General features: G+C 46.8%; 4 protein-coding genes across 13 annotated transcripts; 3 read left to right on the top strand and 1 right to left on the bottom strand.

Moving 5' to 3' along the window:
• Positions 1–678: 678 nt before the first annotated feature.
• zgc:112980 (uncharacterized protein LOC503706 homolog) lies at positions 679–18,620 on the top strand. Of its 4 annotated transcripts, none has more exons than XM_007906106.2 (20): positions 679–747; positions 2,390–2,507; positions 3,106–3,238; positions 3,911–4,004; positions 4,263–4,413; positions 4,763–4,931; positions 5,421–5,546; positions 6,121–6,189; positions 7,110–7,232; positions 7,374–7,529; positions 9,430–9,483; positions 9,817–10,034; positions 11,824–11,903; positions 12,739–12,849; positions 13,408–13,488; positions 14,193–14,300; positions 14,806–14,927; positions 15,432–15,554; positions 16,049–16,106; positions 17,170–18,620. In XM_007906106.2, exons 2-20 carry the CDS (start codon positions 2,408–2,410, stop codon positions 17,254–17,256), a joined length of 2,163 nt encoding a protein of 720 aa, XP_007904297.1. In that variant the 5' UTR covers positions 679–747; positions 2,390–2,407; the 3' UTR covers positions 17,257–18,620. The 4 variants fall into 4 exon arrangements, with proteins under 4 accessions (XP_007904297.1, XP_007904295.1, XP_042197173.1 ...); XM_007906104.2 differs by having other exon boundaries at positions 2,214–2,507; XM_007906107.2 differs by lacking the exons at positions 679–747; positions 2,390–2,507; positions 3,106–3,238 and adding an exon at positions 3,245–3,383.
• Positions 18,621–26,538: 7,918 nt separating this feature from the next.
• On the top strand, positions 26,539–34,070 carry LOC103186852 (guanine nucleotide-binding protein G(I)/G(S)/G(O) subunit gamma-13). 5 transcript variants are annotated; one of them, XM_007906097.2, is made up of 3 exons: positions 26,539–26,886; positions 31,952–32,095; positions 33,693–34,070. In XM_007906097.2, the coding sequence occupies exons 2-3, from the start codon at positions 31,998–32,000 to the stop codon at positions 33,796–33,798; spliced, it is 204 nt and encodes a 67-aa protein (XP_007904288.1). In that variant the 5' UTR covers positions 26,539–26,886; positions 31,952–31,997; the 3' UTR covers positions 33,799–34,070. The 5 variants fall into 5 exon arrangements, with proteins under 5 accessions (XP_007904288.1, XP_007904289.1, XP_007904291.1 ...); XM_007906098.2 differs by lacking the exon at positions 26,539–26,886 and adding an exon at positions 27,970–28,338; XM_007906100.2 differs by lacking the exon at positions 26,539–26,886 and adding an exon at positions 28,372–28,390.
• On the bottom strand, positions 33,997–56,171 carry chtf18 (CTF18, chromosome transmission fidelity factor 18 homolog (S. cerevisiae)). 2 transcript variants are annotated; one of them, XM_007906102.2, is made up of 22 exons: positions 55,988–56,171; positions 55,431–55,637; positions 54,748–54,898; positions 53,794–53,989; positions 53,531–53,620; positions 53,319–53,371; positions 52,593–52,737; positions 51,736–51,957; positions 50,978–51,075; positions 50,237–50,360; positions 49,229–49,365; positions 48,739–48,832; positions 48,271–48,369; positions 47,568–47,698; positions 46,940–47,084; positions 46,352–46,576; positions 46,078–46,227; positions 44,081–44,211; positions 37,675–37,822; positions 37,325–37,444; positions 36,231–36,297; positions 33,997–34,868 (listed from the first exon to the last, which is right to left on the bottom strand). In XM_007906102.2, the coding sequence occupies exons 1-22, from the start codon at positions 56,088–56,090 to the stop codon at positions 34,726–34,728; spliced, it is 2,979 nt and encodes a 992-aa protein (XP_007904293.2). In that variant the 5' UTR covers positions 56,091–56,171; the 3' UTR covers positions 33,997–34,725. The 2 variants fall into 2 exon arrangements, with proteins under 2 accessions (XP_007904293.2, XP_007904294.2); XM_007906103.2 differs by having other exon boundaries at positions 54,748–54,895.
• An 887-nt stretch (positions 56,172–57,058) lies between these two features.
• On the top strand, positions 57,059–63,023 carry rpusd1 (RNA pseudouridine synthase domain containing 1). Of its 2 annotated transcripts, none has more exons than XM_042341094.1 (6): positions 57,059–57,095; positions 58,960–59,168; positions 59,719–59,842; positions 60,766–60,868; positions 61,729–61,830; positions 62,189–63,023. In XM_042341094.1, exons 2-6 carry the CDS (start codon positions 58,987–58,989, stop codon positions 62,566–62,568), a joined length of 891 nt encoding a protein of 296 aa, XP_042197028.1. In that variant the 5' UTR covers positions 57,059–57,095; positions 58,960–58,986; the 3' UTR covers positions 62,569–63,023. The 2 variants fall into 2 exon arrangements, with proteins under 2 accessions (XP_042197028.1, XP_007904338.2); XM_007906147.2 differs by lacking the exon at positions 57,059–57,095 and adding an exon at positions 57,728–57,851.
• Positions 63,024–69,421: the final 6,398 nt, after the last annotated feature.

Here is a 69,421-nt window from a genome sequence, read left to right as displayed (position 1 = left end):
CTGGTCCGCACCATATTAGCTGATGAACTAATGTGGACTCATTGCCGTCTTTCACCCGTTCAGTACCATTTCCCAGCTTTGCCGCTCTGACCTCATCTGTACGTAATATCTCGAGGCAATCGGAAACGTTCCGTGTGTTCACGTTGACTCGAAAGAGAGAACAGTTTAAAAACTCGACTTGTGAGAAAAAAACCCTGAGGTCCACCTGAACCCCATGGAAACCTGTGCACTCGTGTGGGATCTTCGTGCTCATCTCTCACCAGCGGTTCCCAATAAAGGATCAGTCACTCGAGTCAATGAAGTCTCGACATTTGTTGTAAGTGCCGCGGACACCACCCCACGTGAGGGGCGCCATGTTTGGGGCGACTTTGGGGCCAATATTTGAGGGCGACTTTGGGGCCAATATTTGGGGGTGACTTTGGGGCCAATATTTGGGGTAACTTTGGGGCCAATATTTGGGGGTGACTTTGGGGCCAATATTTGGGGTGACTTTGGGGCCAATATTTGGGGGCGACTTTGGGGCCAATATTTGGGGGTGACTTTGGGGCCAATATTTGGGGTAACTTTGGGGCCAATATTTGGGGGTGACTTTGGGGCCAATATTTGGGGTGACTTTGGGGCCAATATTTGGGGGTGATTTTGGGGAGAGATCGTTGACCCGGAAGTGGTTGTCGGGGGCGGGGCTGAGGGTGTGACCCGGAAGTGCTGACGGCTGAGCGGCAAATGTGAAGTTGGCGACCGGAGAAAGTAAAGGAGAATCTCTCTCTTTCCCTCTCCTTCTCTCCTCTCTCCCTCTCTGCCCCTCTCTCCCCCTCTCTCTCCCTCTCCCCCTCTCCTCTCTCTCTCTCCCCCTCCCTCTCCTCTCTCTCTCCCTCTCTCTCTCCCCTCTCTCTCCCTCTCCCCTCTCTCTCTCTCTCCCTCTCTCCCTCTCCTCTCCTCCCCTCTCTCTCTCCTCTATCTCTCCTCTCCCCCTCTCTCTCCCTCCCTCTCCCTCTCCCTCTCTCCCTCCCTCCCTCCCTCTCCCTCTCTCCCCTCCTCTCCCTCTCTCTCTCCCTCCCTCTCCTCTCCCTCCCTCTCCCTCTCCTCTCTCCCTCCCTCTCTCTCCCTCTCTCCCCTCTCTCTCCTCCCTCTCTCTCTCCCCTCTCTCTCTCCCCTCTCTCTCCCTCTCTCCCCCTCTCTCTCTCCCTCTCCTCTCCCTCTCTCTCCCCTCTCTCTCTCCTCTCTCTCTCCCCCTCTCTCTCCTCTCCCTCTCTCCTCTCCTCTCCCTCTCTCTCTCCCCCTCTCTCTCCCCCCTCTCCCTCCCTCTCTCCCTCCCTCTCCCTCCTTCTCTCTCTCCCTCTCCCTCTCCTCTGCGTCTCCCCTCTCTCTCTCTCCCTCCTCACTCCCTCTCCCTCTCTCCTCCCTCTCCCTCTCCTCTCTCCCCCCACTCTCTCTCCCCCTCTCCCTCTCTCTCCCCTCTCCCCTCTCCTCCCCTCTCCTCCTCCCTCCTCTCCCCTCTCTCTCTCCCTCCCTCCTCTCTCCCCTCTCCCCCCTCTCTCCTCTCTCCCTCTCCTCTCTCCCCTCTCTCTCCTCTCCCTCTCCCCTCTCTCCCTCTCTCCCCCTCTCTCTCTCCCTCTCCCTCTCTCTCCCTCCTCCTCTCCCTCCCTCTCCTCTCCCTCTCCCCCCTCTCTCTCCCTCTCCCTCCCTCTCTCCCTCTCCCTCCCTCTCTCTCCCTCTCTCCCTCCCTCTCCTCTCCCTCTCTCCCCTCTCTCTCTCTCCCTCCCTCTCTCTCCCTCTCCCTCCCTCTCTCTCTCCCTCTCCTCCCTCTCTCTCTCCCTCTCTCTCCTTCTCTCCCTCTCTCCCTCTCTTCTCCCTCCCTCTCTCTCCCTCTCTCCCTCCCTCTCTCTCTCCCTCCCTCCCTCTCTCTCCCTCCCTCTCTCTCCCTTCTCTCCCCCTCCTCTCCCTCTCCCTCCCTCCCTCTCCTCTCTCCCTCTCTCCCTCCCCTCCCTTCCTCCTTCTCTCCCTCCCTCTCCCTCCCTCCCTCTCTCCCCTTCCCTCCATCCCTCCCCCCCTCTCTCCTCCCCCCCCCCCCCTCTCTATATATGGCGCTATATCAAATGTACGGATTATTATATATATTGTAGAATATATGACCAGTTTTATTTGGGGGATTGTTGGCTGCGTTTGCTTTCCTCTTGACTTATCCGTCCTCATTTCTTTATACTTTTCTGCAGTCGACGCTCGCTTGAAGTTGGGACAGAGTAAAGTGTCCTGTGGAAGGCGCGATACAGATGTAAAATTATTGTCCTCGTTGCCGCCTGCATTTGAATTGAGAAAGACCGGCTTTGGTTTGGGGCGGCAGTTGTTTAAAAAAAAAGCTGTTCTCACAATGTCTGCTCCTCGCTAACAGTTCTGAGCGGAGGCTCAAATGGAGCCAAACGAGGGAGATGAGAGTGTCATTGTAATCAGCGACACTGAATTAGAAAACGACAGCGAATTCTCGGTGCTCATAGTGGAAAATCCTCCAGGTACGGCTGGGTTATCTGTTTGTCGGATGTGCTTGACTGACGTTTCTCAGACTGCAAACGAACCTTGCGGGTTTGAGTGGACAAAATACGAAGCTCGGTATCGTGCACTTAAACTTCCGATACTCTTCTCCCTAATTTTGATTGTACTTTTCAAGGATTATTATTAATACTTGATGTCTGTCTCTTTGTTGTGTTTTTTGCGATATATGCTGAGGGGGAGGGATGAGGCAGCTTTGCTCCCAGGCTGCCTGTTATTGCACACTTCAGGCTGTCGCTTGTAGGTGTGTGAGTAACTGCCTGCTCTGGGGTGTGATCATTTAGTGATGATCTCTGACGTGTACATCATTTCAAGTGTTCATTTACTTACTGCTGAGCAATTTACTGCCCTAATGACTTAGTACTTCAGGATTAATCTGTGTATATATATATAAAAACATAGAAATCTTTTATACAGAATATGCAAGCTGCTCAGACCCACCATAACCCCATCCTTATTTATGATTTTAATGCTCTTGACAAGCGATGTTAAAATCCAGGAGGAGTGGGGGTGAACATGGAAAGACGTTGTTTCACTGGCAATGTTTTAATTTCCTTGCAGAGGTAGTAGCTGGTACATCTAAGGAGAAGAGCGCTGAGGTGGTGGATGAGGAATGTGGGCTCGCAATTACGTACAGTAAGAAAGGGAATGTGATGCCCCACGCTCGCTATGACTGTATGGAACAGAGTTTCACGTAGGTACCATTAGGGGCCGATTGGGATCCTCCATGCAGGCGTGGAGCCTTCCCAGTGTAAATCAAACACAATGTTTCCCGGAAGAAAAACAAGTGAGAGCTGGGAACACTCAGCAGGTCAGGCAGCATCTATGGAGAAAGGAAAGTGAGTCAACGTTTCGGGTCCACGACCTTTCCATGTTTCCTGGAAGTTGGACTATTATTTGCCCACAAAATACAGTTAATTCACTTTACAGTATATTCTGCGAAGCGCTTTGAGACGTCTCGATGACATGATAAGTTACTATATCAAATGCAAGGATTATTATATTATAATTATAATAATAATTATATTACATATTCTCTTGGAAGTTGGGTCTACTGTTATACTAATGGTCCAATCTGTGGGTGTAAGAAATTGAGGACGAGGGTCAGTAATGTGGCACCTTAATCCATTAGCTGTTTAACACTTACTCCTTACATTTGTATAGCGCCTTTCACGTCGGGAGGACATCCCAAATGCATTCAATCCTTGTCACATCGTAGTGGTTTGGGTCCATAAAGTCAGACCGAGCACTACAAAATGGCTACCACAGACATCACTTCCTGTATGCTATGCAACAGTAAGTCTATTGAAGTCACTTCTGGGACATACGTTGCCTGAAAAGTTTCCAATTGTCTTGCACGTTTTAGGCGCAGAGAAAATGATACCTCGGAGCCAGTGGACAATAATTTAAATTTCTGTGAACAGTGCTATTGTTATATCTGCGACAAGCCTGTTTCCAAGGTGGGTGCAATTCTGTCAGCTGTATCCCTTACGAGAGAAAAAGAAATGAATGATTTCTATTGCATTCAATTGAAATTCAGACAGATCTCAAGGCAAAAAGCTGTTCTCAGCATAAAAATCACTTTAACAACTACTATTGGCTCCTCCAATGCTGCTTTTTTTTGTGTAAAAGCTCCATGCACACATTTTTCGCAATGGTATCAGAATTCGCTCTCTTTTACCTGATAAAGAAATGCATCTCTTGCCCTATTGACACAGTGCGAATTTTGGAAGGTCCCGTCGCTCTGCCATTGCAATGCTCACAACAAGAGCAAGTACTGGAAAGCACATCGTGATGCAGCACTGAAGGGCACGCTCTCGATGTTCAACTTCAACCTGGTGGACATTGACGCTGAGCTGCGACGTGGAGGTAAGAACTGCCCAATCCTGTGGTTATATTGAGGCTCAATGGCTGTTGGAATATTGAAAACCTATTCACTTGATGCAACCTCTGAAAACTGTGCTTAGTATGGTTTTATTACCTCAGCTTTGAGGGAAATGCAACCATAATGACTTAGGATTCGAGGGTAACCAGATGTGAGAACCAAGCACTTTCAGCGTCGTGCAGGGGGAGAGAAAATTGCAATCTGAATTGTAATCTCAGATGATGAAATAAACAACCACTCACAGGCTGGCAATAGGTTGTGAAGGGCTCTATTTGTCTTTTGAAGGTTCTGGAGAAAACTTTTTGAATGTATTGTGTTCTGATTGCTCTCCAGGAGAATTGCTGCAGAAGTTTTCCTTGGTTCTTGCCGTGGAATACAATAAATATTTGATGGGAATGAGTGTTCCCAACCATACAATTCCCTGCACATGCTCCTGCCACAACGTATTCAACGTGTTCTGTGAAAAGTGTTTGATAAATCATTTTGATATCCGGTTATACAGGTATGTGACTTGACCAGTTTGAGTCTGAAATTAGAGAGGGAAAGGAATCAACTCCGGGTTGGGTTTTCTGTCACTGTCTTAAAAAATCAATAATAATAATCATAATAATAATTTGGTCACTCAATCCACGACAGTTTGTGGGGACACTGATGTGCGCAATTGGCTGCCGCATTTCGCCCACAAAATAGACAGTCAATTCACTTAGCAGTATTTCCTGTGAAGTGCTTGGAGACGTCTTGAAGTCGTGGTAAGACGCTGTGTCAAATGCAAGGATTATTATTTTAACGGTTGTTACTGTATAAAACTGGTGTTTTTAGCAAGCAGGAAGTGTAAATACTTTGTCATTTGAGTCTTGCCCTTTGCAACCTATTTACTACTCATTGGAAATCTGCAGAATGTTCTGTTAACTGGGATGAATTGCGTGGTGAAGAATGTAATGTGGGAAAATTTGGCTGCATTTTGCTGACATTCCCTCCTTTTCGCCTGCAGTTACACGGCTGTGTTTGAATTGGTGGACAATTTTCTGTGTCAGGCAGACCAGGAGAAGCCCAAAGCAGCTGTTGTTATGATGATGGGTGCGGCAAAAGAAATCCTCTTTCACAAACAGCTCTCACAGTTAGTTCCTTTTTGTTTTTTACTGCAAACATTTGTTCCTGTGACGGAGAACGCTGGCAGCCAATCTGCAGATGTTTCTCCCAGTGTCCTGCCCCCCCCCCCCCCACCCCATCCCAATAAAAATCGGATTTATCACTCATCACTCCATGGCTGTTTGTGGGACATTGTTGTGCGCAAATTGGATGTTGCCTTTGCTTATATAATACACAGTCACTGGATATTACAGTGAAATTCTATAAAGCAATTAACACATCGTCCTGACGTGAAAGGCACTGTGTTAAATGCCAGGATTATTATTCTAAAAATATTTCCGGTATTATTCTGGTTTCCATCTCCTTGGAGATGAGGAAATTGTGTATTTAAAGGACTATGAAATGGTTCCTGTTTGCATACCCTTTACTCTGACTCCTTGTCCAATTCCATTTTTGACTTTTTGTCATTTATGCCATTAATATATATATCATTTTCTATTATCTTACTCAAATCTTTCTCGTGTTTTTAAAGATTTCTTAAAAAAAATTACATTAACCATTGTCATTGCTTGAACCACATTCATTCTTTTTTCTTTTAACAGAGTTACCAATACAGATCTAAATCTAATGTCTTCAACTCCCAAACTGGCTGTACCATTTTTTATGCACAGGTAAGTTTTTGTATTCCAAAGCTCTACATAAACGTCCTTGTGAAAGTCATGATTTTGCTCTGATCAAGCTGCAACTTCAGACTCTTCAAATGCTCCACTTTTCTGTTCCGTTGTGTTAACACCGGGGTCAGCTTGCTTCGCGAGGATTACATTGAACTTTAGAATGCACTATCTCTAATAATATAACACCAGCTTTTTATAGTAACTGTTACGGGCCTACCGGGTCCATCAAGCCTCCCAATCACTTTCCTGCAAGATGTGTCTTAATGTACTCTTAAGGTAACAGCCCCGAATCCTTTTAGTTGACAGCAACTTGTTTAGCTCCTACCTGAACCCCTTTGTAGTTTTTTTTTTNGCTCCACTGTCTGTGCCTGTCAGCCTTTTACTTACAGAAACATTCTGTTGGTTTGTTTCCCCGGCTGATTCACCGCACCATCAGTGAGTAAAGTTTCAGCCATTCTACCCCCACTCTCTGGAACTGCATCCTGGATTCCATCCTCCTTCCCCTTCCCTCTCCTCAAGGCTTAAGGTTATGCCATCACCCCCCAACCACCCCCCCATTTACATTTGCTGTTGCAGCGTCAAGGTGAAAATTTCAAAAGTTTATTAATATGATACAGTTGATGTGAATGCCTTGCCTGTTACTGGCATTCAAATCTGAAAGCGTGTGCATTGGAGCACAGACCATAAAACATTAATCACAGGGGCACAAAGCAGAAGTACTTTATATGGACCCACAGGACGGGAGAAAAAGGTGACATATGTCTCAAGTCTTTCATATCCAGCATTGATCTGAGATGCAACGTCGTAAAGATTGGAAATATCGGAATGGGACTGGGTGTCGAGTTGTAACCTGTCATATTTGCAGTTTGTCACAGCTGATAAAGTTCGCAATCACTGCGTCCTTGTTTTTATTACAGAATTGCCAACTCTTTACAGAAAATGCTGGTACTGAGCGACTTTCCTCCCTGTCTGTTTGATAAGTTGAAAAGGTTCTATCAAACTCTGCCATTTCCTTCTTTTTGCTTTGCCTTCACAAACAGGTGAGAGCTTGTCTTATTTATGGAGCATTTCAAAACATCCAGAATTTGATGTATTCGGTCTTAGCTTTGAAGTACAGCTTTGTCAACGACCCTCCATGAAAATGATCGAGTTAGTTAGTGTGTTTGTTTGTTTGCTCGCAGTCTCAACGTGCTGTCCTGGGATGACCCTTTCCTCACCTCCATCCTGAGAGGACAGAACATCACTGGGCAGCGGCAGAAGAAAGGCAGGAAGGAAGTGCTATGGGAAGAGATTGTCGTGATCCAGGCGCGGGTGGAAAGAATGGAGGCCAGAGAAGAGTAAGCTGATTATACACAACGTTAATAAATAATAATAATCCTCACATTTGACATAGCGCCTTATCAGGTCGACAAAACGTCTCAAAGTGCTTCACAGGATATACTGTGAAGTGTATTTACGGTATATTTTGTGGGCGAAACGCAGCAGCCAATTGCGCACAGCAGTGTCCCACACACAATGGTGGTATAACAGCAAAATGTTTTATGACGACGTTTGAATCCTCTTCAAAACTATAGCTTTCTCGGTCGGTGTACATTGGCTACGATACACACTGCACCTTACAGTAAAATCCTGCGAAGTGCTTTGAGGCGTCCGTCCTCCCGACGTGAAAGGCGCTACTGTGTATAAATGTAAATTTGTTACTGTGGATTGAGTTTACCAGCCACATGTTGAAATAAATAATTAAATAATATTCCCCTCTTTACACCCCCCCCTACCCCAGTCCCTTCTCTCATTTACGCAGCAAGTTTTCTCTTGAACACATTGAATGGTATTTGTTTCAACCACAGCTTCTGATTTATTGTCTTTTCAATACTTTTGTATAAAGGAAAATGTCAAATTACGTTTTTGCAGCATCCTCTCTAAGTGGATGATATCATTTCCACAACACTGCAGTTACAGTTGCTGTGTTATGCCATTCCTTCACGGTAACTGATTCAGAAGGCTTCATTTTAAATGTTTTGCTGTTTGAGCACTAGCCTTTCTAAGTGAGAAGTGCCTCTTGCCACAGTAAAACCATTCCACGTTTTTTTCTGGCCTGGCAAATTGCCAAGCTTGTCATCTACATTTGCTGTATCCCATCGCAGTGAAGTGAGCTGCCTTCATTAATGTTTCCTAGCTCTTCAGAACACTGCTGAGTGCTGCAAGTAAAAAAATGCCCTGTCTGCAGTTGTTTGAGATGTAATGGATGAAATTGGCCACGATGTTGACTCGAGCAAATCAAGAATTGTATTTTTTTCTAGTAATGGTTAAAGTGAAATGTTTAAATGTTTTATGAGCTTCCAAGAGCCAGCCTCTGTTATAAATAGTCAGAGTTTAACTGCTGGAGTAAATGTCAACCCAAATGTAAATGCCTCATTAAACTGCCATGTTGCATGAAGCTTTCCCACTCCATTGCCATTCAGGGAGATGTTGTAGAACGGATCTTGCCCTGAATACCGTGCAGCCTCCCGAGAACGCACTCCGGTTGAACACGGCTTTGTTCAGAGTGTGAGTTTACTCTGGGCCCACGTTATACTGGAAGTCATAAATAAATAATCCTTGTCTTTGATACAGTCCCTTTTATGTTGGAGGATGTCTCAGTGCGCTTCATAGGATTTGCTCTCAAATGAAGTGACTTGTAGATGAACCCGGAGGCAGCAGCCAGTTTGCACACAACAACATCCGCAAACAGCCATGAAGTAAAAGGCCGATTTAATCTGGGGGATTGTTGGCAAGGGCAAGGGGAGAGAGAAACTCCAGTCTCTTTTCGAACAGTGCCACAGGGAATCTTAAACGTCCACCTGAACAGACAGGACCTCAGTTTAACATTTCATCGGCAACTCTTAACGATGTAGAGCTCGAACATGACTCCAGTGTGTTTGTGTCTTGTGGAGATGGAGATAACTTTCAAGCACAGCAGCAATCTCCACATGATAATAGGCAATTTTTTGTAACATCTCAAGTGTAATTGCCCAGTTGATGTACCGGCCATCTCCGCAATGCTCATCTCCTGTTTAAGCACTTCATTACTATCGTGGAAATACTGACTGCGCCATTCAAATGTCACTGAGGTTTGTGGTAATTAATAATAATCCTTGTATTTGATATAGTGACTTATCACGTCTTTGAGACGTTTCAAAGCGCTTCATTCGGTTGACATTAACTGATGTGCTAACAGTTTAACTGTTTCTGTTCCAGGTACAGGGAGTTGGTGCGATACCTTCGAGTGGTAAAATGCAGCGATACACTAAAGTGAGTGCGGTGTGTTGCAGGGCGCATGTTTTCTGATTCGATCTTTAATAGCAATGATAATAATCCTTGCATTCGATTATATATGCCTTTCAGAAAATCAATTTTGTGAACTTGTGAAAAACATTCATTTTATTGCCCACAAAATACACAGGCAATGCACTTTACAGTGTATCCTGTGAAGCGGTTTTAGATGTCTCAACGATGTGATAAGGCGCTCTTATCAAATGCAAGGATTATTATTATTATAAATTGTGTTGTGATTGCTACTGCCTTAGTTTTCATTTTACTCCCTGCACCTTGGCCTGTGGTGTAATTCTGTTTCCTTTCGAGCAGGTTGCAGGCACTGCAAGACAAAGTTCCGTTCTACATTTGCAAATATGGAGATTTTCACCACGCTCTGCAGGCTTTCCATGTTAATTCCAGCCTCTCGTGCTGCACTGCCTGCCGTCTGTCTCCCATCCAGTACTCGATCTACTTAAAGATTCTGAAAACGGAAACCGTACCTCCTGGCAGTGACCTTTCAGAGGAAGGAAATTGGGTTTGTGTCAAAGGTCAGCCGGCAATTTTTTTTATCAACGAATGAATTTGAGAAACAAAAGTAAAATACTCTTAAGATTCGTTTCAGCCTTTAACCCCTTTTCTCGTTGTTAGGTCTCTTTTTACACCTTTCTGTTTTTGTTTCAACTGGATCCACTGCCCCGGTAACCCATTTCAGCTTGACATAACCTTCTGTCTAAAGAAATATTTCCTTGTGTCTATTGTAAGCACTTTTGCCTACCTGAAACTACCTTGGTCCATGTTCTCTATCCCATTTAGTAACTTGCAGTCCTCTGTAAGTTCCCCGCTTTTTTGAGATGGAGCCTTACATAACCAGTCTTTTCTCAGAGTCTGGCCTAACACTGGGAATTTGCCTTGTTTCGCTCCTACACAGCCTCTGGGGCCTGTTTGGCCCTTTATGTTACAGCAACCAGAACTACGCAGAACCTTTAGAACATCGTATGCCTTCTGCGTGGTTTCTGGGGATTTGAACTCTATTGATATGGCAATCAATCCTGATATACTGTTTGCTTTGTTTGTTGCTGCCTGCCTCACATTGTTTGGACATAATGAGTCCACAATCCACCCCCAAGTCTTCTTCTCATGCTTCACCCTTTGACACATTCTGCATTATCTATCAATTAATTCTGTGCTCTATTTTTACTTACAATATGCTGTGCTGTTCATTGGCCATGTTAATCAGATTCAGTAATCGGTTTCAATAGGGTATTGGATATGTACTTTAAAAAGGAAAAATGTGCAGAGCTACGGGGTAAGAGCGGGGGAGTGGGGAATAGTCGGTAGCTCTTTTTTAAAGAGCAGGCACGGCATGATGGGCCGAATGGCCTCCTCCTGTGCTGTGAGATTCTATGATTCTACAAAGAAAAATTCCATTTCAATTTGTGGAAGATTTCCAATCGAGTGGTTGGCCGAGTGGAAAGAAATGTAAGAAAATAGACTGTGACTCTGGTACAGTTTGTTCTGCTGCACTGTGAGTGACGGTTGATCTCAGGTTTTGCTCCACTTACCAGCTGACATGGGAATTTCGATCATAGCTGCACTGACCCAGAAGAGGAAGATGTGTTTAATTAAAAGCTTTTAATTAACTGTTACCAGATGTGACAAGTCCCAAATTCTTGGGAAATTGCCTCTTTCCACAGGAGCATTACTTTGTGTAGATCAAGGAAATGTAATTGGCCTTTATTGTTGCTATAAGCCTTAAAGCTTTGCATTTTTAAATTGAATCATGTCATGTGTGCATCCTGGTTGTATTATGGTTGTCCCATGGGTACAAATAATGGCACTCACTATCGAGAACCTATCTAGTTTTAAAAATCACATGTTTTGACTTCAGTGAATCGCTTCAACAACAACAACTTTGTTTATATGGTGCCCTTCACACATGGTAGCGTTCCAGAGTGTTTGACAGTGGCGGAACATGTTGTCGAGCCGGGGACAGGGGAGCTGATTAGGCATGGGCGGTGAGGAAGGTCTTCAGGCGTGACCTGAAGTTGGGGAAGGAAGCAAGGCTTTGAGAGTTTTTGTAGAAAGCCTCGATGCTAATGGTCCTTTTAGCTTGCATCTCTGGTGGTAAATAGGGCATATCAATCCTGCTCATGTGTGTATTGGTTAGAGCACTCGATTCCTATGCGGGGCGAAACCTTGGGCAAGTTTCCTTAATCCACATGCCCCCGTTTACCCAGCAGTAAGTAGGAACCCAGTTATTAGTCGATTTACCAAGGAAAGTCATTTTGCCTGATTATAGAGGGTTTAAATCTTGCGTCGATCATTGTCTATTTCCAGGTGATTCTTCAGTAAAAATCCACGTAATGATGAGAAGTTTGCTCCGGATTCTGTTTGTAAATAAAGCACTTTATAAAGATGTAAGTATTTTAATTTTCACCTAATTTCCCTTTCTGATTGATGTTCAGTGTGAAGGTTATTGTTTATTTATATTGAGAAATGCTTCCATTGGCACCAAATGCTTCTTTAGGACCTCAGTCAAGTACGATAAGTAGTCAGGATAAGGTTTCAAGTTGAATTCTGGAGATTTGAACCCGACTGTTTCAACAACGCGTCATGTGTCTACATTTACATGAGTGGTGTACAGTCCCGTAACGTAGTGATTAGTGTGCTCACCTCGCAAACGAGAGGACCCGGGTTCCATTCCCAGGAAGGGCGAAAACTTGGACAACTTTCCTTACTTCACACAATACACACTGCGTTTACCAATCAGTAAGTAGGAACCCGGTTGTTCAAAAATAATAATAATAATAAATAAATGGTCACTCAATACAAAAACACTTTTGGGACAAAATACAGTCAATCCCTGTTATAATATATTCTGTGAAGCGTTTTTAGACGTCTCAACAGCTTGATAAGGCGCTATATGAAATGCAAGCATTATTATTATTATCCTCTTGGCTTCTTTAATGCTGCTTTTGTAGACCAAACAGTTGTTTATAGGCAAACATTTGCAGAACACATCTATCCTCTCGGATTAGGTAATGGTGGGAGGAGTGGCAGGAAAACTAAATTTGAGGAAAATAGTTATCATTTCAACTGCTCCTCGTGTCTCAGTCTGATGGCACAGAACTATTTGTAGGTTTCTCAGAGGGTTAATCCCCAGCCCTGGAGCCTGGGGCCCCAGTGGTTCAAACCGAGGTTTAACGGTACCTGATTATTATTGTGCTGTGTGTTTTATTTTGTCCTGTTCAGGTTCAGTGCTGGAGCAAACTGATTGAGATTCAATGCAACTCTTTCACATTGGGGAAAAATGGCAAGTTACTTAGTGAGGTGATCCAAGCTCCATCCGCCGAGTTTGTGGAAGTGAGTTTGATACCTAAACCTTTGGATTGTACTGTGCGATTTTAAGCGAGAGCTCAGTTTAACTCCCTTTCTTTCATTCAGTGTGGCTAAAGGTAATCCATTAAACAGTTCCCAAAAGCACCACTGCAGATTGATTTTGTTCCAGACTACAGTTCAACTGTTTGATCCGGACACTTCTGATCCCGTTTCTCCGAGAGAAAGCAGCCAGGATAGAGATAGAAAGCCAGAAAGTTTTAAGTGTATAAATTTGTAAACAAAAAAGTCTTAATTTTTGCTGAAAACAGTTCTGTTGATTGTAAGTCATAAGAATATTAAAGACAAACTCCTTGATGCTCAGTGTAGCGTGGACTGTACACGTGCAGCTTCAGCAGGTCTGGCTGGCTTCCTGCACGCATTACTCAGTCACAACGGCCTCCTGACACTCCTAGCAGTGTCCCAGCAGGCGATGTCCTTCAAAAGTTATAGAGTCTGTCAGGAGAGCTGTGGTTTTAGAGCATGAGCTAGAAATCCTTGCCCGCTTCCTGGATTAGTATAAAACCATTGTACTTTTGTCATCAGAGCACAGCGGGCCTGGCTGCCATCATCCTGGAGGATCTGAAGAAAGGAATAGTCGGTTTGCCCAAAGTCTTCCTGTCCGTGGTACGTGGCTAATAAGGACACTGCGTCTCCAAAACAACAATGCATTTATACAGCCCACTTCACCCCAGAGCGCATGACAATGGCGGAGTCTGACACAGAGGGAGGGGGAAGAATTCACAATGTTCCGTTGATGTGTGGGTCTTAGAGTAATGGGTTAAAAGGGAACAAGGACTACAAGCAGTTTGCACTGAGCACAGAGGCACAGTTGGCCCAGTGACCATAGCATTGATGTCAAATTTATTTAAAAAAAAGATAAACTACCTGCTAATTAATCCAAATGTAAATTCTTGGCTTTATTAAACTTAATAATAATCCTTGCATTTGATATAGCGCTTTTCACGTCTTCTAGACGTCCCAAAGCGCTTCACAGAATGTACTGTAAACTTGGTGAATGAATGCCCTAAGGCAGAAGATAATTTTGCATATCGCCCACAATTTCTGTGAAGAGCTTTCAGGCATGATAAGGCGCTAGATCAAATCAAGGATTATTATATTATAATTACGGATGCTTTCATTTTGTGGGTAAAATGAGGGTCCTTTGCACAGGTGTCTCTGCTGTTTGGTTCAGTTCAGTTCCTGTGTTTTTCAAAAGTGAATGATTGTACAAATGAATGTTGCTGGATGTTAACTGTGTAATTCGCCAGAGTGTAAGTTGTGTCAGAGGCTGAGTGAACAATAACATGGAGTTGTACTGCTGTTCACAGGATTGCAAGGCAGCTATGTTAATCCTTGTGACTATTGCCTTCGTCCAGATGTGGCACACCAAACTGCCCACGATGTACATGGTTCTGCAGCTACTACTAGCTTATGGGGTAAGATCAGCGAGGTTACTGTAACTGCTTTATTTTTGCTTTGAAACATTTTTATTTCCTCCTTACAAATCCCAGTTATAGAACAGGCAGTTGCGCTCTACCCCATGGGAGAACGCTAGATGGCTATGATGGCACAATTAAAATCTGACCTTTTGTACAATCTCATGTACCTCTATAAATTCCCTGTCTCCTTTCAAAACTTTATTTTTCTGACGAAGAGCAGGAGGTAATTTGTTAACGAAGAGAAAGTAACTCCTTCCTCATAGAAGTACGCTTACTAAAGCAAATGCTTTCAAATTTGCGAGATCAAAAACTGTTTGCGACATTTTCTAAGTTCCAACCTTCCCCGAGGACCAGCCTGCACTTTTCCTGGTGTTTGGCCCGCGCAATCCAAATCTCAAGCCTGTCAGCTCCATGTAGATGTGGCCGGTCAGCGGTGAAGTGGTTCGGATGGAGACGGGCCTGGATTTCCTTGCGCTTGACCAATGCTATTTGTGCATTTTAGAGGAATGTGTGGGCACTGAAACTCCTGCTTGACAAGCTGAGGGTGGAGGAGGAGAACTTGCGCCATTTCTGCATACTATTGGGAAAAAACCTTTACATGTATAAGGGCATGTTGCTTGAGGGGTAAGTAAACTTTATCTAATACTGGTGTTGGCACTGGGAACATTTATATGGGTTTTTCTTGACAGAGAGAAAGAGAGGAAGGTTTGTGCAGTCAGTGCTATGACACTTTTGCGTCCAAACATTGCATTTCATCCCCAAAATACACAGTCAATTCACTTTGCAGTATATTCTGTGAAGCGCTTTGAGACATCTCGACGACATGATAACGCGTTACATCAAATGCAAGGATTATTATATTTAGAAGAGTAAGCTTGTTGCTGTGAGGATCAGTGATTATCTTTTCTCATATAATGAGTCTTCAGTCGAAGTCTCCTTAATCTCAGCGCTTTGACCTTGGTATTACTGATTTTTTCTTCCGTGAGTTCTATTGTGTCTTTCTTATGTATAGTCAGTCATACACTCTGCACCGCAAATCGATTGTGCTTTAAGATGATTTCCCAGTCTGAAAGGTGCCATTAGAAGTGTACGTGTTGCTCCTCACTAGTTGTTTGTTTCAATATTCAGGTTTAAATGTCACGACGCTGGCTATGTTTGTGACTTTGTGAATATCTTCCTGTCTGACACGCACCCTTGCGTGCAGGCCAACAGCATGCAAATGGTCCAGATTCTCGTGGAAGCCTGGCAAGAGTGAGTGTTTCTACACCCGAGTTGGGTTGTTGACTTTTTCCCTCGCTCAATAACAACCTGTGTACAAATTCAGCTCAGTTGAAATTAGGTTTAGGGACAAGAATTATTTTGAAGCTTTTCCGTTTTTTAATGATATTGATGAGATATTTGGAAAGGAAATAAGTATCCCCCAAAATACTTACATCATTGACGCAATTTATAATTCCCTTCATGGCTGTCGATCACGTCCTTGATATTTAATGATGTTCAATAGATACCCAACTCATCTACTCCAACCCCTTTGTGTTCTTTATGAGTTTTGCGGTTGGGTCTCGTGATTTGCTTTGCACTCTTCTCCATTCTCCCCTTTAGAATAGTGTCCGCGATGATAGTCGTTTAACAGACCATTTTAACTCATCTCAGTAATTGAATAAAATATTACAGTCGATTTAGTTTGAGAAGTTTGATAGTTTCCCAATCGATAGCTTAGCTAACATGTACCATTGTCCCTTCAGACTGAAGGGGAACGAATGTGTGTGGGAACAGACACTTCACAGTTTTCTACAAAATAAGGTCAGTGTGACTAGATGTCTAAGGTTAATCTGATTTAATGTTTTTGGAGCAGATTTGTTTTTTTGTGTGTTGTTGGGGGAGGGTTGTAGAAGACACAGAGGCAATTTAGACACTGCATGTAGCTTTGATGTTTTGTTGTATCCTAATCCACTTTATTTTGTGATCTGCTCTTTATCCATGTCCCACGTCAGCCCAGCCATCAGGGAGGACTGTAAGCTCCCGAGTACTTGTCTGTGTGGGTTTGTAACTAAACCCGAGAGGCTGCATTACAGTTGCCTGCAGTGATTTTGTTGGTTTCCTTGTTAGCACCTGATTTCCTCTCGGTGGAGTGTCCCAGGTGTTAACTTGCATCTTGCCACTGCATGTTTGAACAGCACTAATGTGCTGAGCTTTTGCTGTGAGCTTGTGGGGGGGGAATTCACACTATCTTGACTCTCGAGCATCACTGATGGAAATCTTTCAGGATATCATTGATTTAAAGTTGAACCGTTTCCAGCCATGGCAATGTCAGAAATCAAGTCAACCCTGCACGGTAGTCTGATTCCTGAGCCAGGTGAATTCCACTACACCCCAGGGCACTGTTGATGACACTCCAGCCAGCCTGGCTCGTCAACAAGACTTGGAAGGGACAGACTGGCCACTTGGTAGCAAGAATTTTTACCATTTGGCTTCAATTAATTCCCAGCTGGACCAGCAGCAGGAAGCTTGCCAGACAGCGCTCTCATACTCTCAGTGGTAAACTATGTGACTTTATCTTGTTAAGCTGCAATATTACCCCAGCGCAAACTGTGGTGTCTTCAAGCCTTAGCTATTGCCAACCTGATATGATACTCTCTGGAATTAATTAAACAAGAGAGAGTGTAATCTCCATTCTAGACACAAGAAATGTAGGTGGCAGACATATATATGTGGAACTCTGCCTGAATTGGATACTCTTAAGCATGGTGATGGGTTTCCGCACCGGGCTGAACCCTCCAAAAAAACTGAAGTGGAGTTTCAAGTTCACTGCAGAAATCATCTGAATTGTTCACTTGTGTTTCACGTTCTTGTTTGCTGTGATCAGGTCATTCCGGCCATTGATAGGCAGAACGCTAAGCATTTGCCAGAGCTGAGGAACAAAATAAATATGATTGCGTTAAAGAAAGTCTGATGCTCCCTACAATGTGGCAGTCCTGATGATGGCTGGAAAAGGTGGATTAACTGTGGCCAATCTCGACCGAACATTCCTGCAAATTGTGCTCCTGAGAGCCTGGCACCAACCGCAATCGTCTGATTTTAATGGAAATTTCACTTTGTTTTAATAAAACTTCTCTCTGGTAATAAGTCATCCACTTGTAGTTAGTCTCTGAGAAGATTGAGAAGATTGTTCTTGAGAGGGTACATCTGCGAGGGAAAAAAAAGCTTTACTCCTTAATGTAAATCCAGGAAATGTGCATTAGATTAGTCAGCGTTTCAAAGGTTGAATGTGACTGTTCTTCCTGTCCTATATTTACGTTACGTTACGAAGCTGGACTGCAATCCTGATACTTGGGTGGCGTTTGGCCCTTTAACTCACTCACACAACGCGGTCAATCTGAAACTGGAGCACAGGGAGGTTGGAGGGTCGGGGATTCTCTGAAACTCTTATTATTGGCTTGCTTTAGGGGAGAGAGGCTAAAAAGTTTTTTTTGTGTGTTTTTTGGCTAATCTGATGACCACACATGACAGGAGGAGAAGGAATAATCCCTTAAAAAATATAAATAAAATAATAATAATAATTTGGTCGCTCAACCCATGACTTTTTGTGGGACACTCCTGTGCACCATTGGCTGCCGCGTTTCGCCCACAAAATATAGTCAATTCAGTTTACAGTATATTCTGTAAAGTACTTGAGACGTCTCAACAAGACATTCTCTGCAGTAGATTCCTTTTTAAAAAAATCGCCTTAGTTAAAAAAAACCAAATATGTTTGTAATATCTTCTGGGTTCTTGATGATTAAATTATTCATTAACTTACATTAATTTCTGTGAACCATGAGCACCTTATCTGGCAGTGGTACCTCACCAATTGCTTTTCTACTTGAGATTCAGAAGAGGAACTTTAGATGCTGAAGACCATATCGGTGGCAATGTTGAAGAGCCAGTAAATGTTTGAGCTTTGCCAATTTTTTTTCTATTTACATAAACAGAAAAGGCTGTGTTTCTTTAACTGTTCTGGTTTGGATGGTGCCTTGTACTCTGAGCTGAACTTGCTCTGTAAGGTTTTGAGACCAGTTCCTGTATATATTTACAGTTTTGTTGCAATTTTCAGTTGATTTGTTCTGGTCATTGTTGAGCAAAACAAAAGTGACATTTTGCATATCCAATTTTCAATATTTTACAAGGGTTTTAAAAAAGAGGGAGCGAGCGAAATCCTTTTTAATTTTCAATCCATTTTTAATTCTTGCTACTGAATGTATATTTTTCTCTGGGTCTATTGTATTCAGATCTTTCAACCCCACATTGCAAAGTACTATTTAATAAACAATTAAATTTTTTAATACAAAAGAAGATGTTGTCTACTCGTCTCGCGAGGTCTCTGCATTGCCTTTCTTGCATTAGTAGGTTGTTTGTCAGTACTGCCCTGGAGTGTCAATCAATGGAGTCCTGTAGCTTAGTGGTTATAGCACTCGCCTCGCAATCAAGAAGTCCCGGGATCAATTCCTGGCCAGGGTGATAGTTTCGGCAAATTTCTTTACTCTCTTTGCCTAGCATAAGTAGGAACCTGGTTGTTAGTCGATTGGCTGATCGCTTTTCCAAGGTAAAAATCCTTTCAAAAAATATATATTTAAAAAAAAATAATTTGGTCACCCAATCCACGACTGTTTGTGAGGGACGCTGCTGTGTGCAATTGGCTGCCACGTTTCGTCCACAAAATATTACAGTCAATTCGCGTTTCAGTATATTTCTGTGAAGCGCTTTGAGACGACTTGAATATGTGATAAGGCGCTATAATCAAATGCAAGGATTATTATTGTGTCTCAGGACTGCACTGGACTGTCAGTCTGGCCTCAGTCCTGACATGGGGTGTGGACCCACAACTTGTGACCCCAGACGCAGGAGTGCTACCAACTGAGCTAAGAAGAATCAATCTGTAGTTGGGATTGGCGGTCAAATAAAAGCCAGTTGTGAATAATCCACAGGAGGATTAGAATGAGTAAGAGGACAATAAGACAAAAAAAAGAGGAAAAAGTCTGAATGTGTGAGTAATGCGCAATTTTCTCGTGACCGTGAACCTATAAAAATAACACGCTTCTCAATACGTAGAAGCTGCTTTGAATGTAATTGATGTTTGCGAGCGGGTTTATAAATATCTGCATTTCGAATGATTTGCTTCTTGCAGGAAATCAAATTTGTCACTGGAACTTAAACAATCTCGGGTTGCAATATGTCTTGCCTCGCTCCCTCCACTCCCAACTCTGCTTTGCATAAAAGCTATGTGTGTGTGTGTGGTTTTGATGATTGTGCTGATTTGCCTTGCTTTGAACCATTTTCCTCTTTATTGAAACAGGTGCTGATGTGATTGCAAGGACAGCCCGTGTTTACCAGCTGGGCCTGATTTGTGCTTATTCCTGCATTTGACTACTGTAGTTTGTCTTTCAGATTTGCAAACTCGTTTGAACCAATATAGAAAAATCGCAGTAAATATTCCTGCTCTTCTTAAATGGTTGGTTGCTGGTGGGTATTGAACGTGCAGTGAGCTCTTACTCATCTCTCCTAACTGGCTAATGCCTTGTACTTTTAGTTCTTTTGATGTATTGCTATTCTTTCGCCATCTGATACCCAATGTGGTTTTTTTATTGATAAGTTGCAATGAGAAACTCCTGTGTAGGTTGTCCCCATTTTCCTCCCACCACCAGTTCCACCATTGTTTGAGAGGCTTTTCCCAGTCAAGATGATAAAACCGTCTCAAGTTCTTAGGCTTATAAGGCTGCTGTTGTCCATGGAGCTCAATTTCCAAGCAACAACGAGACAGGGAGAGGATTGTTTGACATCTATAATTCTCTATGATTTTCAATATGTTGGCCCATCGTGTTGAGTAACTGACTCAGGCAGAGATATTATAACATATAACAGACTGAACCATGTACTGATGATTTCAGCCAACTATCCTATTAATAGCCCTACATGCTATATTCCCAGAACATTTTGGATCAAATCTAAATGTATAACTTCCTAATGAGCTGCTAAATCCAGTGAACTCCTGATAACTCGTCACTCTAGGGGGTGGGGATGAGTGATCAGTTATCCAGAGTGGCGCGTTAGACATATGTAAAAATATTACAGTATATTCTGTGAAGTGCTTTGAGGCATTTCAAAGACATGATATACATATTAATGTAAATAATCCTTGCATTTGATATAGCGCTTTTCACGTCTTGTAGATGTCTCATATTTGTGGGTGAAACAAAAATGTGGCCAGAATATTGACAGAATGATGACTCAAATGGTCGTGACAAGTTACGGCAGGATCGAGTTATAAGGAGTTTATTGTATATTACTGCTTGCTAATCAATAAAACATATTTGGCAGGGTTGGTTTTATCTACAGTAATTGATTAAGTAATGCAAGGGTTATTATTATTAAGTAAGCATTGTGTTAAAAATGTTAATTCTTTCATTACGTAGTTACGTGATGCAATTCATCAAAGAGGCCCTAAAGAAAGAAAGGCAATTTGACAGTCGGTAAATATAATTTGATCAGAACCAGTTGGTATTAGTTCTAATGCAGTGTTAATTAATATGTTAATGTTATGAATAATTATCGTTTATAATTTACAGTAATGGAGTGTAAATGGCTCTGTCTTGTACAGTGGGCGCTCAGCCTGGACTGTGAACTCAGAGTGCCCTGTGTGTGTGTGTCTGTGTGTGTGTGTCTGTGTGTGTGTCTGTGAATGTGTGTGTGTGTGTGTGTGTGTGTGTGTGTGTGTGTGCGTATGCCAGATGGCCATTAACCATTAGCATTATAATGCTTTAGGAGTTGATGATTCCCTCTACTCTGCTCTAAAGAGCTAGACACGGATCATAATATACAACTCCCAACTCGACGAGCTTAGGAGAGAGCAGCTCATCTCTTGTGATGAATGTCACAGAGGAGAGCACGGGTTTTACAGTGAACCAAGCTGAGCACTTGACAGATTGCATGGGCCGGGCTTGCTCTCCTGTGCTGCTCTTATGAAGAGGTTGACCATGCTGCTGCAATCTCTTTGTGACATTGGGCTTATTCAGGGATCACACCTCACTGACGGACAGACAGCTGCAGAATATTGAACTTACGCCAATGTTGGGGGAGTGGAGGGTGGGAGGGTTGGTGGGGGGGTGGAAAGGTGGGCGGGGGGGGGGAGTTGCTTTCAAAATGTTATTCTCTTTCGAAATCTGTTAAATGTTACCCGTTCGCTCCTTCCGCTCAATGTGCTGTGGCCTGCTCCATTTCCCTCCACCAGCTCAGCCTGGCACACCACACTATCGGCGGTCACGCCTTCAGCCTGTCTCCATGCCACAGTCGCTTGGCCTCGCTCCCTCCCTTTGCCTCCGTCAAGACCCTCCTCTTCGACCACGCCTTCAGCCAGCCTCCTACCCCCACCCTCCCTGCCCTCCATCCCTCCTGATCCCAACCACCAGCTCGGGTCCAAATCCCTGACTGTCCAGCGCCTTGGGACGTCCTCCTGACGTGAAAGGCACGATGTAAATGTGTGAACGTCATGTGTTGTTATCCTACATGAGGTGCTGCAGAAGTATAAGTTGTTATTTGCGGTGGGAGGGTTCATTGGCAGCTGTTGATTTCATGCTTATGGAAACAAAATTCATAAGGGTGAAAAATGTGACTGGTGTTGATTATCACATCCCATGTGGCATTCTCCTCCCCGCCACCCCCCCCCCCCCAAAAAAACCCGAAAAGGCTCCAAGTATAATTTGTTCTGAAGGATTTTGCTGTGTTGACAATATTTCTGAAACTGAGCTTCACTGCTAAATCCATCAGAGTTTCTTTGACAAAGACTCTTTGTCAGGATGACTGGCTTTTCATATATATTGCAAACCATCACTTTCTGAGAATAATCCTGGTTCATGACTGACAATGTTCGCTACAGACAAACACACAGCAAAGGGACAATGGTTTGCAGTTCATGGGGTGGGAGACCACAGTTTAATTACGATAGTGCTTGCATTAAAGCGGTTGAACTACTAATATGGGCAGCAATAGCCAAACAGATCCACATTAATGAACGAGGATAAAACCTCCATTTGGTCATTCTCTTTCCCTTTCTTTAGAATGATTTGTTTTATTTCTGGATGTTTCCAGCACCATGTTAAGCCCCAGAGTCATTATACACACATTTCTGTGCCTAATGCTGTGGATCAGCTCAAAGGATTAGATTTTACAACTAAACTGATGGCAGTAAAAATAGCGCAGTTACAGCAACTGCTATGCAAATAATTCAAGATGACTGATCCCAGCTGGCGGGGCGAAATGGATGTGTAGGAGCACGGACACTAGGTAAACAAGGTCTGTGATGGATCATGTTGCTGAGTTTGCAGTTTCAACCTCGCTACTCTGGTGAGGAACAGAATGGAAAACTGGCACTTTGACTTAGGAACATTGGAACCCACAGGACCAAAACAAGGCCATTGCCGCACATCTGCTCAATGTCAAACTCTCAAATATATAGACTTGTTAATGTCCCTCAATCACTTCTGCTCAATTTCCCCCTTTTTTCTGCCTTTAAGTTGTGCAGAGTGTGCGGCTACGTCAATCATTTAAGTTCACCTTAACTTTATGTAGAATCTGGGAAAAGTTCAATGAGATCTTCATAGGCTTCCTAACAATAATAATAATAATCCTGCATTTGATTAAGCACCGCATCACGTCTTTGAGACGTTTCAAAGTGCTTCACAGAATACAAAGTCAATTGACTGTATATATTTTGTGGGCGAAACGCGACAACAACAACAAGATTTCATTTATAGAGCGCCTTTCACGTCGGGAGGACATCCCAAGGCGCGACAGCCAATTGCACACAGCAGCGTCCCCACAAACAGCCGAGGATTGAGTGACCAAATACAAGACAAATGTTAACAAATCTGTCTCGAAAGCTCTGGCTGGTCAAAATCTTGGGATCATCATGTTCCTAAATGAATGGCCCACAGTGACATTGACACCTGTCATAATAGCTGAAATTCAATGGTGGCTGGTGTTCAATTCCCATCTTTCTCCCTCTCACTTTTTCTCCCTCTCCCACTTTCTGCTTCTGATACTTGACTTAAAACTTCAATGTCAAAGTAGTTGCAAAGAGGGTGTCAGTGGTAAAGGTACAGCAAAAACATCTGGCCTCGAAAAGCAGTGATTAACTACTCGATTTTCAGCCCTGAAGCTGCCCTGGGCAAATCCATCTCTGTGGCTTAATAGCACCGGGTCTCCTTTGGGATGAGGTGGATAAATGACGGCTTTTAAATAATGAAAGAAAGATAGAGAATCACCAGGTACAAAGGCCATTGTTCCGCTTACAATAGGACCCTTTCATGCTGCAGCATTGCCTCCCCCGACACCATCTTATGTTTCCAATCGTCTTCGCTGGGGGCTTGTCCACTGTGGGGAACCGGCTGACTGAATGTTACTGATTGACGGTTTGATGAAACTCAAGTTCAGTGCAGAACAAGCCGTCGACTCATCTTCAAAGCCTCGAATTCTGAGAACCAAGTTGTGAGACTGCCTTGCAGTCACTGTTCCTGGCCAATCGACAGGCTGATGGCATTGGCTTTCGATTTTCTAAGTGAACGACCTCGAGGGAAGTGAATAGGGCGTCTGCTCCTTTGATTCTCCTTTCCTCCTCGAGGGGAGCCACCTGGGCTTCATTCAGTGTTTCACCACAACGATGTGTCTTGGGATTAGGATCTCCCACGAACCAGAGCTTAGTGTCAGTGCCCAACTCCGACATCAACAACAACTTGCGGTTTGTAGAGGACAGCGTCTTGGACTGCTGCACAGAGCCGGGTGCTGCGTTGGCCCTTGCGCAACACAGCACTTGACAGGGTGCTGTGTCACACACACATTTTGCTATTGTAATGCACTCCTGAACACCTGTAACAGCTGCTGAGTGCACAGAATGTGGTGCAAAGTAGAACAGAAGGCCAAACCGAGTTCTGCCTCGATAACGAGCAGGTTTCTGCGAGATGTAATAATTTGACAGCTGTGTGGTAATGTACAGTATGTGTGAGTGTTTAATTTTTAATGGGTTAGGATTGAACACACACACGCACGCCACTGAACATACTCACTCACTGAGGAGGCTGGTGTTCACAGCTTACAATAAGCTCATGCTGCACAGAGGAACTCTTGAATAGAGAGTCACCCGAGTCTTAAGATTTACTATTGTACTGACTTTGCCAAATTGTCAGCCAAGGTGCCTGGCTCAGCTGGTATCGCTCTCTCTCCCTCCCTCTCTCGTCTCTGAGTCTGAAGGTTGTGGGTTCAAGCCTCACATCGGGACTTTGAACTCACAGTCTAGGCTGACGCTCCAATTCAATGGCGTGTGGACTGCATCCGTTGACAGTGAATGAGATGTTAAACCTATGTCAATTCTGTGTCTGTTCAGGTGAACGTTAAAGATCCAACTGGAAAAGAGAAACGATTCTCTCCTGGTATCCTGACCAATAATTCCCCGGACAAGATTGATCATTCACTGCGTGGCTGCTTGTGGGGACATTGCTGTGCGCAAGTTGGCTGCCCCCACCATTTGCCAACAAAGTACACAGTCAATTTACCGCAAATCCCTTGAAGTGCATCCACAGGTTTTCCTGATGTGAAAAGAAATTCTCCGAGTAAATCTAGATGCAGTTGAAATTTTACTCCCAAGATTTAAAATATCTTGATCATAAAAGTTCCTTTGCTCGCTTGTTATCTGTTATTTCATATGCTGTGATGTATTTTTCACCCCCTTTAGCAAAATGCAGGAAAAAAATCCCAGTTCACATCCTTGCCGACTCATTCCAATGCACCACTTTGTAAACAGAGAGATAAACAGAGAGGAAATAAAGTGATTATTCCTTCCCCCTCCTCTCCCATTCCTGAAATATAAATGCTTTGAAATTGCTGCTTGGCCCCTCTTGCATTCACACATTTTGTGAAATCCAACCGATGCAAAGGGTCAGTTTGTGGCCAACCAGCATTATTATAATCAATTTCCTGGTGCCTCGGCACTTAGCTCAATTCCACAGACCCGCTGGGAGCTGAAACTGACAATTATAATAATAATCATCCTTGCATTTGATACAGCGCCTTATCACTTCTTCGAGACGTCTCAAAGCGCTTCGCAGAACATACTGTGAAGTGAATTGACTGTATTTTTGTGGGCGAAACGCAGCAGCCAATTGCACACGGCAGCGTCCCACAAACAGTCGTGGATTGAGTGACCAAATTATTATTGTTTTTTGAAGGGCTTATTACCCCCGGAAAAGCGATCCGCCAATCACTAACAACCAGATTCCTGCTTGCTGCGAGGTAAACCGAGGCGAGTGTGGAGTGAGGAAATTTGCTGAACGTTTCGCCCTGCCGGGAATCGAACTCGGGTCTCTTGCTTGTGAAGTGAGTGCTCCATAATTGCTTATTGTATAATTCTATAAGTGCTTCGTGTTCACACAGCAACTAACCATTGTTCACACTGAAGCTCTCCATCCAACTAGAGTTTCAGTCTGAATGTATTCGAAAGCAAATAGTCCCTTTAAACAAACTGTGGCTTTAATTGATGGAATAACACCATTCAAGAGTACAGTATTTTCAGTACAGTACTACTACTTCTGATTTATTACGGGCCCTCCTTTCCAATAAGTTGGAAACAATGATTTCAACTTATTTTGCGGTTCCTGCCTGTGGGCTGGCCTCTATTTGCACCGAATACATATTCAGTGTTAATATTAAGACACACAGAGCCGGTGGAGTTCTGTCAGAAGTTAGTCTGGAAGCGATGAATTCCTGAAAGTTTGAGGGTAAACAGGCAGCCACATGTTTGACAGCAAAACTGCTTAAAAGCGCTGAATTCTAACCGCCTCCAGGGCTGCTCGATTCATCCTCATGTTTTGAACACACTTATATGTGTCTGTGTGTGTGTACAGTCAATCCACTCCACAACAAGCACTTTGAGATGTTTTAATGATGACGTGATAAGGCACTATATCGAATGCAAGGAGTATTATTGTTAATAATCGAACCTTATTTACTTGCAGCGCGCTTGTTTATACTTAGGGCACATTATTCAGGCATTATCAGGAGTTTATATAAAGCAACAAACACATTGTGTCCCTAAGGGATGTAATTATACAAGTGAGTGTTCCAGGATGGACATCACTCCCCCTCCCCCCGCGCAAACACGCACACACACACACTCTCTCTCTCTCTCTAACGAGACACCAGGAACTGAGTAATTGCTTCCAGCTCAGCATTAACTGCAGCGGTGTTTGGAGTGACAGTCGTTGGTGAAAGGACAGGCTCTACAGTACATCAGTGTATAATAAGCACATCAGCTCCAGGGACGAATATTCCGAATGGATCACTAGCAGATGAATAGATTGCACTAAGGATTTCGGATTTATTTTTAAAAAAGGAACAGAGCATCTGTATATATTTAGTTAAAACCTCGTCACATATATATAATATATATATATATATACTGTGTATATAAGGAAGGAAGACAAGTATATGTTGGTGAAAGCAACATTTTGCATTGCTTTTCTCTTCTGTCTGCAGTGAAAGTGCCTTGAAACTGACTGAGGTAAGTTCACTCTCTGACTAGCAAAGATAGGGACAGAGGACGAGGGTTTGTGAAGCTGTTTAATAATAATAATAATAATCCTTGCATTTGATACAGCGCCTTATCACGTCTCCGAGACATCTCAAAGCTCTTCTCAGGATATACTGTAAAGTGAATTGACTATATTTTGTGGGTGAAATGCAGCGGCCAATTGCGCACAGCAGCGTCCCGCAAGCAGCTGTGGATCGATTTATTATTCTTATTATTTTTCTTTTAAAGTTGCAATTGAAATGTATGACAGATTGGATGGGATTTTTTTGGGTTTAAATTGATTTTTTTTAAAAAAAACACTGACAAAAGGCAAAGAGCCAAAGGACTCACTGACTTGCACTCTTCCCCCATCACTCAACCCTTGAAATCGGTACTTTAAATTTTGTGGGGACGCAATCTATCCTGGGTTCTCGAATGATTTATTCACACAGTCGAGCCCACAATGTTTAAGAGGCAATTGTTCCTTTCTTTTTAATATAAAAAAGGTGTTTCACCCACAGGAACGTAATGCGCTGTGAATGCCAATTACAGTTTCATTGTGATTGCTCTAAAGTCTTCAATACATGAGCAAGAGGGTGGGGAAAAACAGTGAGAGGGAGATGAAAGAGGGAAGAAATTAAATCTCTCTCTCCCCAACACACACACACACACACAGACATTAGGGGAACAGCCCGTCTGTGTGATTCCAATATAAATACAGTTCATATTAATAATTATAATCCTTGCCTCGGATAATCCTTAATTGGGATTAATTCCAATGTTAACACAGTTGATCCCAACCGTGTGTCAAAACGGCCACAAAATACACAGTCAAATCACTCTACAGTGTGTCCTGTGAAGCGCTTTGAGGCGTCTCGAAGACATGATAAGGCGCTCTGTCAAATGCCAGGAGTAGTATTAACATTTCTATGATAATCCACGCACTCTGTGTGTGAGTGAGTGAGTGAGTGAGTGTTGAGACAGACAAGAATCTGGTGAGCAAACGGTTAAAGCAATAAACCAAAAAGCATCCAATGAGCTTTAATGCGTTCCGAGTGCGAACCACTTTACCACCAGAAAAGGAAAGGCAGACGCTCCTCTCTCTCTCTCTCTCTCTCCCCAGAAAAACATGCGATTGCTATTTAACGTTGCGATCCAGAATCACAGACATTAGGTCTCTGTGTGTGTGTGTGTGTGTGTGTGACACAGCGCTCGGGGCTGTGGTCGGGGGTGGACTCGGATGGTGGCGGTTGGGCTGTTGGTCAGAACAGCGTCTGTGAAATTGGCGTAAAATTGACGCGTCCAACACAGGAGGAGATACACAGAGAGAGAGAGAGAGAGAGGGCACTCCCAGACTCTACACTACTCTACACTACTCTACAGACCAGACTCGACATCACCCACCCACTCACTCACTCACCCACCCACCCGCCTGGTACTCTGGTAAGAGAGACAGAGACAGAGGGGATGGAGGGGCACAGATTGAGGCGCTCAGGTCGTATGTTGTGGTTTATTTCTCTGGTCTCTTCCCCCAGAAACATGTTTCTTTTGATATGATTTGCTCTCTGCATTTGTTTTTTGTTCACCTGCATTTGGGTCCGTGGCTTCTTACTGTGGGAACGTACAGAGAGAGGGAGAGAGTGGCGACGCTTTTGTCCAAAGAGCCAACACATTGGGTTTGGGGGTTTGGGATTTTTCTCTTGTGTTTGTATCACAAAATGGGCTGAAGTGGAGCTCACTGACCACATCAACATAGGCAGATCCACCCACAGAGAGAGGGGGGAGGGAGAAGGAGAGAGGCAGGGAGAGAAAGAGAGATAGACAGAGAGAGACAGGGACACAGACAGACAGAGATAGAGAGAAATGGGGAGACACAGAGAGGGGGAGAGGGAGTTAGAGAGTTCTGAGGCCGAAGTGGTTTTGGTGGGAGCCATAGAAATAGGAATCCTCAGATGGGTTTAGATATTGTTAAAGCACCGCGATGATGATGATGGTGGTGGTGGTGGTGGTGGTGATGATGATGGTGGTGGTGGTGATGGTGGTGGTGATGATGATGGTGGTGATGATGATGATGGTGGTGATGATGGTGGTGATGATGGTGGTGGTGATGATGATGGTGGTGGTGGTGATGATGGTGTTGATGATGATGGTGGTGGTGATGATGGTGATGGTGGTGATGATGGTGGTGGTGATGATGGTGGTGGTGATGATGGTGGTGATGATGGTGGTGGTGGTGGTGATGATGATGGTGGTGATGATGGTGGGATGAGTGGTGGTGGTGATGATGATGGTGGTGATGATGATGATGGTGGTGGTGATGGTGGTGATGATGATGGTGGTGGTGATGATGATGGTGGTGGTGATGATGGTGGTGGTGGTGATGATGGTGGTGATGATGATGGTGGTGATGGTGGTGATGATGATGGTGGTGGTGATGGTGGTGGTGATGATGATGGTGGTGGTGATGGTGGTGGTGATGATGATGGTGGTGGTGATGATGGTGGTGGTGATGATGTTGATGGTGGCAATGATGATGGTGGTGGCGATGATGATGGTGGTGGTGGTGATGATGATGGTGGTGGTGATGATGATGATGATGATGGTGGTGGCGATGATGATGGTGGTGGTGGTGGTGATGATGGTGGTGGTGATGATGGTGGTGGTGATGATGGTGGTGGTGATGGTGGTGATGATGATGGTGGTGGGTGAGGATGTTGATGGTGGCGATGATGATGGTGGTGGCGATGATGATGGTGGTGGTGGTGATGATGGTGGTGGTGGTGGTGGTGAATGATGATGATGATGGTGGTGGTGGTGATGATGGTGGTGATGATGATGGTGGTGATGGGTTTCCAGGCTGACCCCCCAAATGAGCCATCAGTAGAGAGCAGTCAGGGCGCTCTGGTCAGGAGAGGGTCTGTATATTCTCTCTTGAAGTTGTGCTCTGGGTTAGGTGCTGCGCTGTCTGAGAGGCGCTGTGTAATCGCAGGTTGTTGTTGTTGTTGTTGTTGGTGGTGATGGGGAATGATTGGCTGCAGATGTAAATGTGAATAACAATAAAATGCGTCGATCGAATGGTTTGAGCGAACTCTGTGTGTGTGTGACTGTGGTTTATTTCACAGAGTCTCACGGTCTAGGCTTTAATCACTGACCTTGTCACAGGAATGAGATGGATTTCTGTTAGGAAATAATATCTGGGGGGCGATAGTGTATAGTTTGGGACACGATGACATGTGCAAGTGACTACCATCATGGTGGAAAGCGGACTGAATGGATCTGGTCCTTCTTTGCTCGAGCCAATTCTGCTGGTCTTCCCTTGGGTTGGGTTTATCTAACTGGGATACCAAGGAAGTGAGGCTTGAAATTTGCCTCCTCTCTCTGTCTGTCTTCTTGATGTATTTGGGGGGAAGGGGGTGGGGGGAGGAGAGAGTTAAAGCGATGCCGTGGGTGAAATGCGTAGACATGTCAGTGGTTTAATATCAGTGTTTAACGTGCTTGTAAGGAGCTTTCAACTTGCTTTGCTCCGTGTTAACATTTGTGGAGCACAGACGATGATGGTTGTAAGTAAACAGATTACGTACTCCAGCTCGCTCGCTCTGTTTATATATAATGTTGATATACTTCCTCCTCCTCTACATCAAAGCTTCAGAGCTGAGAGCATGAGATCTGTGTCCTAAGATCAGACTGTGTGTGACTGTGTATGTGCCATTGGCACCAGTGAGGGTTCCCTCAGCCCCCTCCAGCCCAGATTTTCCTGGACACACATTAGCCTCTGCAGAAAGTGGCAGGGGTTGAGTTGAGTGTTCCCAACTCCCCACGCCGATGCCAGGCGGGTGGACTGGGCGCTGTGGCCGTGAAATTGAGGAGTTGCCCTAACCTCAGGCCAGACGAGGTCGGACTTCTTATCACCTCATTGTTGGGAGTTGCCAACCTTCGAATGAGGCGTTAAAACCGAGGTCTCGTCTGCCCGTCACCTGAAAGTTCCAACAGCAACATTTTTTCAAAGAGAAGGAAGTTTCTCCTGGTTTCCTGGCCAACATTCTCCCCAAATTAAAACAAATTGGTCACTCACTTCATAGCTGTTTGTGGACGTTGTTGTGTTCAGATTGGCTGCCGTGTTTGCCTACAAAATACTGGGACAAGCGTTTACAGTAAATGCCGTGAAGCATTTTGAGATGCTTCAACTTGACCAGGTGCTACATCAAATGCAAGGATTATTATACATTATAAATACCAATATATTATCTGTAGTCTATCATGTTACAGCTTTTTTATGTTTTGAAGAACGACGACACCAACTTGCCCTTATACAGCGCCCTCCACGTAGGATAGCGTCTCAGAGCGCTTGGGGGTGAAAAACGAGTCGTTTCCTTTGGATAATTATCACATTACAAAGTATCACATTTTTACAGTTTGTCGACAGTGGAAGAAATGTTTGATCTGTTCTGATAATGATGTGTGTTTTAATGCACTGATAACTTCACGCCAGGACCTTACAAGAAGCAGGATTGGCCAGTGGCAGCCATTGCCTGCTGAAGCCCGTTCCTCCTGTCTGATCACTGATCACCATCTTCACTGCCTGGACTCAGATGAGTCAACTCAGCACTAGAGCAGGGATTGAGTTTCCTGGTGTGTTTGGCTCAGCTGCACAGGATAGTGTGTGTCCTCGCTACAACATTGTGCTGCCAACTTTCCTCGCATTTGCATTCGATACAGCGCCTTATCACGTCTTCGAGACGTCTCAAAGCGCTTCACAGTATATACCGTAAAGCCAATTGACTATATTTTGTGGGCGAAACGCGGCAGCCAATTGCGCACAGCAGCGTCCCCACAAACAGCCGTGGATTGAGTGACCAAATTATTATTCTTTTTTGAGGGCAACTGGTGATCAATGGAAATGGAGGGTGAAGGGGGAATGGGAGAGAGGAGAAAGCAGGAAGGAATGTGTGGCAATGGAAAAGTGTGAATTCATGCATTGTTTGTAGCTGCACCACATCAGGGGCTTCGCATTTCTTCGCATTCACGTGGACCTTCCTGTTTACTTGCTCTTTTCCAGATTTCTTTTTCTCTGAAGAAAGGAGCGTGAGAGAAGATCTGTGACCATGGAAGATTGGGACGTTCCCCAATTCAAGAAGGAAGTGGAGAGTCTGAAATATCAGCTGGCCTTCAAGCGAGAGATGTCTTCCAAAACAGTCCCTGAGTAAGCTAACACTGAGATTGACGTGGAGTCTAGTAGCTTAGTGGTTAGAGCACTCGCCTCGCAAGCGAGAGGACCTGGGTTCGATTCCCGGTTTCCTTACTCCACACGCCTCTGTTTACCGAGCAGTAAGTAGGAACCCACTTGTTAGTTAATTGATGGATCACTTTCCGGGGCGTAAGAATCCCTTCAAAATTAAAAAATAGTAATAATTTGGTTGCTCAATGCACGACTGTTTGTGGGACGCTGCTGTGTGCAATTGGCTGCCGTGTTTCACCCACAAAATATACAGTCAATTCACTTTACAGTATATTCTGTGAAGCGCTCGAAGACGTGATAAGGCGCTGCATCAAATAATAATAATAATCCTTGCATTTGGAAATGTACCAAGATTGCTGGATACAAGGGATTCATCAGTTACGGAGATCCTCACCCCCTCCCACAAGTCCAGGAGGGGAAGAGGGGGCGGGGGGTGGAAACACAGAGGGTCGCAGCTGTACACTCCTTACCACCCCCAACCACATGTAACACCTCAACTGCTCTCTCCACAATGCGTCCGCTGCTTAAATCAATCAGCACATGAATATTTTACATAGAGAAAGTTAACGGGTTAGCTCTGGGATTAGTTATTCCACCACCATCGATGAGGGAAGAGAAAGCACTTATCGAGCGCTGAGACATTTAGATCACATTGTTTTAACGCGATCAGTGAGGTCATCGATAACCGAGCGAGTGAATGGGGGAAAATGTGCAGCAAAGTCACCAGCCAGGAATGTTGTAATGGATGACTAACTGGTGAGTATTTAGCTGTTGCAACACATTAAAAGTGAGTGGCTGCCAGGTAGCTCGGGGGCACAGAGCATGTACAAGTAGGGACGTCTCCCTGTAATTCCTCATGTGGCATTCGCCGGGCAAAGTGTTCGTCAGGGAGGCATAGAGCAGTGAATTTCCTATGGAAGGAAATATCACTTCAGCGCATTCTCCCCTGAATCGTCCCTTCTTTTCCCAGGCAATGGCATCCATTACTAGGGAGCACAGCTTTCAAATCCGAACTTCAGGTGTCAGCCTGGCTCGGGTGGTAACGCTCTCGTCTCGGAGACTGAAGGCTGTGGGATCAAGTCCTACGTCGGGCCTGAACTTGCATGGTCTAAGTCGTTCCCTCCAATACAGTGCTGGGGGTGCCCTGCATTGTCAGAGGTACCACCTTCAGATGAGACTTAGGTCCTGGCTGCCTGTTCACGATGCTATTCAAAAAGAGAAGGAGTTTCCCTGGTTTCCTACCCCAGGAACAACTGGTCATTCGCTTCATGGCTGGAATGTGGGACATCGTTGGGTGCAAATTGGCTGCGATTGCCTTTCAAACCAGACACTTTTACAGTAAATCCTGTGAAGCCTTTTGAGATGCTCCCCCCCCCCTCGCGGCTATGAAAAGGTGCTAGATCAAATGCAAGGATTATTATTCTATGAAATCAACGTATTTGTAAGCCAAAAGATGCCTGGGAGAGGGAATGAGTTGATCAGTCAATGTAGGGCTTTGTTTTTTATGAACAGGTGTCTGGACACTCACACAGTCTCTCTTTCTCTCCCTCGCTGCCTCAAGCTTCGTGAAGTGGATAGAAGAGGGAATGGCTGGCGATCCATTCCTAAACCCAGAGTTAATGAAGAACAACCCTTGGGTAGAAAAGGGAAAGTGCGCTATACTTTGACATTTCCAAACTGCTCTGTATGTAAAAGCAATTACAATTTGTAAAAGTCTCCACAATCGCGGAGAGTGGGGAAATTTTGGTCAACGCAGTCTTTTAAGCTCTTAAAAAAAAGTACACATTTACCTTTTTTTTGTACATTTTATGGTAACGAGTCAAGGGAAAAAAAATCTATATAATTGTACGGGTGATTAAACCAACCTCTTTGTACAACTCGAAAGGAGCGCTGTAACAGGAAACTGACAAATAAAGCAATAAGGAGGAACGGGTTATAACTCGAGTGTCTGACCCGCCTGGAATTTCCTGACGTGCCGGAGGGGGGAGGAGAAAAAAAAATTACAAAAAAAAATCCGTAAATGACGTGCTGATCTGGTGGCTCAGCGAGGCTGGTCTGTTTCCCAGTCAAGTTGGGCCCCCACACCCCACCCAATTGAAGATGGGATCTCAAAGGCCTAGGCTGTTGGCAGCCATGTGACAAATCTCCCCATCATATTGGGAACGCAATGACAATTCCCTCCCCCCCGCCCCCACACCCCCTCATTTTTTTTGTTTAGAGCAAAGAACGACCGTGACCGTTATCTGACGTCGGTTCAGCGGGCGCAAAGCCAAAGTAGACAGGTGGCTGTCTCACTGGGCGCAGGGGTCAATGGTTGAGCTGGTGCTGTGACCCTCACATCTTTGTGCCTGAGCTCGGAGACTTGGCGGCTTCAACCTCTCGGAGGCTCTCGGCCATTGTCAGCACCACCCAGTGAGATGGACCTTCTCCCCTTTCTGGCCAGTCAAGAGGGTCAAAAAGCGAGCTCCAATGGTGACCACTCTCTCCTGTGTAAGAATATTTTAACTCCTTTGTGCTCATTAAAGGGTTGGTTGTGTGTGTCTTCACCCCCACCGTTCCCTCCCCTTCCCATCCCCAATGGTCCCAACACAAACTCAGAGCAGGTCCTTGATACAAACATTGTGTCTGACAGCGTTGGAAACGCCTTCGTTGAAACGGAACCAAACGTCACTCTTTCCCACCGCTTTTCCGATCAACTTCTCAGCCGGTTCCTTCTCGGGCTCTGCAGCTCTGGCCACTGTGAGTGGGGGGTAGGGTTAGGGGGTGAAGAGTGGGAGAGGTTCATTACGAAGCCTATAATGGTGTAATTGTACATCACTGTTTATAAACTGCAGGACTCTCAAATTTGCTTTTGTAGATTTGAGTTCAGCCCATTTCACCTTCAACCTCCCTGGACACCCATCTCCCCCCTCTTCCCCCCTCCATTACAGCATCAAGTCAACCCTCAGTAATGGTTTTCAGTGGGTTGACATGCTTATTATCATTAATAATTATTTATATTCTCAATAACACCCCCAGACACAAACAAATGCCTTGAGCCATAGAAACACCTCCTATTTGGGAAATTGGACAGGTTGGGGGGGGGGGGGGTGGTCAGTAATGTACGAGGAACAAACTCCGAGCCGACACTGAGAGGACGTCAGCCGCCTCCACCAATGCGTAACAGCAGCGAGGAGAGGAGAGGGCACGACTGATCCCAACCGAACAAGCCTGCATTAGGAGATGGCCTATCTAAACCGCAATCCCTCTGAAAAGGAGGTCAGTGCACAGAGGTTTGCCGACAGGGACAGCAAAAGCAGATTGTATATTGCTATGGAAACCACAAGATAGCAAAGGAGAAACACACAGCAAAGCACAATTACCTACTCACACCGGGCGGGCAATGTGACCCTCAGCCCATCACAGGACCAGTGGCCAATGGTGGACTGAGACACCTAGATACCAACCCCAAAACACACACACCCCTCACCCCCCTTACCCCACACACCCCTCACCCAACCCCCCCACACACATACCCCTCACCCAAACCCCCCCCCCCACACACACACACACCCCTCACCCAACCACCCCTACACACCCCTCACCCCACCACACACACACTCACAATCCCTGGGCAAGAGGTGACAATCTGGTTGATGTGGGAGGTGCACATTTCGAATCATCTTGAAAAGCAAAAAGCAAATAATTTTCATTTCAAATCGGGTTTTTAAAGCAACAAAGAAACTGACATTTCAGCTGCACCCGACTGAGCCCGTCCCAATCCACACAAGTGATTGCTGTCAAGTGTAGTGACTGATTTTTTGTGGTTGTTTGTTTGTTTGTTGGCAAATCAGGCTTCCTCCCCCAGAGGCTCGGTGTGTTCTACAAATGGAATGACCAGCCAGGCATTCTCTAGCCTTGAATGCTTGAATTCACATTTTCAAAACTAAGGTGAACAGATATTTGTTAGGTCAGGGTATCAAGGGATATGGGGCAAAGGCAGGTAATTGGAGTTAAGATACAGCGTATCCCCTCCACACCGCCCATCACCTTCCTACGGGGAGAATGAAATGACCCGTTGACCGGGAAACGAGAGCGTGAGGTCATCCCCTGTGAATACCTGTCATCGACGACACAATTTTCCTTTCTTTCGTGTTCACTCTCTGCCCAAAGAAATCCAGTTCCGGCTGGACACGGAAATAAAAAGACAAACAAAAACAAAGTTAAACCAAAGAAAGCGAGAATCTGGCCCAACTGATGGTCAAACCAGAGACAGAGAGAGAGACCGAGTCAACGCAAGAGTCCGAAGCAAAAACACCTGCCCAAGTTCCAGTGAAAAGTTTATAATCTTAGGGTTAGGGTTAGAGTTTGACATAAGGTCCCCACTGATATGCCTTTTGAGAGGTTTACTGTATCTCTTGGACTAAGACCCGACCTGCAGCACGTTTCAGGGTCGATGACTGATTGGTAGAAGCAGAGCCTGATGAGCAGCAGAATACAAAGGTCTTGTAGCTAAGCTGAGCTGGTGATAAGGCGATTACACTGGAAGGAATAAATCAAATCAGTGGATTAAGAGTCTCAGTTTATATGATACAAACTCTGGACTTGCCCACAGTCAATTCACCTCCAGCTGCTGCTGTCTCGTAGAAACACAGGAGATAAGGTACAGATGCTGGGCTGTTTGACCCTCCGAGCCCACTCTGTACTACAACGTCCATCAATCTACCAATCAGAGGTGTTTGCCGGGCTACACATTTACCGCAAAGAATCACTAAATGACGCACCAGATACAGCTGCCGTCCCTGTAAACACCAGATAATTACAGCAAAAGAACAATCCGACAAGTCCCTACTGTGTGGGACACTCCCACAGCACTTGTGAGGGCAACATGAGGAATGTATCAAAGAAGAACTCTTATGACTTATAATAAATATCCTTGAGTTATCAGAAAAGATCAGAGCCAGGGTGCACTGACGAGCATAAACCATAGGAAAAAGGCCCTTCAATTCATCCGGAACGTGTGCAAATGTTTTCCACGTTTCGCCCACAAAATTCTACGAGATGTCTCGATGACATGATAAGGAGCTGTATCAAACTCAAGGGTTATTATTATTATTATCGACCCGGCTCCACCACACGGCACTTTGTGCAGTGACTGTGTGTTTTGTGGGCGGGCGTGGCTGATTATTCTGGGAGTTATTGAGAGATCGTTACCTTAACCTCCACAATCACACTCTGCAGCACCGTCTCCAGCCGCTGCGCATGGTTTTTCCGGCTGGGCTTCGAGGAGTGTTTCTTGCCATCGCCGGGTTGCCCCTTGACCTCCACGTCGTCCTAATACAAGGCACGAGACGGAAAACGTTACTGAGTACAAATAAACCGAGAGGTGCATAGGAGAGCCTCGCGATCTCCTCCCCGCAGGTCGGTTTATGTGTGTGTCTGTCTGTCTATCTGTGTGTGTGTGTGTGTGCGCGCGTGTATGTGTGTGTCTGTGTGCGCGCGTCTGTGTGTGTATGTGTTTAGCTTCTGTGTCTCAGTGACATTGGGTGACGTTTAACCATTACCTTCTTGTTGACGTTGCGAGTGAGCAGCAGAGCCTCCGATCGTCTCATCTTCTCCAGCTCGATCTCGCGGGAGATCAGCTGCTTGGCCTGGTAGGTCATCGGTCTGCGGGTGGGGAGGTCGGGGAAGCGGGAGATCTCCTCCACGTTGCTGGGAAAACCAAACACGACAGGAGCCGGTCAACGAGGAATCCGAGGGAACGACCAAGCCAGTAGTGAACCCAGCACCTAACCCACCCACACCCCTCCCCCCCTCCTGCTAACGTTGCTGGCAGTGGTCTGATTAGAACATAGGAATTTGCAAAAGAATCCTAGAATAGAATCATAGAATATTACAGCACAGAAGGAGGCCATTCAGCCGCTCTTTGGAAGAGCTACCCAATCAGTCCCACTCCCCTGTTCTTTCCCCATAGCCTTGCAAGTTTTTCCTATCCAATTCCGACCAAGATCCAAGGTCCATCCAGTTGGCCTCCCACCATCCTGGCAGTTGCTCGACATGTGTCCCGAGAAATTATTTTCTAACAGAAATCTCTCATTTGTTCTGGAAAGAATCAACACTTTCTCCCTGTGCAGAGTGACACTTACTTACAGCCGCTGAGATCAGGTACTTCCCACGAGAGAGAGAGATCCGTTTTTTGTGCGCCTTCCAGACCGCAGACGTGTTGCTGTTCACCTCCCGGCACGAACCAGGAAAGCCCACGTACGTTACACCAACCACACCCCCGCCCCACCCTGCCCTGTGTTGCTCTCAGACCCCATATCTTGTGTGATGTGCAGTGATCCCAGTTTACATCACAAGGCACCAGTGACGTTACCACTTGCAACAGCGATGTCTATTTCAACCCCCTATTGTGTGGCTCTGAAGGGCAAGTTTAATACAGACAATGCTTTTGAAAGACTGTAATAAGAACATAGGAACGGGAGGAGGTCATTCAGCCCCTCGAGCCTGTTCCGCCATTGTATTAGCTCATGACTGATCTGTACCTCAACTCCAATTACTCGCCTTTGCCCCATATCCCTTGATACCCCGACCTGATGAAATCTATCCACCTCAGTCTTGCGAATGTGAATGGATGCAGCATCCACAGCCTTTTGGGGGAGAGAGAGTTCCAGATTTCCACTAACCCTTTGCATGAAAAAAATGTTTTCCTGATTTCACTCCTAAATGGCCTAACTCTAGATTTAAGATGATGTCCTAATATTATGATTATTAGACTGTACTGAAGTAGGGAACAGCTGGCGGAGGACAGCTACCAGGGCAAATGTTTCCAGCCTCAAATGGGGACATTGGATTCATTCAAGAACCAGCTTTTGATGCTGTGACGGGAGAGTATTCAGGAAGGACGGTATCAAATGGCACCAGTGTGTCCCGGCCGACAATCCCTAAAATTAAAATGACACGGGTCATTCCCTTCATGGCTGTTTGTGGGACTGTTTGTGCGTACGTCGGCTGCCTTGTTTGTCCTCGAGGCCTCACTCCCGACACTCAACAGCAATCCTCTGTGAAGCACAGACGCTGTTATCAAACACGAATGCCAGGAATAGAGGCTGCGGCTGTGATGGAATAGAGGCTGTGGACTGGCTCGAGTGGGCAGATACACAACAAGAGTTGTACATAAATGGGGCCGAGCAACCATGCAAGGATTTGGTAGGAACACACAGGAGATATTGAGTCTATATATAGCCCCGAAATGTTCTTATCTAGATTGCATACCAACAGAGACCTGGGGCAGTGCTGTGTCTCTCTGTGCCCTGTGCTGTGACTTGCACTTCCAACAATTTGAGGTGTAAAAACCCAGCTCGCAACTGGTGAGAGAGTTATGAGCTCCACTGTTACTCTTTTCAAAAGACTAGGAAGTATTTCCCACTCCACAATATTCCCCTTGTTCACTTGGGTTGGTTATCAATTATCATTGTAAAGGAGCCACGAGTCAGAAGCCATCGCGGATCTGAGCCTGTGTCAGGGGAACAGGGCCTGACCACAGACCGGGGGGGATCTTCATAGAGACACCCACCCATAGCGACCGAAACGCACGCTCCACACGCCCCCCGCCCCAGAAGGCAAGGTGCATTAGAGACCAAGTACTTGATCCTCGTTGTTTTGAAAGAACGGTAGAAAAGTGGGGTGGAGGAGCTCAGAGCCACAGTGTTTGTGTTAGACACAGTACCCCCCCACCCTCCCTCCCTCCCCCCTCCCAATTGCGTTTGTAGGAAACACACCTTGTTTGGGTAACAACACATCAGCTCCACAGTCACTTGGATACAAAACACAGCCAACGTGCTTTGAATATTTCACTTCAGAAGAATATCTTGACCTCGGGGATGAACTGAAGATATTTTGAGATTGGATTATTATGCGCAAGCTGCCTTCCTGCCAGTTTCAGGAAAAAAAAGTATGTCCCACGATACAGGAAACGATAATACTATTTATTACGTCTCTGACACAGTAAAAGTCTATGAATAACAGACCTGAGGAGGCTGCAGGCATGACTCGCGCTGCAACACATCAGTTACAGACTCCCTGATAAGTACATTTTATATATTAAAAAAAAATCCACACTGTGAATCGCTTTGTTCCCCACAAACAACAGCGACACAGAGCCTAAAAGCTACCCATTGGCACTACTTCATCACAACAACAACAAATTACATTTGTTCAGCGCTTTTCACGTCGGGAGGACGTCCCAAGTCTCTGTAGGATTGTCACTTTATAACCAAAGGGGAGGGGGAGAGGAGGGGGGGGGGGGGTTGGGGGGTTGGCGGTCGAGAGTACAATTTGCAAAATTGGGTCCAAGAATGTTGAATATCCATCTTCAGTCTTCACATTCCAATATACAACCATTTCCATCTGCTTTATACTCCCCCTCCTTTCCTCTCCCCCCCGACCCGAGGTAAGCGATCACCAAGGTACTGCACTCTCCCTCCCCACTCCCCCGAAAACGTCGCAAGCCGTGCAATTTAAGAGCCGGTACCTTCAGCCCACGTTCCAGTCAATAAAAGCAAATCAAAAGAGTCCAGAGCAGTCACAGTTGCACATTCCTTCAAAAAGTCTTTCCGATTTCCCCCGGCAATGGCGGAGGTGATGGGGTGGTGGGGGCAGAAAATGGGGGTCACTCCCCAGTGGCTACGACTTTTAAGCCAACGAGGCATTGGACCTCACGGTTTGTGCGGTTCCCGTCCACGGCTCTCCATTGCGGGCATCTGGTGGGGCTTCGGGGGGTGGGGGGGGTGCAAACGAACTCCAGGTGGGCGTGTTGGGGGGTGGGGGTTGAGGTCATGTCCAACGTGCTGTTCAGATACCAGAACACTCTCCGTCAGTCCACCTGGCTCTCGGTCTCTCCCTGGTCAGACAGCCGTTGTAAATGGGGACGTAATCCAAGGGCAAACGGATTACCTGCTCCATTTCAGGTGGAATGTCTTGGCTGCTCTCTCTGCGTCTGGCCCCCATACCCACCCCCCAACCCCCTAGTTGGGGCTGTGCCGCACCTGGTAATCCAAGTCCTGGGTCAGGTTTCCGGCAGCGTCCTGCCCCCCTGCCCTCTGCAGCATGGCAGGCAGGTAGATGAAGGCGTAGGTGAGCCAGAGGAGGAAGAGGGCTACGGCCAGAGGCAAACCCCAGTCGGTGATCAGGATGGTCTCGCTGCAGCGAGCTTGGAACATGGGCCTCTGCATCTGCATTGCGAGGCAGTGAAGGGCTGACCCCCTGACTACACACCAGCATACCCCTTGTTCATGTCTTCTCCCCACCCCACCACCCCCCACCTCCCAAACCTCACCCTCAACCTTGTGCTCTCTCTCTCTCTCTCTCTCCGCTTCCTCTCCGAGGGGGAAAACCGCGTGTCGTCTGTCCCACTGTCTGTCCTCACGGAAGCTCGGTCACGATCCGGCCACAGAGACGGTGGAAGCCACACAGCTGTTTGCAGGGCTGTACAGGCGAGAGAGGCTGCGTCCAAATCCGCTCGTCTCGCTCAGCTCAGCGAGCCAGTCAGGCAGGAATGTCCCTCTACACGGAGTTTGGTTTATAATACGTGCGCCACGTGGGGTGGGGGGTGGGGGCGTGGGGTTTGCGGGGAGGGTGGAGTTGGGAGGAGGATTTCCTCTGTTATTCTTGGAAAATTGAAGATTGGTGATGTAAAGCAGGTAAACCTGACCCCTCTCTCTCTCTCTGTGAAAAAAGATCAGTAAGCTAAAGGCTGAATGCAGAGGATTTTCAGATCTAAGCAGGAGGGACTTAACCTTTTACACAGTAATTCATCTCCAGGATTGCGCTGTATCATAATCACTAGATGGACATCCAAATATATATATATATATATACACACACACACACATTTCACAAATTACAAAAAAAACACAATAAGTTGTTCACTATCCAGGAAACAGCTATTTCTCTCTCTCTCTCTTCTGGCTCCCCCTCCGCAGGCTGTTACAGTTTTACATCAAATAATTTGACACAGCAACTATAACGTCAGAACGTCTCAAAGTGCTTCACAGGAAATTGCTGTTAAGTGCAGTGACTATTGCATTGAAGGCAGAGGCACGACAATGTCCCACAAACGCTCGTACAGTGAGAGCGTTGAGGCCGTTCAAAGCCCCGCTCACTATAACAAGCAACTTGACTTGGGGTCATTATCCAAACACAGTGATTGAGATCATCACCAATAACAGAACGCACCGACTTTTCACTTTGATGAAAAGCATACTTGTACAATGCTAGATCCGAGGCAGATTATAGAGACAAAGAGGATAAACCTTTATATATGATTAATGCAGGTTAAGCTACTACATGGGAAGTGAGAGCATAGAGTACCTGTCACGTCCCTTATTTCATCCACTGTCCATAGGAACAGGAGGAGGCTATTCAGCCCCTCAAGCCTGTTCTGCCATTCTATCAGATCATGGCTGATCTGTACCTTAACTCCAAATACCTCTCTTTGCCCCAAATCTCTCATTACCCTGAAATATCTCTCCACCTCAGTCTTGAAAATGTTGATGGATCCGACCATAATCCACAGCCTTTTGAGAGAGGGAGAGAGAGAGACAAAGGGAGAGAGTTCCAGATTCCCACTACCCTTTGCGTCTGCACATCAAACAACAAACCACACTGTGTCTCAAACACCTGGTATATACTCACGATTAGTACCAGTACATCCAGTCAAAGCACAGCCTCGAACTTTACAGCCTCTCCTCCTTTCCTCTCCCCCCCCCATGTATTGTGACAACAGGGTCTGACTACAAACAGAGATGTTTCTGGATCAGTTCTCTCCGTCATTGCTGTGGGTGCTATAATAATAATAATAATAATAATCATCCTTGCATTAGATATAGCGCCGTATCACATCTCAAAGCGCTTCACAGAATATATTGTAAAAAGTGTAGTGACTGTGTGTTACGTGGGGCCACGTAACACGGCAGCCAATTGCACATATTAGAGTTACGGGACCTGAGCCGCTGCTGAGGCTCTCACAGTCGTTACTGACGTCGCTGAAAGCAGGAAACACTTTGTCTCAATACCAGAACGACAGAGTCAGCTACTGGCAGCCACAGCAGCAAACAACAACAGCAACAGCAGCAGCAACAACAACAACAACGGCAAAAGCAACAACGACGACAACAACACACCTGTGGATACGGCGCACACGAGAAACGGAGTTTCTGAGAAACTGACTCAACTTTTTCGCTTCCAGTTAATGATGTTACTCGGCACAGCCTCGATGAGCCAAACTGCCTCGTGTTCCAGGTGGTGAATTTCTGGGATTGACTCACAACACCACTCCCTGCTGCACTGGACACAAGCAGATTGGCCGCAGACTCTCACCAAGAAATAGCCACCACCCGACACTCACCAACACAACTCCCCGCGAACCAGAACTGCCCGTCAACAACCCCAAACTCACCCACTCTGCAATTCTGTCACTCGGGCACTGACACAACTTACACATGTTCACTAATAGCAATAAATTAAAAATAAATAAACAAATGAATAATCCTTGCATTGCACTATCGTGCCTTTGGCCTCGGGAGGTCGCCTCAAAGCGCTTCACAGGACGTCTTGTGAAGTGCAGTGACGGAAAGCATTTTGCGGGCGGGAAAGCACAAAAAGCAGCAAATTTACAAACCGCACAGAGGAGAGATCTCAAACCTCACTCCCAAAACACCGGCAATGACAGGCACACGACTCATTCCACCTGAGCGACAAGTCTAACTATCCAACCACATCCCCCCCCCCCACACTGATACATCATTCAGAAGATATTTGACGCCGACCTCAATTTCAGGGTGTATGAAAACCCCTGTTCCCATAAACCGCCTTGTCTTCAGGTACACCAATTACCCAAGTGTGGTACAGGAGGTTCCCAACAGATGTGGAGACATGTAGTCGGGCGGGGGGTGGGGGGGGGTTACTCACGGATCGAGTACATAGATGTACTGCCCATCCACTGTGCGCTCCTGATGGTAGGTGAGGTTATAAGACAACATGGTCCCTATGAGGTCTGATAGCTGCTGCTTCTCTCTGCTGCTGTACAGCTGAGTGTTCACCTAAAAACAAATTATATTAATAATTACAATAATCCTGGCATTTGATTTAGCGCCATTTTCGTGGGCGAAACGCAGCAGCCAATGGCGCACAGCAACGTCCCCACAAACAGCCATGGATTTGAGTGACCAGATTATTATTGTTATAAACTTATATTTTTGTATGTGTGTATATATATGTGTATATGTATGTATGTACACGTGTATGTGTGTGTATGTACATGTATGTACACGTATATGTGTGTGCACGTGTATGTGTGTGTGTATATATCTATATATATGTATGTGTGCTTGTGTGTATGTGTATGTGGGGGGGGTGGGGTGGTGGCTTGCCATTGTAAATGCAGGCAATGCCTAGAGCAATGGCTAAGGTTGGGGTGTGGGCAGTGAGAGAGGATGATTACAGTAAAAGGGTTGGTTAAAGCTGAAGGTTTAAAACGCCACAGAAATGCCGGGAAGCTCTGCAAACAGCAGCTGTGGCTACTGCATTAATGGGATCTGTATCGCTCGCTTGGGGCAATTATGAATGTTCTCTAATTATTAATTCATATGATTTAAGGGCGAGGAAGATAAGGCAGGAAACACTCCAGACCAATTCTGATCCAAGGCTGTTAATGATACTCTGGGATACAGCAATAACAATATCGTAATAATATCATAATAATCACTGCGTATATATTTATCATTATGTCGGACGTCTCAGTCTTTCCATGATTTTTAGTGTGAAATGGAATGACTGTGTATGTGATACAGAGAGACCAAGGATCTGTCATCACTATTGTGTGTGTTTTATTACTTGCACAATTTGCACACATGACAATCAAATTAGGTCGAGTTAAACGTTGGGTTAATTGCTCAGAACCTCACAATAATACATGTGTGAACAGGCAGGCCAATGAAAGTGTGCGAGAGAGTGCAGAAGCGAGCGAGAGCGAACAAGAGAGACAGAAAAAGAGAGAGAGAGAGAGAGAACCAGAGAGAGTGAACTCCTGAGATAATAAAGGATTGGATTCCTCCCTCTCGGTCAAACAATCAGCCAACTCTCACTGACAAAGTTCAGCACAAAACAACAACCATTTGGACAGAGGACACATTGGGCTTCTCTGTGACACTCAGAGAAAGATGTATAAAAATATAACAGTGATATTTAAAAGGAAATAAAATTAAGTTCCCTTCTTAGCCCACTTATTATTATAATATATTTGATATAGCGCTATATTTAATTATTTAATTGCAGATAGATTTCACTGATACCCTCAGCCCCCTGCCCACTGTACTTTAGTTTGCCAGGATCACAGCAACGGCTGAGACTAATGAACTGTACCAATCCCTCAGAGACAGACCCCACAGGGAATCACTGTTTGCTCTAAACCTTTCTTTATCAGCAGAGAAAGAATTAGACCAGTTTCCACGGAAGTGGATCATGGACTTAGTAACTGAAGAATCCTCATCCTGTCCTCAACACTCGCTTGTGGGACACACGCACACGCCTGTTTTCTAGGTGTAAGTAGGAACCCGGTTGTTAGTCGATCGGCGGATCGCTTTTCCGGGGTTAATGATCCCTTCAAAAAAATAATAATAATTTGGTCACTCAATCCATGACTGTTTGTGGGGACGCTGCTGTGAGCAATTGGCTGCTGTGTTTCACCCACAGAATACACAGTCAATTCACTTTAGAGTATATTCTGTGAAGCGCTTTGAGACATCTCGAAGACGTGAAAAGGCGCTGTATCAAATGCAAGGATTATTATTATTATTGTTATTATTATGATTATTATTGTTGTTATTATTGTTATGATTATTATTGTTATGATGGTTATTATTGTTATTACACTGCAGTTTGCTCGGCAGCACCGGACACTCACTCACCGGCCGCAGCTTGGGCGAGATGATGTCCAGCAGCAGGCACAGGGTCTCCAGCACCAGGGGCTCCATACTAACCCGACTGCGGATCCCAGGGCTGATCTCTCCCAGAAGGCACATCAGCAGGCTCTGCACGTGAGCCAGCTTAGTCTGCGCCTGTTCATAAATAACAATAATACAGTGAACGGCTGTTGATGCTGTTCAGTTGCCTGGGGAAAAAATACAACAGCTCGCATTTACACAGCACAGGGAGGGAGGGTAACCGGACACAGATACCTACGTCGGAGTGGCTGTTTGGGTAGGAAATCCGGGGGACGTTGATGGCAGCAAAGAGCAGGTGAAAGGCCACGGGGAGGAAGGGAAGATAGCGCATCAGCTGGAAGTTCTGTCCGTGCCGAATGGTCCTGTTGAGGTTATCAGTGAACTGCAGCCACTCCAGCCCCAGGCACACACTGCTCAAGCCGGGATCTTTGAACTTCATGTTAAGGAAGTTGTCATACAAGCCCTGGAGAGAGGGGGAGAGAGGGGGAGAGAGAGAGAGAAAACTAAAACAGAGAGAAAAAACATTTTATTGGGGAGGGATGGGATTGTTGATCAGGACACCAGGAGAGAGAAAACTCCCTTCTCCTTTCAAATAGCGCCACAGAATCTTTTAACATCCACCTAACCAGGCAGACGGGATCTCGGTTTAATTTCTCATCCGAAAAACAGCAACAACAACAACAAAGTTACATTTGTAAAGCGCCTTTCACGTCGAGAGGACATCCCAAGGTGCTGAACGACAAAAACATCAGTGTTCCTCCCACACTGGCCTGACGTTGTCCACAAAGTCCTGTTACCCCCCTGTGCCTGGTGTGTTATTTCTTACCTGCGTCAGCTTCTCATGGTCGCCTGTCGACGTTGTCAGGTGAAGGACGTTGTTGAATCTCTGAGCGACGGCACTGAGCGGGGGCCTCCTCTCCTGCCCGCTCAGACCCTGCTCCTGCCAGCTGTGCTCCTGACCAATCCACTTCCTGAATCATAGGATCACAGAACCTTACAGCGCAGAAAGAGGCCATTCGGCCCGTCGTGTCTGTGATGGCTCTTTGAAACAGGTACCAGCTAGTCCCACTCCCCACCACAGCCCCCCACCCACTCTTACCCCATCCATAGCCCTGCACAAGTACATGTCCAATTCCCCTTCGAAAGTTATTATTGTATCTGCTTATTGCTGAGTCAGGCCGTGTGTTCCAGATCATAACAACTCGTTGGGTAAAAAAAATTCTCCTCGTCTCCCCTCTGGTTCTTTTACCAATTAACTTAAGTTGGTCAAGTTATCTAGGATACGGGGCAAGGACAAAGGACAGGTAATTGGAGTTGCGATACAGATCAACCATGATCTTATAGAATGGTGGAACAGGCTCGAAGGGCTGAATGGGCTCCTCCTGTTCCTATGTCTCTATCTATAGCTGGGATTTGGTCAGTGGCCAGATGGTCGCCCATGGTTTCTCGTTTACCTTTGAGGTTTGGGGAGTTGGAAGATCTCCTGCCAGACAGAGAACAGGCTCTTGTTCTGATCCTTCAGGCCTATCTTCATGGTCTGGACCATCCTCATACTCAGCTCCTTCTGGCCTTGCCCGTGGAGGAACTAAAGACAGACAACACAACAACAACTTGTATTTACACAGTGCCCTCCAACTGACGCTGGGCAGCGTCTCGGAGTGTTTAACGTTGTTGGAGCCTGACGCTGAGCCAGGGGGAAGGGAGGAGGGTCTTCAGTCATGATCTAAAGGAAGGGAACGAGGTGGGGGGGGAGGTGGAGAGATTGGGGGGAGAGTTTCAAAGCTTTAGACGTTACAGACCGCAATGTCAGGGTTAGTGCAAAGCGCAGCTGGACATTAGGTCACTACATCCCACTGTCCTCCACTCCCTCTCGACACTCACAATGGGCTCTGCCTCCAGTAACAGGCAGCAGCATAAACAGCTACACCTTTGAGGAGAGCGGAGCAGAGGGGAGACAGAAGTGGGTTAGAGCACTCAGCTCTGCTGTTACCATTCTTAGCAACTCAGATTGTGCCCGAGTCAGCAATTCATCTGCGCAAACTACTTCTGTATTAATGTGTGTGGCTGTGAGACTCTGTGTGTGTGTGTGTGAGGGACTGTGTGTGTGTGTTTGTCGGACCCCAGGGTTTAATGCACTTCAGTCAGACAGAGTTGTACCTGCAGAGTATTTACACAAGACCGGATATCGTTCTCGGCTTTCTCACACAAAGTCGTGAGGACTCCCATGTCCGCCTTCATCCCCTTTGTGCTGACAATCTGACGGGAAAAGAACACAACGATCGATGTCTGAATGAGACGTAGGGAGCAGCTCCAGAAAAAAAAAAAACACAGGAGAAGCTTCCGTTATTGCGTAGATTTCTCCAAACTGACACAAGGGTTGTTGGTGCCGGCAAAACAGCTGTGAAGCGCGTTGGGACACTTACTTCTTATATTAAATGCAAGGATTATAAATAGCAATGTTATACTATTAATCATAGCATTTTAAATACACAAAACACACAGTCACTACATTTTACAGTGTGTCCTGTTAAGCGCTTTGTGACGTCTCGAAGACATGATCAGGCGTTGGGTCAAATGCAAGGATTATTATGATTATTATCATCATCACCATCACTTTCCACTTACCTCGTGCAGCCTTTGAATGAGTCTGGAAGACATGGTGGGAGGGAAGGTCAGTGTGAATGCTTGCTGCCTCAGGTGTCTCAGTGCGGGTACGTACCTGGTTAACAAAGTCACAGTCAATTGATATTTATCCTCTCCCCCTCCCCACAACCCGGCACAAAATAAACCCGTTTGCCTCAATTGGTGCCCCATCGCCTCCAGCTCAGTAGCTTGATGCAAAAAAAAGGGAGTTTCTCCCTCTCTCCCCCCACCCCCCCAACCCCCACCCCCTCCCAGTGTCCTGGCCAACAAATTCCTGAGATATAATTGATCATTCACTTTGTGGCTGCTGGCGGGACATGGCAGTGAGCAAAGCGGCTGATGTGTTTGACAGCGAAATACACAGCCACTACACTCGACAGCGGTCGGTCGCCTGTGGAGCGCTTGCAAGGCGTCAAGAGGGGCTGATGCTAATGCGGGCATTCGGATCAGGAACAGCGGGCGCTGTACTCACTGGTCGTTACAGATACAGACGATGGGCCTGAGGAGCAGCCCTCCGTCTTTCCTCTTCTTCCTCCCGGCCCCTGGGGCGGCCTCCCCGTCCTTCCCCTCTTTACGGTTGACCAGGGACAGCAGCATGGCGATGGCAGCCTTCGGGTCAGAGCAACGGGTCAGGAACCAGATCACAACTCACACAACAACATGACATTCACAAAGAGAAGGGTCTTGAGACTTGCCCAGGAGCATCAAACCATCACTGTTTGTGGGGACGCTGCTGGGCGCGATTGGCTGTCGTGTTTCGTCCATAAAATACAGTTACTACATTTTACAGTGTATCCCGTGAAGCACTTTGAGACGTCTCGACCACATGATGAGGCGCCGGGTCAAATGCCAGGATTGTTATTATTAATATTATTTTTATTATACGCACAAACGCACTGCGGCAGCTCCAGTTATTCTGGGATCTCGCTGCTCACAGCAATCTAGTTCACGCCGACAAGACAAATGCTCTCGAAATACAAACGCACAGCTTCTTCCTGCTGTTTCCCTCGGAGGGTGTGACTTCTGCTTTGACACATTTTACATTTCATTCTCCCGAGTGCTGAACCACCTAGAGACCATCCCAGCCACGGTTGTGTTATTCCTCGTGCAAACTTTGTCCCAGGCCACTCAGTCAGCCGGGCACTGGACTTGGGAATAGAAGGTTCCAGCTCTGGATTCCCGGCCGGTCTCCTCTGTCCTTCACCCCCTTAGTGGAGGTTGATACGATGAGTGTCATCACCTAAGAATGTCCTCTCTGCGGCTACACTGACTCAGAGCAACAGAAACAGGCAATTCGACTGCCACGTTTCGCCCACAAAATACACGAGTCACCACACCTTACAGTACATCCTGTGAAGCGCTTTGAGACTCTCGATGACGTGATAAGGCGCAGTATCAAATGCCGGTATTATTATTACAGCGCCTTGCGAGACGGGGGGGGAGGGGGGCAACGTCCCGCGGCGTTTAGAGTAAGACTCACAGTTGGGGCTCCGTCGATCTCGTCGATGATCAGGCAGTTTGGTCTCTCATTGTTCCCGAGGACAGATTTCATCTGGGTGGCAGCTTCGATCCTGGTCTTGAAGATTTCTGGGCTGCGGTCATCACTGCGGGACGGGATTCAATAAAGATTCCCTTAGATCCAAACACAACCTCACTCCCCCACGCCCCACCCCACTCCCCTACGCCCCGCCACCCCTCAGGCATTTGCCAAACTACTCCCGTGGTAGTTTGGTAAACCTGCCAGGTAAACCCCGCTGAGAAAAATAGAACTTGACCTTTGAAGTCAGGGTAAAAAAAGGTCAAGAGGCAATCAAACACATGGGGACGCAAAAAAAACATTCCTCTAACCGCCACCAACCCCCACCTCCCCCCTCACAATCCATCAACGCAAAACACGGTAGATCCATCCCATCTATAAATGCAAGTTGTTGCTGTTGTTTTTGTTGTGTCCCTTCCATTCTCTCCCCCTCCCCAAACATCACTGGAAACGGATTGTCCGAGGGAGATGTAAACTGGAGCAGGGGGAACCTTCAGCCCAATCTTTTTGCGGAGAAAATGGTATTTGCTGAAAAGCGACTGGAAATTGCTATATTTGTAGACTTTGAAAGGCGTGGGGTTTGGCCATCAAGTTCCACCAATCTTAACGACACGTTTTATACACCCCACTCTTCTCTCTCTCTCTCCCCCTCCCCAAGCGAGATGTATTGGAGCCCATCCTCACCTGGCGTTCATTTCCACCACATTATAGCCAGCGTGTTTAGCTATGACATGAGCCAGTGTTGTCTTCCCCAGACCTGGAGGCCCACACAGCAGTGCCACCTGCAGGTCAGAAAAACACTCCATTTATTTTTGCCGAAACCCATCACCGTTGCTTAAGAGTCTCCCAAACCAAGCTGAGAATTCCCTGCCTCCCCCGAGTATGGGAGGCACCCTCGTTGTTACACCTGGAAATCCCAGAGATAGACTGTTGGAATGGAATGTGCTCTCTCTCTCCCTCTCTCCCTGGAGGGACGCCCACTGCTTACCTAATTCCGGAGAGTGTTAGGCGCAGGTTGGCAGGAGCCAAGGCTTGGGGGGAGCCCAGAGTGTGTGTTGGGGTAACTGCTGGAGACTAACCAACAAGCTCCCAGTGTGACCATGAATTGTGCTTTCTGGGCAGTTTTGCCTGTCCGGTCAGACATAGAACAGTGGTTTTTAAACCCACATCCTCCCAAAGTGGAAGGAGGGACACCAGATACAGGGATTATTATAATTATCATTATTACAATTATAGGCCTACAAATCTTTGCCTATAAATACGCAGTCACTTCATTTCACAGCAAATCCTGTGACATGATAAGGAGCTGTACCAAAAGCAACAATTGCTATTATTATTCAATGTGCTGAATATGCAACTTATCAACCAAATGCCCCCCTCCTCCCCCTCAAGGTTTCCACAAACAGCCCCCCGCCCCCCTTTCTTCGGCCGCCTTGGGTTACCTTGTGCTTTGGGCGCTTGTGGGAGTCGAGTTCAGAGTCGAGGATCTCCTCTGTGAGCTGGGTCTTGCTCTTCCACTTGCTCTGGGGCTGTGACTCCGCGTCCGAGGCCTTGAAGGGGGGGCGGCTCTCCGAGACGGCTTTTCTCTTCTTCGCCACCTTCTCCCGGCCGAACACCACGGTGTCCCACAGCTTCAGCCACTTCAGCAGGCAGCGGTTTGTGTACTGCACAGAGAAGAGGCACCATCACCACCATCACCAGCAACTTCCCTTTAGCTTAGAGCAGACACGCCATCCTTTAAACAAGTCACTTGGCAGCACCGACATAATCCTGCACAAACGTGCATGAGAGCAGCCCAAGGCTCTCTTGCCCTCTACCCCTACCCACCCCACCAGCATTTCCAATCGCCTCAGTGCCACCCGCGCAGCTGACCACAGCTTCCATTCCAGCAGCAACCCTGGTGTCCTGGCCAATAGACAGAATCGGTCACTCGCTTCTCGGCTGGTCGAGTGTTTGTATCTACTCCGTACCGGATTGCCTGTGTTTATAACTACAAAAAATAACAAAAGACCCCAAACCCCTGCCGTTTGGCTGGTCGAGGGATGTTGCTATGAGCAAACTGGCTGCCCCGTTTATCCACAAAATACAGTCACTGCACTGTACAGTATATCCTGCGAAGCGCTTTGAACATCCTCCCCACGAGGTAAGGCGTTACATCAAACCCAATGATTATTATTATTTTATTATAAAATCTTTCAATTGTACGGCTAGGCCGAACGCTATTTGTCTCCCTGTGAATCCAGCAAATCCTCCTTTTACTGGAGCAGACGGGGTTCAGGTTGGCTGTGTGTTTACTCACGTCATCACTGAGGAGCTGGGTGTAATGTCTGGGGGTGAATCGATCCACCCACAGAGTATGGGAGGCACCCTCGTTGTTCCCATCACCATCATCATCTTCATCTTCCTCCTCCCCCTCACCCTCCCCAAACTCCTCATCAATCTGCCTTTAAAAGGGATGAAAACGTGAACTTGACGTTAGGTAATCTAGAATAATTTAATCATCAATAATAATTCACTCTACAATATATCCTGTGAAGCGCTTTGAGACGTCTCAATGACGTGATAAGGTGCTATATCAAATGCAAGGATTATTATTATTGTTATTAATTCAAGTCTAAGTTACGTTTTCATTCCAAATATCGATTGGAAAGTCGGGCTCCCATCAGGTCAATCGAAGTGTCATGTAAACACAAGAGCCGGTCGTAAATCTAACACGGAGTTTAGGAGGAACTACAACCAAAAGGGGTCTCATCAGCTGCAACCTTCTAGTCACCAGTCTCAAGACTCTCCTCTTCAGCCGCGCGTTCGGTCACCTTCCAAGCCCCACCCTCACTGTCTCCACCCCACCTGATCCTGACCCCCAGCTCAGGTCCAAATCCCTGACAGTCCAGGGCCTTGGGACGTCCTCCCGTCATAAAGGGCGCTGTGTAACTGTGATTTGTTATTGTTGTTCAGTTCAGGTTCCCTGGAATACTTTTGCTCTGATAGACGGAGGCTGGTTGGGATTGAGTTGTCGCTCATGTACCTGTTCAGCATCTCGCTCAGCCTCTGGGATTCCTCCATCACCTGCTGTCGGCGCTTGGCAAAGGAAAAGCACAAACAGAATCAGGTTAACAAGGCGACAGGTAGGGAGCGACGACACCTGGTGCTGAGCAGCAACTCTGGAATCGGATCGTCTCCCAAATCTCAGTGCGACTTTCCCCATCCGTCACCAGAGTGACAAGTTACTGCACTTACCTCCTCGACAACTTGTTCCTTGATGTAGGAGAACGGGACCCCCAGCAAGTGCAGCGGCCTTTGGCCGCTCCAACCCACCGGGTCCGGCACCTGGCAAAAAAACACAAGAGCCATCAGCGCGAGTCCAACTTTACTCCTGGATTAAAAGCCGGCATCGCGTTGCACGTGTTTATATCTACAAAAAATATAATAAAAGACCCCAATCTCCCGCGGTTTGGTCTGAGGGTCGAGCTGCTGATGACGAGGGAGGGCAAGGGTCTGACCTGAGGCCTGGGTCCTGAGGCCTCGTCGTTCAGGACCACGAAGACCCTTGTTCCGTCAGTCGAGGTCACGTTGATGTAATCTTCCAACACAGGGGGTCGTTTCCGCACTCGGCTGGGCTTCCGTGGGGAGGGAGTCACTCTCAGTGGTGCCATGTCACTGATATCCAGGACATCCTGTACGGGCCCCTCTGGAAACCTGGGGCACAATAATAATATAACAATAACTAACTATAATAATAACAATAATAACAACAACAATAATAATATTATTATTATGGGACGTCCTCCTGACGTGAAAGGCGCTTTATAAATGGAATCTTGTTGTTGTTGTTGTTGTAATATAATAAAATAATAACATAATGATAGTATAATAATAATCCTTGCATTTGATACAGCGCCTGATCAGGTCTTCGAGACGTCTCAAAGTGCTTCTCGGAATATACTGTAAAGTGAATTGACTGTATATTTTGTGGGTGAAACACAGCAGCCAATTGCGCACAGCAGCGTCCCACAAACAGATTGAGTGACCAAATTATTTATTTTTTTTGGATGGGATTATTACAGATCAATGCCAATGGGCAGCATTATTACTCTCAGCTCGTGTCTCGTTTTGCCTGGCGACTGTAGATAGCAGTGAGCACAATAGGTATTATTGATGAGTGAGTGGCGTTTAGTAGAGTTGGAAAGAACTTATTATTAATGATCCTTGCATTTGGTTTAGCGCATTTGGATTGAACGACCAAATTATTAATATATATAATATTTTTGGGAGGGTTTATTACCCCCCCCACCACTTCCTGATAGTGATCCACCAATGGACTAACAACCGGGTTCCTACTTACTGCTGGATAAACAGTACTCACTTGTGAAGCGAGTACTCTAACCACTAGGCTACAGGACTCTGATTCTTTCCCCGAGCAGACACAGCAATATCAGACTGTGGTCGTCACTAACCTGGGGTGCCGGCTGGAGGAGAGGTTTCCTGGTGACGCCGGTGGAGTTATGTCATCGTCAGGTGGTGGAGGTTCCCGGGCGGAGCTAACGTGTGACCCAAAGTCCAGCTTCTTCACGGCTTCCAGTTTGGGCCGCTTGTGCTTGGGAGCTGCTGCAATTAAAGAGACGACTGAGAGATGGAAACACCTCCCTATATATCAGCGACTAACGAGCAGCACCACAACCCAGGGTCCCTCAGACCCATTCCCTCCCTCGTCGGTTAGGCTGAGCTCTTCAAACAAGTCATAAAAAAGGGTTCGTTGATTACAACACAACAAATCTCTAGCATCCCTCAGTCCATTCGCCTCATCCCCTCCCTTACCTCATTCAAAGCTTGTCTGAAGACCTTCCTCCTCGACTGCCTTCACCCTCCTACACCCACCCTCCCTGCCCTCCACCCTTCCTGATCCCAACCCCCAGCTTGGATGAAAATGTTTGACTGTCCCTCACCTTGGGACGTCCTCCCGACGTGAAAGGGGCTATACAAATGTAATTTATTACTGTTGTTGTTGTCAACTAAAGCCTCAACGCTGAACCGATCTGCTGGGCAGCATATTGTTTTTGATCAGCCGGGTGTCTGACACAGGCAGAAACTCATCACTGTGCTATAAGGAACATCCAGACCTCAGGTCACATTAACGTACTCAGTTGCTGGTTTTGCTGCTGATCAGAGAGATCTTCCTCCTCGGACTGATGGAGAGCATCGACATCTCGTTTCCTAGTGATGGAGACTTGCTGTGGCTGGCCGTCATTTCTCAGCAGTTCGTCTCCAGCTGCAATCGCTTCTTCAAAGGTGCGTTTGCTGTCTCTAAACCTGGACTGTTTGGCCTCGCGAGCAGGCAGGCGGTCATCTGCAAACACAAGAGAAACATTTCAAACTGCCATCAAAACCACAGAGATACTTCAGAACGCAGCATGCATTATTCTCACCAGCAAAACCCGGGGTAATGATAATAATGTAAAGTGGAGTGACTGTATATTTTGTGGGTGACATGCGGCAGCCAGTTTGCACACAGCAGTTTCACTGTGCACAAAATATACAGTCAACTCAAGTTACAGTATGTTCTGTGAAGCTCTTTTGAGACGTGTTGAAGACGTGATAAGGAACTGTGTTAAATGTGAGGATTATTATTATTATAGCAGCGTCGCGCAAACAGTCGTGGATTGGCACAAGAACAAAAGAAACTTGAACCACGTTTACCACAATCAAGTTCATTAATCTCCGCCAGAACCTCCAGCTCATCAGCAAACTGGTTTTCATAATCATCCTCTATCCCATACAGAGCCTCATAGTCATCGGCCATCGCCCCGAGCCCCGGCCACAGTCACATCCAACTGCAGGAACTCCTCTCTGTCCCTGTGCCTATGTGTCTGTCGGTCGGTCTCTGTGCGTCTCTCTCTGTGTCTGTCTCTCTCTCTGTGGGTGTCTGTGTGTGTGTGTGTGGGGGGGTCTGTGTGTCTCTCTGTGTGTGTGTGTCTCTCTCTCTGTGGGTGTCTGTGTGTGTGTGTCTCTCTCTGTGGGGGTCTGTGTGTGTGTGTGTGTGGGGATCTGTGTCTCTCTCTCTCTGTGGGGGGTCTGTGTGTCTGTGTGTGTGTGTGTGTGAGGGTGTGTGTGTGGGTGTCTGTGTGTGTCTCTCTCTGTGTGTCTCTGTGTGTGTGTGTGAGGGTGTGTGTGTGGGTGTCTGTGTGTGTGTGTGTCTCTCTCTGTGTGTCTCTGTGTGTGTGTGTGAGGGTGTGTGTGTGGGTGTCTGTGTGTGTGTGTGTCTCTCTCTGTGGGGGTCTGTGTGTGTGTGTGAGGGTATGTGTGTGGGTGTCTGTGTGTGTGTGTGTCTCTCTCTGTGTGTCTCTGTGTGTGTGGGTGAGGGTGTGTGTGGGTGTCTGTGTGTGTGTGTGTCTCTCTCTGTGGGTGGTCTGTGTGTCTCTGTGTGTGTGGGTGAGGGTGTGTGTGTGGGTGTCTGTGTGTGTGTGTGTCTCTCTCTGTGGGGGTCTGTGTGTCTCTGTGTGTGTGTGTGAGGGTGTGTGTGTGGGGGTCTGTGTGTGTGTGTGTCTCTCTCTGTGGGGGTCTGTGTGTCTCTGTGTGTGTGTGTGAGGGTGTGTGTGTGGGGGTCTGTGTGTGTTTCTCTTCCTGTCTGAATTTCGCGCGAAACTCTTTGGGGGAATTCCTTCCGGCTGTGGGTGACGTCACCGGAAGGAAGGCCCCGCCCCTCGGGGGAACCCCCCATTGACACAGCGGCTCTGTGATTGGTCAACGGCGGCGTCAGTCACTCACACACACACTGGACACCCGGAACTGTCAGCAGCTGTGGGGGGTCAGTGGGGGTCAGGAGGGGGTCCGCCATCACCCCAACACCGGCCCTGGGGGGGGGTCCGCCATCACCCCAACACCGGCCCTGGGGGGGGGGGCAGGGGCTGTGGGGGGGGGGGGCAGGGGCTGTGGGGGGGGGGGGCAGGGCTGTGGGGGGGGGGCAGGGCTGTGGGGGGGGGCAGGGGCTGTGGGGGGGGGGCAGGGGCTGTGGGGGGGGCAGGGGCTGTGGGGGGGGCAGGGGCTGTGGGGGGGGGGCAGGGACTGTGGGGGGGGGGGCAGGGGCTGTGGGGGGGGGGGGCAGGGGCTGTGGGGGGGGGGCAGGGGGTGTGGGGGGGGGCAGGGACTGTGTGGGGGGGGGGCAGGGGCTGTGGGGGGGGGGGCAGGGGCTGTGGGGGGGGCAGGGGCTGTGGGGGGGGGCAGGGGCTGTGGGGGGGGGCAGGGGCTGTGGGGGGGGCTGTTGTTTACTGGCTTCAGAGCAAGACTGTCCTGAGAGGGTCAGAGAGGGAGAGAGGGGGGGACAGAGACAGAGAGGGACAGAGAGAGAGACAGAGAGAGAGGGACAGACAGAGAGAAAGGGACAGAGAGAGGGGGACAGAGACAGAGAGAGAGACAGAGAGAGAGGGACAGAGAGAGGGGGACAGAGACAGAGAGAGAGACAGAGAGAGAGGGAAGGGTGGGGGGACTTTGTAGAGAGAGGTGTGTAATGTTTCAACGGCTAAAGTAAAAAAAATCCCCAAAGAACACAGGAGGACACGGACAGGTTTATAATCGTGATATTAATAATAATAATAGCAATAATGATAATAATAATCCTCACATGTGACACGATGCCTTATCACACGTCGTTGAGACGCCTCAAAGCGCTTCACGGGATCTACTGTAAAGTGTAGTGACTGTATATTTTGTGGGCGAAAGGTTTAGAATTGCAATGGGGCCATTTCAGCAGAGACAAACCAGTGGGAGGGGTGGGGGTTCATTGTTACCCAGAGGGTAATTGACGACTGAATTGAGTTGCCGGGACGGCTGCTCGAGCCCAGGGCACTAGACTTAGTTTTTTTAAAAAAAACGCTTATTGCTTTGATGAGAGGACGGTAGAGAGATACCTGTCAGAGCTGTGAGATGGCAGTCTTGCAGCTCACTGCCTGGTGCGTATCACACCTCGATGGGGTGACATTGGTGCTCGACACTGAGGTCAGGGGGTTCAATGCTCGCTATCTGTTTTCTAATGTGAAGCAAAGAGAATCGAGACCCGAGAGCTCGGAGTAAATACTGACTTCCCAAAGAGTCAAAAGGTGTAATGACAACTTTTAAACAGCCGGATTAGTGAATTATTTCAACAATAAAGTCTAGTAATTAGCTCCAGGCAAGCTATTTCTCTCTCAGCACTGGGAGGACTTCTGCATTATTTATTTATTGATGTATATATATATATATATAGCTTTGAAATATAATGTTACTTCAGTTCCGCAGTCCAGTCAGGGCCAACAAAGGACGCACGGTTGCGATGCTGCCGGGAGACTGGTTTGAGACGTCTCAAAGATGAGATAAGGCGCAAGCACTCCGGGACGCTATCCCACGTGAAGGGCGCTGTATAAATGCAAGTATTATGATTGTTGTTATTGTTTATTATCACTGTATTACAACTGTGTTGAGAAATTGCTTGGCTTTTCTCCTGACTCCAGCGGTAAGGGCCTCTTGATATCATCCGGATAATCTGCATCGGAACATTATACTGTTGTCTGTGCTTGAATGAAACCGAGCCCCTCTGCTTATGTTTCCAGAGCAGAGTCGTGTAATATTGTTTGGTTACCCCACAGTCCGTGTATCTCGGTCTTAAACACAGGGTTTCTTTCCTGCCTTTCCTTTAGACCCCGAGTCCCAAGTGTCGCAGTGAAATGGAGCCCCCCAGCATCGACAAACTGTCCATCCTGTACCAGAGTGCTGACTTCCTGGTGCTCAACAAGCACTGGGACATCCGCATTGACAGTAAGATGTGGTACGAACAGCTGACTGTCCAGGGTCAACTGAAGCACCAGTTCCCAGAGCTGGCAGACCCCGACACTTACTACGGTTTTAGGTGAGCAAATGGCCTGTGCATTGTGGGTGGGTGAGCTGTAAATGATGTTCATAGAATTATACAGCACTGAAGGAGGCCATTCAGCCCATCGTGTCTGTGAAAAGAGCTTCCAATTCAACCCCACTCCCCCGCACTCTCCCCATAGCCCTGATCAACCCTACACCCCCGCTCTCTCCCCATAGCCCTGATCAACCCCACTCCCCCGCTCTCTCCCCATAGCCCTGATCAACCCCACACCCCCACTCTCTCCCCATAGCCCTGCAAATGTCCTCTCAGTTTTAATGTGCACCATAACAGTTCTGTCAGATCAGATGCTTTGCATCAATGTACTGTATTTAAGAGGAAACGTGATGAGTACATGATGGGAAGAGAATAGAGAGAGGTAGGGAGGTAGAGGTAAGGAGGGGATTAGGAGGCTGAGAAAGCTCGTGTGGACTATGAACAGTGGCACGGACTAGATGGAACTGAATGGCCTGTCTCCACGCTGTAACATTCAATGTGATTCTCCAGCTCTATTGATCTCGATGCTTCTGCTTGTCTTCCTGGGCAGGTTCTGTCACCAGCTGGACTTCTCCACCAGTGGGGCGCTGTGTGTGGCCTTCAGCAAAGCAGCTGCTGCCAAGGCCTATGCGTGCTTCAAGGATCGTCTGGTGACCAAGGCTTACCTGGCTGTGGTAAATCACAATCTCTTTCCCTTCGCCATCTTCTGTACCTTCCCCCACCCCACCCCTTAGTCCAATAGCATAGTGGTTAGAGCACTCACCTCACAAGTGAGAGGACCAGGGTCTGATTCCTGGGCAGGGCAAAACCTTAGGCAAGTTTCCTTACTCCACACACACATACTCTGTTTACGGAGCAGTAAGTAGGAAACTAGTTATTAGTCGATTGGCGGATCGCTTTCCGTGGGTAATAATCCCTCAAAAATGAAAAATTGTTCACTTCAACCCCCGCCTGTTTGTGTGGGACGCTGTTGTGCACAATTGGCTGCCGAGTTTCACCCACAAAATATATACAGTCAATTCACTTTACAGTATATTCTGTGAAGCACTTTGAGACGTCTCGATGATGTGATAAGGCACTATAATGAAATGAAGGGATTATTATGATATTACTATGATTAAACTTCTGAGCCAACAGGTTGCATTGATTGGGGGTACTGCATTCAACAGATAATAGACAATTCCAGGGGCATCGCCCCACATTCTTTCGAAGTTTTACACGACTTCACACAAAAGCGTCTCAAACCCCCTTCAAAGGAAATAATTGTCAATTATTCACCATTGGGGTTGTTCTGCCTGGCCTTGCTTTCTGTTGGTCCAGTGGATGCAGCCCTGCTGTCTAGTGCCTTGTTGGGGCAACCAATGTGGTAGGGAGAGGGAGGGGAATGTTCAAAAGTGACAGACCTTCATTCTAATATTATCTCAAGAATAAATTTGATCGATTTCCGCTAGAAAATAATACCTGGGGGGGGACAGTGTATCGTTTGGGACACGACATGTCAAACGACTGCTGGGGACGGTGGAAGGCGAAACTGGATGGACATTGGTCTTCTTTGGCCGAGCAAATTCTTATGTTGTCATCTCCTCGTTCCCTGCAGGTCCGAGGTCACGTCTCGGTGGATAAAGTCACTATCAACTGCGCGATTGGTAAAAACACCACGGAAGGGTTGACCCACATGATGTGCACGGAAGGAACCCAGGGTAACCAGTCAATAGCCACGGCTACTCACTGCACTTTCCACCACAGAACCTCCTCCACCCTGAACAATCGGGAGTGAGGCAAACCTGCCGTGCTGTGGGGGTGGGTGGAGAGAGAGAAATTAGACAACAGCAGCAACAACTTGCATTTATATAGTGCCCCTCATGCAGGTTAGCGTCCCAGAGGCACTTAAATTCCACCTCCATCCAGATTAACTCTGTTTATATGGGGTTCCGGAGCGTCCAGTCCAGAATTTGGCAAGTCCGTAAAAGCTGCCGAAATTTCCAAGCTGTTTTTCTGTAACGTTATATTTTTTAAGAGCTAAAGAAAAGCGACTTCGGAACTAATTCAACAAGTTGCCCAGTTTTGGACGATGTGAAATCTGGAGTCTCTGTAACTCTAGACACTCTGTACACTTATGGTCTGTAAAGGTGGATGCTGTTTGATGACACTAACTGTGGAGTTACAGACCCTTTTGGATGCCCATTCGGGAGGTAAATGCTCAAACGTTATCTTGTTAGTTAATCACTTGCCTCATCTGGCACGTGATTGGAGAGGATTGACTTGAAATTGACCTGCTGTCAATTTCATCCCTCATTCCCTTCTCCTCGCCCCCTCCCTTGCCTCCTTCAAGGCCCATCTCAAGACCCTCCTCTTTGACTGCATCTTCGGTCACCCCCCCGCCCTCCACCCCTCCTGATCCCAACCCCCAGCACCTTGGGATGTCCTCCCGACATGAAAGGCGCTGTGTAAATGTCATTTGTTGTTGTTGTTGTTGCTACCGATCCTCCTCCAATACCTCGCTCAGGTGAAGAGAGGGAAACGGACACTAAACAGGTTTCCTTTGTACATTTCCTCAAAGGTTGTCAAAATCCCAAACCATCTCAGACTGAGCTGATTGTTCTGCAAAGAGGCTTGTACAGTGGAGACCCAGTCACTAAAGTACTGCTGCAGCCTTTAACAGGTAAGTGACAGTCGCTGTGTCTTCACTTTGTGTCTGAAACGGAAACCTAGTACCCGAAAGGCACCTCAGGACACAGAGAGAGAGAGAGAGAGAGAGAGAGAGTGAAATCCCGACTTTTTACAAACAGCGCCACAGGATCTTTAACGTCCACCTGAACAGGCAGACGGGACCTCGGTTTAATGTCTCCTCCGAAATGTGATGTACCATGTGCTCAGAGCCTAGTGCGGGGAGAGAACACAGGCTGTGGATGTTTACCTGCAGCAGAACCTCTCTCCACCTCTCCCTCCCTCCCCCCCGCCCACTCTGCCCCCCCACCCCAGGGCTCAGTGTGATTGTGATCTCCCTGTGATTTCCTCAGGCCGCACACACCAGCTGAGGGTGCACTGCAGCTCACTGGGACACCCCATAGTGGGCGATTTCACCTACAGCTTCAAGACCGACAGTGAGCCGTACCGGATGATGCTTCACGCCTACTACCTCCAGATCCCCATCGAGGGGCAGCCCATCGAGGTGACCGCCTCAGACCCCTTCACGCCCGCCATCGACAGCAAGTGGGAGCCAAGGCAGAGTGTGAACAGCCTCGCCCTGATTATCGAGGGGCTGAGAGCCAGGTCTTTGAGGGCCGTCACCTCCGGCTCCCCAGCCCCCCCGAGCCAGGGTCCTGCTCAACCGAGTGAAGAGACTGAGGAACAGAGGGAGATGTGCGTGGAGTGGTTAAACGAATGGGCGGTGAGCTAACATCACTGAGCCCGGGTCTAAAGACCCAAGTTCAGTGATCTATTTATTTCCCTCCCCACACCCCACCCCTTCCTCCCTCCCTCCCAGCTCAGAAAGCATTTTGTCTACGTAACTGCGTCATGAGGTGACGCCTGGAGGCCGGAGCCCAGAGACATAACTTTGTGTCGGACCCGGCAGCAGCTTCAGCACATCACAGTGCCCGGCAACTGAGATATCAATGGTCAATGTCCACAGAGCAATTCTCTCTCCTCTCTCTTTTCCTCCCTCCCCTGACCACACGTGTACACACATGTACACTGCGCTCTCTCGCACACACTGACTAAAACACATACACGCTCTGGTGGTCACCATTATTCTTGAATAGGAATGAACGTGGTGGAGGGACAGAGTTTTTAATGGAAACATTGCTTTAAAAACATTCTTAAAAGGCAGGAATGCGATTTCCACCCCCCCCCCCCCCCTGCACACACACACACACGCGCACATCACGGGACAACAACAATTCAACAACTTGCATTTATATAGCAGCCGTCATGGTGGGTAGTGTCCTGGATCCCTGGAAACATCAGCCAGGGGACAGTCTGTGCCAGCCCAGCCCCCAGCATGTACCTTTTTCTCACGGCGAGAATCTGTGAAATGATGAATGATCATCCATTGCTGTGGTGGGTGAGAGTGATCCTTGTGTAGTGGCAGTGAATGTTGTGACTGTGTTGGTTTTCCAATAAATTATTCACTTTTAATTTTCAAGCAGATTCTGTGTATTTTGCGCCGAGCAATATCCCACGGACAGCCACCGAGCGAGTGACCAATTTTATTTGGGGGAATTGTTGGCCCGAATTAGCGCCACGGGATCTTTAACGTCCGCCTGAACAGGAGACGGGACCTCGGTTTAACATGTCATCTGAAGGACAGCACCTCTGACAATGCAGCACACTCCCAGCGCTGGAGAGTCGGCTTAGACTGTGTGATTCCAACATGGGCCTTGAATCCACAGCCTTCTACCCCAGAGGTGAGAGGGCAACCACTGTCCCAGGCTGACATCCTGTTGCTGCTGTTGTCAGTGAGGGAAAACAATTTGCCTTTATGTAAACGCCCTTTATATAAGATAACATCTTGGAGCCCTTTGCCATGAAAGGGTTGGAACGCAATAGGGAGGGGCAAGGCAGAGAGGCAGAGGTTACGGAAATAAATGCTCAGCCACTGATGGTGATGGAGATAAGATAAGAGACACACAAAGCCCCCGGGTTAGCCAAGCGGAGGGGGTGAGCAGACCGTAGTGTGGGGAGAGCGAGGGGGAGACAAGCACAGGCAGTGTGGAGATTCCTTTGAGGATAGACATTTTCACCAATAGATGTTTACTTACTCTTTTGCTACAGAAATGTCACCACACCCAGCTTGTCATAGATAAAGTAGAAGGTAGTGTCATCCTCTCAGAATGTGGCCCATCAGCTACTGGCCACCAGCTTGTGCAGCCGGAAGGATCAGTGACGTCCCTATCGAGAGGGCAGCCGCCGGATCTGTGCAAAGTTTCCTCTCGACTCGAGACAGAGAATTCTAGACATCAAACCCTCTCCCAGTTTATCATGTCCCTGCTCATAAAGGAGAATTATGAAATCATAGAATTATACAGCACAGAAGGAGGCCATTCGGCCCATTGTGTCTGTCTGTGCCGGCTCTTTGAAAAGAGCTATCCAATTCAATTCCACTCCCCCCACTCTCTCCCCATAGCCCTGTCAAGGCATTGGTGAGGGTGCAAAGGAGATTGACCAGGATGGTACCAGGAATGAGGGACTTCAGTGATCAGGAGAGGCGAGAGAAGCCGGGATTATTCTCTTTGGAGCAGAGAAGGTTAAGAGGCGACTTAATAGAAGTTTTCAAAATGATGAGGGGATTCGATAGAGTGAACAAGGAGAAAGTATTGGCGGGTGGGTCGGTAACCCGAGGACACCGATTTAAAATAGTTGTTAAAAGAAACAGAGGGGAGGAGAAATTCTTCACACAGCGAGTTGGTGGGATCTGGAATGCATTGTCTGAAAGAGCAGTGAAAGCCAATTCAATAACAACTTCTAAGAGCGTAGATAATTATTTGGGGAGGACAGGTTTGCAGGGCTATGGGGAGAGAGCGGGGGAGTGGGATTGATTTGGAAGCTCTTTTCAAAGAGCCGTCACAGACATGATGGGCTGAATGGCCTCCTTCTGTGCTGTATAATTCTATGATTCTATGATCTACTTCTCTCTTAAAAGTTGTTATTGAATCGGCTTCCACCAGCCTTTCAGCCAATGCATTCCAGATCCGAACAACTCGCTATGTGAAAACATTTCTCCTCACCGCTCCTCTGTTTCTTTTCACAACTATTTTAAATCATTGTCCTCGGGTTTCCGACCCACCCACCAGTGGAAATAGTTTCTTATTAACCAGTTAATGAGACAGAGTGAGCATCATCTCAGTGACTGAGCCCACTGGGTTCCTAACCTACCCTTCCACCACCTACTCTCTCTCTCTCTCTCAATCCCACTCCATATCTTGCTTTTTAATAATAAAACTAATCCTTATCTTTATTGTCTTCTGAGGTTTATACATTTAAAAAGATTTATTGCATTTGAGATCTTGGAATATAAACAAGAAACCTAGACAGCTATTATCATCATAATAATAATCCTTGCATTTGATACAGCGCCTTATCCGTCTTCGAGATGTCTCAAAGTGCTTCACAGGATATACTGTAAAATTAATTGACTATTTTGTGGGCGATTGCGCACAGCAGTGTCCCGTAAACAGTCGTGGGGTTGAGTGATCAAATTTTTTTTTTTGGCTGGGATTATTACAGATCAATGCCAATTAATACACTCAGTTTGTGTTTGCCTGGTGACTGTAGATAGCAGTGGGCCCAATAGGTATTATTGGCGAGTGAGTGGCGTTTAGTACAGTTGGAAAGAACTTGTGCCTCCAAGTTCAACAACAACGTGGATTTATATAGCGCCCTCCACACTGGACGGTGTCTCAGAGTGCTTCAAAGTAATGGATCCGGCGGGGGTGGGGGGAAGGTGGCCAAAGGTGTGGTCAAAAAGAAAGGTCTTCAGCAGAGACCTGAAAATAGGAAGAGAGGGGACGAGGCGAAGGGGGTGAGGAAGGGAGTTCCAGAGCCTCGGGGCATAGTGGGTGAAGGCACGGCCGCTGAGGGTGGAGCAGAGGACTCGGGGGTCAAGGAGGAGGCCAGACCCGGTGGAATGAAGGCAACGGGTGCTGTTTTGAGGAGAGAGGTCAGAGAAGTTGGGGGGTGCAGAGGAATGGAGGGATTTGAATACAAGTTCCTCAATCAGACTCGCCCTTCTTGTGCTGTTGGGAAGTTGGGGTGGAACGCATTTGTTTTAACAATAGAAAGTAAGAATTTATCCTTTGGTGGTGATTTACTGGGTTGTGCCTGAAATAACACAAACTGGCTTAGCTAGGTGAGAAATCTGTTGATGACACCTGCAATATGTGATTATGTAGAGGTAGTGACCGCTATGATGTGCAGGGCAAACAGAGACAATTCAACTGAACTGCTCGTCTCACGAGTTTTGTGTGTTGCGCAAAATCATATTGTTTTCTCAATCCCAGTTGCTGTCTTGCAGCTGTTTAGTGGCACGTCGCTGGGCGCAAATTGGCTGCCGCGTTCATCTAGGCGAGTGCTCTAACCACTGAGCTACAGGATTCCACATTCCTTCAACATGACTTTACTTCAAGCGACCTTGCGCAATTGATGTATTATAACCAGGTGACACTTGTTGAATAGTGGTCAGCTAAGTTTAACTTAATTAAAATTAATAGGCTTAACTCTCATTAGTTCTCAAAGAGTTTGAATTAAATACCCTGCAGGTGTTTTTGTTACAGTAAATAATAATCCTTGCATTTGGTTTAGCGCCCTGTGGTAATAATAATAATCAGTTGATTCACTTTACTCAATGGAATTCTATGTCTCCAGCATCTCAACTGAGTGAAACAATTTTAATGAAACATCACAATTAGTGTTGCCCACAAAATACAGAGCCATTCCGCCACTTTACAGTATATCGTGTGAAGGCCTCTGACATGTCTCATCGATCACGTGCTATGTCAAATGTGAAGGTTATTATGAGTGCAATTTCTTGCTTTCTTTACAAAACAATGATAGTTGAGAAGGTAAACATATTTGTCTCCACCCTACTACCTGTATTTCAATACCACTCAATCTCATTAACCCTGTTGAGCTGGTTTTGCTACTTGCTGTCTGTTAACCCTTTCACTGGGAGTCATGAAATTTCCCAGAAGCTGAGTAACGCAATACCTTAACATGAATGTGGGGTGTTGGCGCTGGCTTGTCTCCGGTTCAGAAGGTTATGAGTGTGCCCCTCGCTTCATAGGCTGGGCTGCCCCCCACCCCGTGTAGCGCAGTGCTGGTGGAGCGCTGCTGGACATAGTCAGAGGTACCGTCATCCAGATAAGATGTTAAACTACAGTTCCCTCAGCTTTAACAGCTTATCCGCAGCCCCATTTGCCTGTACAGGCGGACGTTAAAGATCTCCTGTGGCGCTATTCGAAAAGAGAAGGAAGTTTTTCTGTCTCCCAGTATCCTGGCCTCACCACCCCACCCAACCCAATAAAGTTGGTTGCTCACGGTTTGTGCGATATTGCATGTTGCATTTCCTATGCAGGAAAAACTTGAGGCTAAAGACACCAAACGTGACCGTAATATTGCAGTGTATTGAGATCAACAGCCACCCTCAAGGTTTTTACACTTGTCCTGTAGCTCAGTGGTCAGAGCACTCACTTTGCAAGCGAGACAGACGGGTTCAATTCCAGGCAGAGGGCCAAACCTTGGGCAAGTTTCCTTACTCCACACAGAGCCTAATAATAATCCCTCCAAAACAAAACAATAATAAATTGTTCATTTTCAATCCACGACTGTTTGTGGGGACGCTGCTGTGCGCAATTGGCTGCCGTGTTCGCCCACAAATATACAGTCAATTCACTTTACAGCATACTCTGTGAAGCGCTTTGAGACGTCGAGAAGACGTGAAAAGTGCTATATCAAATTTCACGATTATTATTATTATTACTACAACAGTGGTCAATGTTTATGTAAAAGTCTATATACAAGAGCGACAACTAACAATTATATAACGCAGAGTTGGGCAGGTCTTAAAGTGGCTTTTGAACGTGGAGAGAGGGAGAAGGACAGAGAGGAGGTGTTCAGCAGGTAAGTCGAGAGGCATGGTGTGAGTGCGGGGAAATCTGGCTGAAAGCTTGCTCAACAATGCTGGGGCAGATCCTGTGTGTGTGTATATAGATTTAAACACAAAGATTAAATATTTTGTCTAAAGGTCATGAGAAACGTCACTTATCATTATAATCCTTCCATTTTGATAATGCGCCTGATCACATTGTTGAGACGTCTCAAAGTGTATTATGGGATTTGACTGTACAGTGGTGTGACTGCATTTTATGAGGCATCACTTAACAATGCACTATCATTACTCCACTTCTTGGCCTGTATGAAACACAGCACCTCCTCCCTGGATCCCATCCCTACCCATCCCCCCCCACCCTCCTTACCTCCCAGCTCCACCTCCTTGCCCCTCTACTCACTGACATTGTTATCCCCTCCCTGTCCTCTGGTACTATTCCCACTTCTTTAAAGACTGCTGTCATCATTCCTATCCTTAAAAACCTCTCCCTGGACTCTTCTCTACTCGCTAACTACCGCCCCATCTCCAACCTCCCCTTCCTCTCCCAGGTCCTGGAACGAGTTGTTGCTTCTCAGCTTCGCTCCTTCCTCTCCCACCACTCACTTCTCGAACCCCTCCAATCGGGTTTCCGTGCCTCCCACAGCACAGAAACAGCGCTGGTCAAAGTGACAAATTACATTCTGTCCATCTGCGACCAGGGCTCCCTCTGCCTCCTCGTCCTCCTTGATCTCTCTGCTGCCTTCGACACCGTCAACCACTCTATCCTCATCCACTGCCTCTCTTCTCACCTCAACCTCCACGGCGCTGCCCTTGATTGGTTCAGATCATACCTCTCACACTACCTGCACTTCATCTCCTCAAACAGCTTCTCCTCTAGCCCCCGGACCATCTTGTGTGGTGTTCCTCAGGGCTCTGTCCTTGGTCCCCTCCTCTTCAACATCTAAATGCTCCCCCTTGGTGACATCATCTGCAGACATGGGGTCAACTTCCACATGTATGCGAATGACACCCAACTCTCTCTCTGCCTCCACCCTCGACTCCAGGACCCACTGCTGTCCTGACAGAATGTCTGTCAGATGTCAAGTCCTGGATGAGAGCGAACTTTCTTCCGTTGAACATCAATAAGACCGAGGATCCTGATTGGCTTCTGTCAGCACCTCCTCACCTCAGGCACTGGCGGTATCACTGTCCATGGTCGCACACTCCACCTTCCTAAGCCAGTCCGGAACCTTGTGGTCTTGTTCAACTTCAACTATCCTTTCTACCCCACATCTCGCCATGACCAGCTCTGCCTTCCCCCACCTCTGCAACATCGCCTGCTCCGACACTGGCTCACATCACAAGCCGCCTTCATTACTTCGAGATTCAACTAAGCAAACTCACTGCTTGTCGTCCTCCCCAATTCCTCCCTCCACAGGCTGCAGATCATCCAGAACTCTGCAGCCTGTGTCCTCTCCCGAACCAGGCTCCGTGACCCTATCACCCCCATCCTCACCCAACTCCACTGGTTTTCTTCAGTTGAACATCAACAAGATCGAGGCTCTCCTGATTGGCTCCCGTCAGCACCTCCTCACTTCAGGCGCTGACAGAATCACCATACTGTCGGGGTCGGGGTCCATGTGAGGACGATCCTGGTCCTCACCTT

This window comes from Callorhinchus milii, unplaced genomic scaffold (assembly GCF_018977255.1).
Source record: "Callorhinchus milii isolate IMCB2004 unplaced genomic scaffold, IMCB_Cmil_1.0 Scaffold16, whole genome shotgun sequence".
In the NCBI taxonomy this organism is placed as follows: domain Eukaryota; kingdom Metazoa; phylum Chordata; class Chondrichthyes; order Chimaeriformes; family Callorhinchidae; genus Callorhinchus; species Callorhinchus milii.
The sequence above is the reverse complement of the archived record's forward strand: the minus strand, read 5'-3'. Positions and strand labels throughout refer to the sequence as shown.

Excerpts from the sequence above, each read along its gene's own strand:
- zgc:112980 (XM_007906106.2), top strand. The coding sequence starts at position 2,408 with ATGGAGCCAAACGAGGGAGATGAGAGTGTCATTGTAATCAGCGACACT. Across the intron at positions 4,932-5,420 it reads TTTGATATCCGGTTATACAG|TTACACGGCTGTGTTTGAAT; the intron begins GTATGTGACTTG and ends TTTCGCCTGCAG. Across the intron at positions 15,555-16,048 it reads CTCGTGGAAGCCTGGCAAGA|ACTGAAGGGGAACGAATGTG; the intron begins GTGAGTGTTTCT and ends TTGTCCCTTCAG.
- LOC103186852 (XM_007906097.2), top strand. The coding sequence starts at position 31,998 with ATGGAAGATTGGGACGTTCCCCAATTCAAGAAGGAAGTGGAGAGTCTG. Across the intron at positions 32,096-33,692 it reads TCTTCCAAAACAGTCCCTGA|CTTCGTGAAGTGGATAGAAG; the intron begins GTAAGCTAACAC and ends CGCTGCCTCAAG.
- chtf18 (XM_007906102.2), bottom strand. The coding sequence starts at position 56,090 with ATGGCCGATGACTATGAGGCTCTGTATGGGATAGAGGATGATTATGAA. Across the intron at positions 52,738-53,318 it reads CTGAGCGAGATGCTGAACAG|GCAGATTGATGAGGAGTTTG; the intron begins GTACATGAGCGA and ends TCCCTTTTAAAG. Across the intron at positions 46,228-46,351 it reads ACCCAAACAGCCACTCCGAC|GCGCAGACTAAGCTGGCTCA; the intron begins GTAGGTATCTGT and ends ATTTATGAACAG.
- rpusd1 (XM_042341094.1), top strand. The coding sequence starts at position 58,987 with ATGGAGCCCCCCAGCATCGACAAACTGTCCATCCTGTACCAGAGTGCT. Across the intron at positions 59,169-59,718 it reads GACACTTACTACGGTTTTAG|GTTCTGTCACCAGCTGGACT; the intron begins GTGAGCAAATGG and ends CTTCCTGGGCAG. Across the intron at positions 60,869-61,728 it reads GTGCACGGAAGGAACCCAGG|GTTGTCAAAATCCCAAACCA; the intron begins GTAACCAGTCAA and ends ATTTCCTCAAAG.